The sequence below is a fragment of the Leuresthes tenuis genome, unplaced genomic scaffold (genome assembly GCF_036924035.1).
Source record: "Leuresthes tenuis unplaced genomic scaffold, fLeuTen1.0.hap1 SCAF_14, whole genome shotgun sequence".
Lineage (NCBI taxonomy): Eukaryota > Metazoa > Chordata > Actinopteri > Atheriniformes > Atherinopsidae > Leuresthes > Leuresthes tenuis.
In genome coordinates, this window is record NW_027325368.1 from 826,562 (window position 1) to 896,751 (window position 70,190).

At 41.4% G+C, this 70,190-nt stretch overlaps 6 protein-coding genes across 9 annotated transcripts; all 6 read right to left on the bottom strand.

The window, feature by feature from the left end:
- Positions 1-2,390: 2,390 nt before the first annotated feature.
- Positions 2,391-6,234, bottom strand: LOC140268488 (uncharacterized). Its single transcript, XM_072363397.1, has 3 exons — positions 5,935-6,234; positions 4,745-5,071; positions 2,391-4,068 (listed from the first exon to the last, which is right to left on the bottom strand). Exons 1-3 carry the CDS (start codon positions 6,104-6,106, stop codon positions 2,708-2,710), a joined length of 1,860 nt encoding a protein of 619 aa, XP_072219498.1. The 5' UTR covers positions 6,107-6,234; the 3' UTR covers positions 2,391-2,707.
- Positions 6,235-8,634: 2,400 nt separating this feature from the next.
- Positions 8,635-12,590, bottom strand: LOC140268479 (uncharacterized). The gene is made up of 3 exons (XM_072363384.1): positions 12,355-12,590; positions 11,165-11,491; positions 8,635-10,819 (listed from the first exon to the last, which is right to left on the bottom strand). Exons 1-3 carry the CDS (start codon positions 12,524-12,526, stop codon positions 9,039-9,041), a joined length of 2,280 nt encoding a protein of 759 aa, XP_072219485.1. The 5' UTR covers positions 12,527-12,590; the 3' UTR covers positions 8,635-9,038.
- Positions 12,591-20,034: 7,444 nt separating this feature from the next.
- Positions 20,035-30,274, bottom strand: LOC140268484 (uncharacterized). Of its 3 annotated transcripts, XM_072363390.1 has the most exons (3): positions 23,993-24,217; positions 22,803-23,129; positions 20,035-22,126 (listed from the first exon to the last, which is right to left on the bottom strand). In XM_072363390.1, exons 1-3 carry the CDS (start codon positions 24,162-24,164, stop codon positions 20,433-20,435), a joined length of 2,193 nt encoding a protein of 730 aa, XP_072219491.1. In that variant the 5' UTR covers positions 24,165-24,217; the 3' UTR covers positions 20,035-20,432. The 3 variants fall into 3 exon arrangements, with proteins under 3 accessions (XP_072219491.1, XP_072219493.1, XP_072219492.1); XM_072363392.1 differs by lacking the exons at positions 22,803-23,129; positions 23,993-24,217 and adding an exon at positions 30,080-30,274; XM_072363391.1 differs by lacking the exon at positions 22,803-23,129.
- On the bottom strand, positions 25,378-38,317 carry LOC140268477 (uncharacterized). Of its 2 annotated transcripts, XM_072363382.1 has the most exons (4): positions 38,041-38,317; positions 35,630-36,643; positions 29,078-29,341; positions 25,378-26,724 (listed from the first exon to the last, which is right to left on the bottom strand). In XM_072363382.1, exons 1-4 carry the CDS (start codon positions 38,054-38,056, stop codon positions 25,739-25,741), a joined length of 2,280 nt encoding a protein of 759 aa, XP_072219483.1. In that variant the 5' UTR covers positions 38,057-38,317; the 3' UTR covers positions 25,378-25,738. The 2 variants fall into 2 exon arrangements, with proteins under 2 accessions (XP_072219483.1, XP_072219484.1); XM_072363383.1 differs by lacking the exons at positions 25,378-26,724; positions 29,078-29,341 and adding an exon at positions 31,719-35,078.
- A 4,761-nt stretch (positions 38,318-43,078) lies between these two features.
- LOC140268504 (uncharacterized) lies at positions 43,079-46,969 on the bottom strand. The gene is made up of 2 exons (XM_072363412.1): positions 46,670-46,969; positions 43,079-44,688 (listed from the first exon to the last, which is right to left on the bottom strand). The coding sequence occupies exons 1-2, from the start codon at positions 46,839-46,841 to the stop codon at positions 43,382-43,384; spliced, it is 1,479 nt and encodes a 492-aa protein (XP_072219513.1). The 5' UTR covers positions 46,842-46,969; the 3' UTR covers positions 43,079-43,381.
- A 4,245-nt stretch (positions 46,970-51,214) lies between these two features.
- Positions 51,215-58,937, bottom strand: LOC140268491 (uncharacterized). Its single transcript, XM_072363398.1, has 3 exons — positions 58,682-58,937; positions 57,522-57,842; positions 51,215-53,439 (listed from the first exon to the last, which is right to left on the bottom strand). Exons 1-3 carry the CDS (start codon positions 58,851-58,853, stop codon positions 52,115-52,117), a joined length of 1,818 nt encoding a protein of 605 aa, XP_072219499.1. The 5' UTR covers positions 58,854-58,937; the 3' UTR covers positions 51,215-52,114.
- Positions 58,938-70,190: the final 11,253 nt, after the last annotated feature.

The following is a 70,190-nucleotide window of genomic DNA, read 5'->3' on the forward strand; positions in this document are numbered from 1 at the left end:
TGGGCACAGGCCCGACCACCAGGCGCCCGCTGCCGGGCCCCACCCCCGGGCCTGGCTCCGAGGGGAGGCCCCGGTGTCCCATATCCGGGCAAGGGATCACGAGGTCCAAATTTTTTGTTCATCATAAGGAGTCTTTTGAGCTGTTCTTTGTCTGGTCCCTCATCTAGGATCTGTTTGCCTTGGGTGACCCTACCAGGGGCTTAAAGCCCCGGGCAACATAGCTCCCAGACTCATTGGGGCACGCAAACTCCCCCACCACGATAAGGTGACAGCTCAAGGGGGAGCTAATCTGACCCTTTTCATGTTATCAGCTGTTGTGCCTCCATCTTTCTGTTTGATTTAGAGTTTAAGTAAAGTTGCTTACAATTGATGATGCTGCTGATACTGATGATGATGATGATGATGATGATGATGATGATGATGATGATGATGAATATGATAATGATGATGAGTGCAGCATCAGAGTCTTTTCTAAAGCTTCCATCAGCCTGAATGGAAACAGAACACAGCAGGAGGAGGAGCTACACAGCTGAATATGAAAGGCTTCATGTTGTAACTGAGGAGCTGCTGTGTTCTCTCTGCTGTTCACTCAGTACAAGTGAAAATAATGTTTCTGCTCTTCATTTGGATGATGATCGTCTCCTTTCAGACAGGTAAGTCAACAGAAGATGGAGCCAGATTTTAAAATGGAGGATAGACCTGAAAAACATTTGGTTGATGTTTGGATTCACTTTTTATAAAACTAAACTGAGATTAAAGAGAAAGAATTTAAGTCAAAACATCATTCTGAAATCTGTCTTTGTTGTTTTCAGGATCCTCTGAGGATTTACTGACACCATTTAAAGATGTACTGATGGGTTTGGAAGGAGACGATGTGACTCTCTCCTGCAACTATTCAGGCTCTGTACGATATCTCTTTTGGTACCGACAGAATTCTGGTTCATCTCCACAGCTTGTCATCTCAGGATTATCAGATGAAAAAGAAGAAAACTTTTCTTTAAAACATAAGAAAGACAAAAAGGAGTTTGATCTGGTGATCTCCTCTGCTGCAGTGACAGACTCTGCTGTGTACTACTGTGCTCTGCAGCCCACAGTGACAGGAAACACCAAAACTCTGTACAAAAACCTTTGGAGCAAAGACAACACAATACTCCACAACATCCACTAGAGGGACTCACACACTGTTAAAGCACTGATTGACCTCATCTGTCACACCTCACACTCAGTCAATTTTTATGCTTTGAATGGTGTTATGGAGTTTTTTCTCGACTCGATATCATGGTTCCGAATATCTAAAGATCCTCGATGTCCTCAACGGAAAGAATCGCCAGGCACACGACCCTCCACTGCTCCCAGGAGTCCCTCATGTAACCAGCGGCGAATGTTCCATCAGGACAGGCGGGTTCCCCTGGACCCAAACTTTCGTAGAAAAGATTCTTTCAATTGCGTTGAGAGACCAGTTGACCAGTTCCATTTTAGTTTGGAGAGCAATGCAGAGAGAGGCACCAAAGTTTGAGACAGGACAGGACAAGACAAAGAAGAGAAGCAGGGAGATAAGGGAGAGGGAAAGATACAGGAGAGCAGAGAAATGCGACCGCCTTCATTGAGAGCCGGAGGCAGACGATACACAATTTTATGTGTATCTGTCACCAGACGACTGCAGCCCAGCAGATGTACTGTGTCAGTGTCTGGAGGAAATAAACACCTGGATGAGAGAGAATTTCGAGTTGGCTTTCTGACTCTTATTCGGGCTGAGCCCGACCGAGGCCCTGGAGCCAAGGCTTAGTTTGCTCTAAGGGGGTGTCCCGGTGTCCCTTTTCCAGGCAAGCAAACTGTTGTTTTCTGCTGCCACTCAATTGAGATCTTTGAATAACTCTTATTTTGATCCCTCCCCTAAAGCTAATTTGCCATGGGAAACCCTACCAGGGGCTAATGCCCCAGACAACACAGCTCTCAGGATCATGGGGATACTCAAACCCCTCCACCACATTACGGTGGTGATACTATGGAGGGGACGTTTTCACTTTACAAAGCTTTAGTGTCAGAATTGACACTAGATCAGAAAAACAGCAGGTACTGATTATAGTATGCAGAACTACCTCTTAGCCCGATTATGCCAATAGTAACAAAAATGGATAATCCATCAGTTTGAATAACCAGCACTAAATGAAATATTGTTATCAACATCTGACAAAACAAAGGACAAGGCAAAAAGTCAGGACACAGGATCACAATTCCCAAATCCCGTGCAGCACAAGATTTATTGAAAATCGAGTTTAATAAAAACAGACAAACATCTTGTGACCAGATACATTTAATTCAATGTCAATACATGTAATGTCACATGTGAAAGACAAGAACAAACTATAAACTGTATGATTAACCCCAAATGTAACCTGACAAAATACATTTAATTTACATTAAAACAATTCAAGAAAAATGTACTTGTAATTGAAAGGACATAGAATATTGGGATCCACATGTCATAATTATGAGAGACATCTTTCATTTCATTGGACACATTTTGGTCAATGTGACACAAACTTAAACATCAGTAAAAACTCTAAACAGTTCTGTTAATCTGAAACTGTACTTTTAACCAGCAATTTTTCACATTTTGCAAGAACACAACTTCTCATCTGTGCAAGTTCTCACGTGATGCGACAAATGGGTATTTAGGCCAGATCTTTCCCCATGTTTGACAAGATTATGGCTTCTCACTTGTGTGTATTCTAAGATGGTTAACCAAACTTTTACTATGACTGAAATTTTTTTCACATACTTCGCAAGAATATGGCTTCTCACCTGTGTGAGTTCTCATGTGGCACAACAGATAGCTGCGTCGACTGAAACGTTTCTCACATATTTTGCAAGAATATGGCTTTTCACCTGTGTGAGTTGTCATGTGTCGCAACAGACTGCTACTTTGACTGAATCTTTTCCCACATATTTTGCAAGAATATGGCTTTTCACCTGTGTGAGTTGTCATGTGGCTCAACAGACTTCTAATTTGACTGAATCTTTTCCCACATATTTTGCAAGAATATGGCTTTTCCCCTGTGTGAGTTGTAATGTGGCTCAAAAGATGGCTCCGTTGACTGAAACGCTTCTCACATATTTTGCAAGGATAAGGCTTTTCCCCTGTGTGAGTTATCATGTGGCGCAACAGACGGCTACTTAGACTGAATCTTTTCCCACATAATTCGCAAGAATATGGCTTTTCCCCTGTGTGAGTTGTCATGTGGGACAAAAGACTGCTGCTTCGACTGAAACGCTTCTCACATATTTTGCAAGGATAAGGCTTTTCCCCTGTGTGAGTTGTCATGTGGCGCAACAGACTGCTACTTAGACTGAATCTTTTCTCACATATTTTGCAAGAATATGGCTTTTCCCCTGTGTGAGTTATCATGTGGCGCAAAAGACGGCTACGTTGACTGAATCTTTTCCCACATAATTCGCAAGGATAAGGCTTTTCCCCTGTGTGAGTTGTCATGTGGCTCAAAAGATGGCTCCGTTGACTGAATCGCTTCTCACATATTTTGCAAGGATAAGGCTTTTCCCCTGTGTGAGTTCTCATGTGGCGCAGCAGACTGTTACTTAGACTGAATCTTTTCCCACATATTTTGCATGAATATGACTTCTCACCTTTGTGACTACTTTTGTCATATTTGATCAATAATGAGTGAGAGACTCTTTTCCCCAGACCATCGCAAGTGTAAGGTTTAATCTCATCTGTGTATTCAGTTATTTGACCTTTTAACACTGACAAAGCAGAATTGTGAGAGTGGAGCTGATTACTGTTTGGTTCTGAATTCTTGTGGTTGCTTTCCTCATAAGCAGGATTCACCAAAAGGAAATCAGTCTTCTGTCTTATTAAAAGCTGCTCTCCCCCATGACAGAGTTCTTCTTGTTCTTCTTTAATCTGCAGAGGTTCTGCTTCCTCCTGTTCCTCTTTAATCTGTGGAAATCTTGGTTCCTTCTGGTTCAGACTCGAGTTCCCCTCCTGGTTACAGAGCTGCTGGTCAGAAAGAATGTTCTCCAGTGCAATGACATGTTGCTGTGAGAGGTCTGGAGATACAAAGGGACACAAGATAAAACATTACTGCAGAGAGGAAATACAGTCATTTGAAAAACAAAAGATATCAGTCAATTTTCAGGTTTTACATATCAGGATATATGCAATTTGGTCCTTATCAGGTCTGAAAAATTAGACGAAAATGCAGAAACAACGTGTATAAAAGTCCATCCAATGATCAAACAGCTTGAAGAACCACCTTTAGCAGCAATAGCTTGAATCATTTTCTGTATGACATTATGTTCCTCTAATTATTTCTAACTTACTCTTGAGGTTCCACAAAAGGTTCTTTCTGATTAATGCTTCTTCCCCTATTTAAAGTCAGCGTTCAGAGACAACAAAGAAATGAAACAGCATAAAATCAAACCTGAACAACAAGCAGTACATTTTAACAGGAAACAAAGAAGTCAGCTCACATCTTGTATTTCAGTTTAACAACCATGTTTCCAGCTCAGTCGGTTTCTCCTGTGTCTTCTACAGACTGTGAGTTTGACTCTAAATGTTTCTGCTTTTAAACACATTCATGTTATTTCTGTCTGAAAAATAGCTGCAGCTGCACCTTAACTTTCTCTGTGAGCCTGAAATAAATGTAACGTAGAGCTCTGATCAGGATCCTCCATCAGTCAGATTCATGTGTGAGTTCATGCAGCCCATCACGGTGTTCCGTACCTATTCTGTGTAAGATTATTCGGGGTTTCCAGGTGATATCCAGCAGTCTGCGCTGATGATCGATCTCTTCCTCGTACTGGTCAACATCATTTCCAGTCTCTTCTAACTTTTCCTCACCTTCGGGTTTGGATTGAAGTGGCATAAAGGTATCAGTCTCTTGACTCAGAACAAACTGTTCTCCTTGACTGGGGCAGAGCTCATCCTGTTCCTCTTTAATCTGTGGAGGTTCTGGTTCCTCCTGATCCACACTGGAGTTCCTCTCCTGGTTACAGAGCTGCCGGTCTGCGAGAACGTTCTCCTCCTTACAAACGTCTTGTTGCGAGAGTTCTGGAGGGATGAAATGAAAACCGAACAGGATTACCAAAGTGATAATAGAGAAATGCCCATCTGACCACATCAAAACTGTGTTCCAAGTGAAAGATATTTTCACTGGGGACAGGAACCTTTGGGGGGGTTCTGTGGTCAGCCTCAGAACTCTCTTGGATTAACCGACTGCAAACCAAAGCCAGAGGAACAAGCCTGAGCTGCCGGACCAATTGTTTGCATTGTGTTGAAATTGACTTTCTACAAGTTGGGATTCTTGTCCTGTGGATTAGTCACAGTTCTTGCTCAGGTTTCCAAAGCTCTGCTCCCCTGTTGTAGGAATAAAGACGTGGCTGTGTGTTAGTGTGGTTCACCCTCTGGAAGCCCTGCCTGACCAAACCTGGAACTGCAGCATTTACCTGTTCTCAGTGAGAGGGGACAAGCTGCGTCTGGTGGACCGCCTTCAGGTTCATTCTCAACCCCCAGAGCTGACTCACAGAAGCTCTGGTTCAGACCAACAACGTGAGAAATGTGCGTGTAGGAGGAGCACAGCAGCTCAAAAGTTAGGAGGCTCAGGAGCAAACTCACACTCAGGAGATTTACAAGTTTAAATCCTACATAAAAACAGAGATCCTACAGAAAATAATTAACAACCTGACAAAAACAGTCCTCAAAAGCAGGTGGTAGGAACCTGAGCTGTAATAGCGACAGGTCTAACTTTAATGTTTCATTTTGGTCGATCATTTAAAGACTGTTTTAGTCACGTGTCTGCTTCACCGTAACTTTCTCTGTGAGCCTGAAATAAATGTAACGTAGAGCTCTGATCAGGATCCTCCATCAGTCAGATTCATGTGTGAGTTCATGCAGCCCATCACGGTGTTCCGTACCTGCTGTGTGGGAGTTTATTCGGGGTTTCCAGGTGATTTCCAGCAGTCTGCGCTGGCGGTCGATCTCTTCCTCGTACTGGACGATGGTTTTCTCAAACTCTGTGAATATTTCTTCAGCAGCAGCAGTTAGTCGCTGGCTGATAAACTCTCTCAGATGCTGAGCTGAAGACATTGTTGCTGCTCACACTCAGATATTCAGCTCAGACAACACCACCGTCCTCCTGCTGAGTCCCACACGAGGACAGAAAACACTGCTGGGACAGTTTCTATGTTTACTTCCGGCGGGTGTCACACTTTGAAGTTCCGGTGGAAGAGCACATATTGTTCCGTCCAGTTGCTCTTTCCACGTCTTTGAAACCTTTTCGTACCTCTTGTGTAATTTCTCATTGATCATTAATCCTCGGGACAAAATGAGATACTGAACAGTTAACAGTTCATCAATGAAATAGTAACAAATGAGGAATAACAGAACATAAGCACAAAAAATAGATCAGATTCTTTACAAGCGCAGCAGTTTGAAAAACTTATTGATGAATGTTTAGTATGTCGCCAATGACAGAGAAAAAAACAGAGACTGATGTTATATTTCAGTACTTTCTAAAAAAGATGCTCAAATAAGCGTGTTTTGGTAAAAAGAAAAAAAAAATCTTTCAAAAGAATAATGTAAATTCTTCAAAATAAGGTTTTAATTTGGTGAAAAAAAAAAAAGTCTTAGTTATTTTGGTCTTAATTCAATCTTCCACACGATCAAATGGGAAAAAAACACATGAAGGGAATTTTAATCTGTAGTTGTTTTAAAACAGAAACTTGAAATTTCAAATGGGGGCAACATACAAGACAAGTTGTACCATGAAAGCAGAGCAGCACAAAGATGTGTTGAGTGTAAAGTTGTCAGTCGGAGGAGCTGACTCACAGAGCTGTGAATGAGTCCTGTCACTGTGATCAGGCTCCTCCTTCTAATCCACCAACTCAGTGTTGATGAAGACTGAACAGAGACGACAGCCTTCTTCATACTTGCTGTAGCTCACAGTTACTCAGCACTGCAGACATGAGGCCTCTGTTCATCTCAGGGCTGCTGGCTGCTATGTGTCTTGGTGTGAACGCAGCTCTGTTTCTTTGATCAATCCAACACTGACATGATTCTTTAACGTGACACTGATACTGTTTGTCTGTGTTTTACAGAATGCAGAGCACAAAAAGACAACGTGCTGCAACCACAAAGAGATGTGACTGCTGCTGAAGGAGAGACAGTAACTCTTGGCTGTCTGTATAACACCAGTTCAACAAATTATTATCTCTTCTGGTACAAACAGGATGGAAACAACAGCCCTGAATTCATTCTGAGTCGCTTTAAGATTGGAGAGGGGAAAACAGTGGAAGAAGAAAGATTTTCATCCAGTCTGAATTCCACCTTCAGATCAGTTCCTCTGAAGATCCAGGAGCTTCATCCGTCTGACTCTGCTGTGTACTACTGTGCTCTGCGGCCCACAGTGACAGGAAACACCAAAACTCTGTACAAAAACCTTTGGAGCAAAGACAACACAATACTCCACAACATCCACTAGAGGGACTCACACACTGTTAAAGCACTGGTTGACCTCATCTGTCACACCTCACACTCAGTCAATTTTTATCCTTTGAATGGTGTTATGGAGTTTTTTCTCGACTCGATATCATGGTTCCGAATATCTAAAGATCCTCAATGTCCTCAACGGAAAGAATCGCCAGGCACACGACCCTCCACTGCTCCCAGGAGTCCCTCATGTAACCAGCGGCGAATGTTCCATCAGGACAGGCGGGTTCCCCTGGACCCAAACTTTCGTAGAAAAGATTCTTTCAATTGCGTTGAGAGACCAGTTGACCAGTTCCATTTTAGTTTGGAGAGCAATGCAGAGAGAGGCACCAAAGTTTGAGACAGGACAGGACAAGACAAAGAAGAGAAGCAGGGAGATAAGGGAGAGGGAAAGATACAGGAGAGCAGAGAAATGCGACCGCCTTCATTGAGAGCCGGAGGCAGACGATACACAATTTTATGTGTATCTGTCACCAGACGACTGCAGCCCAGCAGATGTACTGTGTCAGTGTCTGGAGGAAATAAACACCTGGATGAGAGAGAATTTCGAGTTGGCTTTCTGACTCTTATTCGGGCTGAGCCCGACCGAGGCCCTGGAGCCAAGGCTTAGTTTGCTCTAAGGGGGTGTCCCGGTGTCCCTTTTCCAGGCAAGCAAACTGTTGTTTTCTGCTGCCACTCAATCGAGATCTTTGAATAACTCTTATTCTGATCCCTCCCCTAAAGCTAATTTGCCATGGGAAACCCTACCAGGGGCTAATGCCCCAGACAACACAGCTCTCAGGATCATGGGGATACTCAAACCCCTCCACCACATTACGGTGGTGATACTATGGAGGGGACGTTTTCACTTTACAAAGCTTTAGTGTCAGAATTGACACTAGATCAGAAAAACAGCAGGTACTGATTATAGTATGCAGAACTACCTCTTAGCCCGATTATGCCAATAGTAACAAAAATGGATAATCCATCAGTTTGAATAACCAGCACTAAATGAAATATTGTTATCAACATCTGACAAAACAAAGGACAAGGCAAAAAGTCAGGACACAGGATCACAATTCCCAAATCCTGTGCAGCACAAGATTTATTGAAAATCGAGTTTAATAAAAACAGACAAACATCTTGTGACCAGATACATTTAATTCAATGTCAATACATGTAATGTCACATGTGAAAGACAAGAACAAACTATAAACTGTATGATTAAACCCAAATGTAACCTGACAAAATACATTTAATTTACATTAAAACAATTCAAGAAAAATGTACTTGTAATTGAAAGGACATGGAGTATTGGGATCCACATGTCATAATTATGAGAGACATCTTTCATTTCATTGGACACATTTTGGTCAATGTGACACAAACTTAAACATCAGTAAAAACTCTAAACAGTTGTGTTAATCTGAAACTGTACTTTTAACCAGCAATTTTTCACGTGTTGCAAGAACACAACTTCTCATCTGTGCAAGTTCTCACGTGATGCGACAAATGGGTATTTAGGCCAGATCGTTCCCCATGTTTGACAAGATTATGGCTTCTCACTTGTGTGTATTCTAAGATGGTTAACCAAACTTTTACTATGACTGAAATTTTTTTCACATACTTCGCAAGAATATGGCTTCTCACCTGTGTGAGTTCTCATGTGGCACAACAGATGGCTACGTCGACTAAAACGTTTCTCACATATTTTGCAAGAATATGGCTTTTCACCTGTGTGAGTTCTCATGTGGCTCAACAGATGGCTGCGTTGACTGAAACGTTTCTCACATATTTTGCAAGAATATGGCTTTTCACCTGTGTGAGTTGTCATGTGGCGCAACAGACTGCTACTTTGACTGAATCTTTTCCCACATATTTTGCAAGAATATGGCTTTTCACCTGTGTGAGTTGTCATGTGGCTCAACAGACTTCTAATTTGACTGAATCTTTTCCCACATATTTTGCAAGAATATGGCTTCTCACCTGTGTGAGTTGTCATGTGGGACAAAAGACCGCCATGTCGACTGAAACGCTTCTCACATATTTTGCAAGGATAAGGCTTTTCACCTGTGTGAGTTGTCATGTGGCTCAACAGTTGGCTGCGTCGACTGAAACGTTTCTCACATATTTTGCAAGAATATGGCTTTTCCCCTGTGTGAGTTGTAATGTGGGACAAAAGACTGCTGCTTCGACTGAAACGCTTCTCACATATTTTGCAAGGATAAGGCTTTTCCCCTGTGTGAGTTGTCATGTGGCGCAACAGACTGCAACTTAGACTGAATCTTTTCTCACATATTTTGCAAAAATATGGCTTTTCCCCTGTGTGAGTTGTCATGTGGCTCAAAAGATGGCTCCGTTGACTGAAACGCTTCTCACATATTTTGCAAGGAAAAGGCTTTTCCCCTGTGTGAGTTGTCATGTGGCGTAACAGACTGCCACTTAGACTGAATCTTTTCTCACATATTTTGCAAAAATATGGCTTTTCCCCTGTGTGAGTTGTCATGTGGCTCAAAAGATGGCTCCGTTGACTGAAACGCTTCTCACATATTTTGCAAGGATAAGGCTTTTCCCCTGTGTGAGTTGTCATGTGGCGCAACAGACTGCTACTTAGACTGAATCTTTTCTCACATATTTTGCAAGGATAAGGCTTTTCCCCTGTGTGAGTTATCATGTGGCGCAAAAGACGGCTACTTAGACTGAATCTTTTCCCACATACTTTGCAAGGATAAGGCTTTTCACCTGCGTGAGTTGTCATGTGGGACAACAGACTGCTGCGTTGACTGAAACGCTTCTCACATATTTTGCAAGAATAAGGCTTTTCCCCTGTGTGAGTTCTCATGTGGCGCAGCAGACTGCTACTGAGACTGAATCTTTTCCCACATATTTTGCATGAATATGACTTCTCACCTTTGTGACTACTTTTGTCATATTTCATCAATAATGAGTGAGAGATTCTTTTCCCCAGACCATCGCAAGTGTAAGGTTTAATCTCATCTGTGTATTCAGTTATTTGACCTTTTAACACTGACAAAGCAGAATTGTGAGAGTGGAGCTGATTACTGTTTGGTTCTGAATTCTTGTGGTCGCTTTCCTCATAAGCAGGATTCACCAAAAGGAAATCAGTCTTCTGTCTTATTAAAAGCTGCTCTCCCCCATGACAGAGTTCTTCTTGTTCTTCTTTAATCTGTAGAGGTTCTGCTTCCCCCTGTTCCTCTTTCATCTGTGGAAATCTTGGTTCCTTCTGGTTCAGACTCGAGTTCCCCTCCTGGTTACAGAGCTGCTGGTCAGAAAGAATGTTCTCCAGTGCAATGACATGTTGCTGTGAGAGGTCTGGAGATACAAAGGGACACAAGATAAAACATTACTGCAGAGGAAATACAGTCATGTGAAAAACAAAAGATATCAGTCAATTTTCAGGTTTTACATATCAGGATATATGCAATTTGGTCCTTATCAGGTCTGAAAAATTAGACGAAAATGCAGAAACAAGTGAGTTTGACTCTAAATGTTTCTGCTTTTAAACACATTCATGTTATTTCTGTCTGAAAAATAGCTGCAGCTGCACCGTAACTTTCTCTGTGAGCCTGAAATAAATGTAACGTAGAGCTCTGATCAGGATCCTCCATCAGTCAGATTCATGTGTGAGTTCATGCAGCCCATCACGGTGTTCCGTACCTATTCTGTGTAAGATTATTCGGGGTTTCCAGGTGATATCCAGCAGTCTGCGCTGATGATCGATCTCTTCCTCGTACTGGTCAACATCATTTCCAGTCTCTTCTAACTTTTCCTCACCTTCGGGTTTGGATTGAAGTGGCATAAAGGTATCAGTCTCTTGACTCAGAACAAACTGTTCTCCTTGACTGGGGCAGAGCTCATCCTGTTCCTCTTTAATCTGTGGAGGTTCTGGTTCCTCCTGATCCACACTGGAGTTCCTCTCCTGGTTACAGAGCTGCCGGTCTGCGAGAACGTTCTCCTCCTTACAAACGTCTTGTTGCGAGAGTTCTGGAGGGATGAAATGAAAACCGAACAGGATTACCAAAGTGATAATAGAGAAATGCCCATCTGACCACATCAAAACTGTGTTCCAAGTGAAAGATATTTTCACTGGGGACAGGAACCTTTGGGGGGGTTCTGTGGTCAGCCTCAGAACTCTCTTGGATTAACCGACTGCAAACCAAAGCCAGAGGAACAAGCCTGAGCTGCCGGACCAATTGTTTGCATTGTGTTGAAATTGACTTTCTACAAGTTGGGATTCTTGTCCTGTGGATTAGTCACAGTTCTTGCTCAGGTTTCCAAAGCTCTGCTCCCCTGTTGTAGGAATAAAGACGTGGCTGTGTGTTAGTGTGGTTCACCCTCTGGAAGCCCTGCCTGACCAAACCTGGAACTGCAGCATTTACCTGTTCTCAGTGAGAGGGGACAAGCTGCGTCTGGTGGACCGCCTTCAGGTTCATTCTCAACCCCCAGAGCTGACTCACAGAAGCTCTGGTTCAGACCAACAACGTGAGAAATGTGCGTGTAGGAGGAGCACAGCAGCTCAAAAGTTAGGAGGCTCAGGAGCAAACTCACACTCAGGAGATTTACAAGTTTAAATCCTACATAAAAACAGAGATCCTACAGAAAATTATTAACAACCTGACAAAAACAGTCCTCAAAAGCAGGTGGTAGAAACCTGAGCTGTAATAGCGACAGGTCTAACTTTAATGTTTCATTTTGGTCGATCATTTAAAGACTGTTTTAGTCACGTGTCTGCTTCACCGTAACTTTCTCTGTGAGCCTGAAATAAATGTAACGTAGAGCTCTGATCAGGATCCTCCATCAGTCAGATTCATGTGTGAGTTCATGCAGCCCATCACGGTGTTCCGTACCTGCTGTGTGGGAGTTTATTCGGGGTTTCCAGGTGATTTCCAGCAGTCTGCGCTGGCGGTCGATCTCTTCCTCGTACTGGACGATGGTTTTCTCAAACTCTGTGAATATTTCTTCAGCAGCAGCAGTTAGTCGCTGGCTGATAAACTCTCTCAGATGCTGAGCTGAAGACATTGTTGCTGCTCACACTCAGATATTCAGCTCAGACAACACCACCGTCCTCCTGCTGAGTCCCACACGAGGACAGAAATTACTGCTGGGACAGTTTCTATGTTTACTTCCGGCGGGTGTCACACTTTGAAGTTCCGGTGGAAGAGCACATATTGTTCCGTCCAGTTGCTCTTTCCACGTCTTTGAAACCTTTTCGTACCTCTTGTGTAATTTCTCATTGATCATTAATCCTCGGGACAAAATGAGATACTGAACAGTTAACAGTTCATCAATGAAATAGTAACAAATGAGGAATAACAGAACATAAGCACAAAAAATAGATCCGATTCTTTACAAGCGCAGCAGTTTGAAAAACTTATTGATGAATGTTTAGTATGTCGCCAATGACAGAGAAAAAAACAGAGACTGATGTTATATTTCAGTACTTTCTAAAAAAGATGCTCAAATAAGCGTGTTTTGGTAAAAAGAAAAAAAATCTTTCAAAAGAATAATGTAAATTCTTCAAAATAAAGTTTTAATTTGGTAAAAAAAAAAAAAAGTCTTAGTTATTTTGGTCTTAATTCAATCTTCCACACGATCAAATGGGGAAAAAAAACACATGAAGGGAATTTTAATCTGTAGTTGTTTTAAAAGAGAAACTTGAAATTTCAAATGGGGGCAACATACAAGACAAGTTGTACCATGAAAGCAGAGCAGCACAAAGATGTGTTGAGTGTAAAGTTGTCAGTCGGAGGAGCTGACTCACAGAGCTGTGAATGAGTCCTGTCACTGTGATCAGGCTCCTCCTTCTAATCCACCAACTCAGTGTTGATGAAGACTGAACAGAGACGACAGCCTTCTTCATACTTGCTGTAGCTCACAGTTACTCAGCACTGCAGACATGAGGCCTCTGTTCATCTCAGGGCTGCTGGCTGCTATGTGTCTTGGTGTGAACGCAGCTCTGTTTCTTTGATCAATCCAACACTGACATGATTCTTTAACGTGACACTGATACTGTTTGTCTGTGTTTTACAGAATGCAGAGCACAAAAAGACAACGTGCTGCAACCACAAAGAGATGTGACTGCTGCTGAAGGAGAGACAGTAACTCTTGGCTGTCTGTATAACACCAGTTCAACAAATCATTATCTCTTCTGGTACAAACAGGATGGAAACAACAGCCCTGAATTCATTCTGAGTCGCTTTAAGATTGGAGAGGGGAAAACAGTGGAAGAAGAAAGATTTTCATCCAGTCTGAATTCCACCTTCAGATCAGTTCCTCTGAAGATCCAGGAGCTTCATCCGTCTGACTCTGCTGTGTACTACTGTGCTCTGCGGCCCACAGTGACAGGAAACACCAAAACTCTGTACAAAAACCTTTGGAGCAAAGACAACACAATACTCCACAACATCCACTAGAGGGACTCACACACTGTTAAAGCACTGGTTGTTGAGTCATTGGACTGATGACAAAGACAACAGAGAAATGAAGCAGTAAAGATCAGAGACAGTGCATGCAGAAGCTAAGCTAACTGTTAGCATTTTGTGTAGCAGCACGGTGTCACTTCCGCTGGGTGTCGCACTTCCGGCAGACTAAGGGGTTTCCTACAGTTTCCTACCTACCCTGCCGGAAGTAGGATTGTTTCCGTCTTTAAAAATAATGTGGCACAAATAAAGTGAAATAATATCAACGTTTTTTTAATTCAATTCAGTTTAATATTTAGAGAATTTAAATGGTTTATACTGCGTGAATGCTTAGTGTGCGATTTGCAGTAGTTAGAGGGGGTCGTCCAATAATCGGAAGGTTGGCGGTTCGATTCCCACTCAAAAGGATTGGTGACACTGACAGCTGGAGAGGTGTCAGTCCACCTCCTTGCCACGGCCGAGGTGCCCTTGGGCAAGGCACTATACCCCCATGCTCCCTGGGCGCTGTGAATGGCTGCTCACCGCTCCAGTGCATGGTATCTGTATCTATGGGCGTGTGACCTTGTGCGTGTCAACGGGTAACTACCTGGATGGGTTAAAAGCGGAGGACAAATTTCGTGTGTATGCATGACAATAAATCTGATCTTAATCTGAATCTTAACCGCTTCATCGTGGATGCATGTTTGTATTTACACCAGCAGCTCTGCAGCACAGCACCTGCCTCCACATTTACCGTTAAACACAGGGATAATAAATACAGTGTTGTGAAATCGATGGTTTATATGACCCAGAAGGCAAAAACCCAAAAGTTGCTGAGCTGTAACCCGAGAATAACATGCATCATTATAACAGGTAAGATGCTTTTGTCGTTGACTTGTCTACACACTTGGGGAGAGGTGTACCGTTGCTCAAGGTTTGCATAAAAAATTGATTTCTTCAGCATTTTTTTTTTTACAGACACAGCATCCCATCTTTTTTGGATTTGGGGATGTATCACCATTGTTGAATTAGCCCACATCAATCAACACAAATGTACCAAAAAAAGTAAACTTAAAAGACAAGTTTTCAAGGTAACTGAAATAATAATTCTGCATTCGTCTTTGATAAAACACGTGTCTGAAGAAGAGCAACAACAACAGCTACAGTGCCAATAAAAGATATCTATCCATCTTCTAACACTCATCTGCGGGATGTGGGCCCCAGTCAAGTAGTAAAAAAAACAACCTCCTGTTGGGTTCTCCTGAAAAAAACATGATACAATAAAAGTTAGATGGTTGGAAAAATTCTGAAGACTTCAGAAAAGGCAACCGGCCACTGATGACAAAATGAGAATTGGACCACGCTGACACTATGTGGACAGCTCATTCATACCAGCCACTCCTGCTTCTAAATGTTATAGGTTTGTCTTTATATGTTGTGAAAATGAACCCTCTCTGTAGCTGAGGGACATACCACCTTCTCTTGGATCATTGTCTCAGGGTCATGTCTTTGACCACTGTCCTCCACCGTAACAGCTCAGTTCATGAAGACCAAGTTAAACTTGACTGAAGTGTCCAAAAATGTCTCTGGGCCTGGGCCCCCACGGCCCTGCTAATCTGACCCATCCATCCATCCATCATCTGCCGCTTATCCGGGGGCATCCTAACCAGATGCCCGAGCCACCTCATCTGACTCCTCTCAAGGAAGGATCTCATTCCCGACCCGGAGAGAGCATTCCACCCTTTTCCGGCTGAGAATCATAGTCTCGGATTTGGAGGTGCTGATTCTCATCCCAGCCGCTTCACACTCGGCTGCGAATCGCTCCAGTGAGAGCTGAAGGTCACGGCCTGACGACGCTAACAGAACCACATCATCTGCAAAAAGCAGAGACCCGATTCTGAGGTCGCCAAATCGGACACCCTCAACGCCCTGGCTCCGCCTAGAAATTCTGTCCATAAAAGTTAGGAACAGAATCGGTGACAAAGGGCAGCCTGACGGAGTCCAACTCTCACCGGAAACGTATCCGACTTACTGCCAGCAATGCGGACCAAACTCTGGCACCGGTCATACAGAGACCGAACGGCCCCTATCAAGGGGTCCGGCACTCCATATTCCCGGAGCACCCCCCCACAGGACTCCACGAGGGACACGGTCGAACGCTTTCTCCAAGTCCACAAAACACATGTAAACTGGTTGGGCGAACTCCCATGCACCCTCCAGGATCCTGCCGAGGGTATAGAGCTGGTCCACTGTTCCACGGCAACCTCAGCCCCAGAAATGGGAGGCCCCGTCTCCGAGCTCTCCGACTCTGCCTCTTCCGAGCACGTGTTGGTAGGATTGAGGAGTTCCTCGAAGTACTCCCCCCACCGACTCACAACATCCCTAGTTGAGGTCAGCAAAGCCCCGTCCCCACTGTAAACAGTGTTGACTGTGAGCCGCTCCCCCCCCCCTGAGACGCCGGATGGTGGACCAGAATCTCTTCGAGGCCGTCCGGAAATCGTTCTCCATGGTCTCACCGAACTCCTCCCAGGCCCGAGTTTTTGCCTCAGCAACCGCCGAAGCCGCGGCCCGTCTGGCCTGTCGGTACCTATCAGCTGCTTCCAGGGTCCCACTGGCCAAAAAGGCCCGATAGGACTCCTTCTTCAGCTTGACGGCTTCCCTCACCACTGGTGTCCACCAGCAGGTTCGAGGGTTGCCGCCACGACAGGCACCGACCACCTTACGGCCACAACTCCGATCAGCTGCCTCGGCAATGGAGTCACGGAACATGGCCCATTCGGACTCAATGTCCCTCACCTCCCCCGGGATATGGTTGAAGCTCTGCCGGAGGTGGGAGTTAAAGCTCCTTCTGATGGGGGATTCTGACAAACGCTCCCAGCAGACCCTCACAATACGTTTGGGCCTGCCAGGTCTGATCGGCATCCTCCCCCACCAGCGGAGCCAACTCACCACCAGGTGGTGATCAGTTGACAGCTCCGCCCCTCTCTTCACCCGAGTGTCCAGGACATATGGCCGCAAGTCCGATGATACAACCACAAAGTCGATCATCGAACTGCGGCCAAGGGTGTCCTGGTGCCAAGTGCACATATGGACACCCTTATGTCTGAACATGGTGTTCGTTATGGACAGTCCATGACCGGCACAGAAGTCCAACAACATAACACCACTCTGGTTCAGATCGGGGGGGGGGCGTTCCTCCCAATCACACCCCTCCAGGTCTCACTGTCATTGCCCACGTGAGCATTGAAGTCCCCCAGCAGAACGACGGAGTCTCCGGTTGGAGCATTCTCCAGTGCCTCCCCCAGAGACTCCAAAAAGGGTGGGTACTCTGAACTGCTGTTTGGCGCATAGGCACAAACAACAGTCAGGACTCGTCCCCCCACCCGAAGGCGGAGGGAGGCTACCCTCTCGTTCACTGGGGTAAACCCCAATGTACTGGCACACAGCCGGGGGGCAATAAGTATGCCCACACCTGCTCTGCGCCTCTCACCACGGGCAACTCCAGAGTTGAAGAGAGTCCAACCCCTCTCAAGAGGACTGGTTCCAGAGCCCAAGCCGTGCGTCAAGGTGAGTCCGACTATATCTAGCCGGAACCGCTCAGCCTCGCGCAGCAGCTCCGGCTCCTTCCCCAACAGAGAGGTGACATTCCACGTCCCAAGAGCTAGCTTCAGTAGCCGAGGATCAGACCGCCAAGGCCTCTGCCTTCGGCTGCTACCCAGTTCACATCGCACCTGACCCCCTTGGCCCCTCCCACGGGTGGTGAGCCCGTCGGAAGGGGGACCCACGTCATCATTTCGGGCTATGCCCGACCGAGCCCCATGGGCACAGGCCCGACCACCAGGCGCCCGCTGCCGGGCCCCACCCCCGGGCCTGGCTCCGAGGGGAGGCCCCGGTGTCCCATATCCGGGCAAGGGATCACGAGGTCCAAATTTTTTGTTCATCATAAGGAGTCTTTTGAGCTGTTCTTTGTCTGGTCCCTCATCTAGGATCTGTTTGCCTTGGGTGACCCTACCAGGGGCTTAAAGCCCCGGGCAACATAGCTCCCAGACTCATTGGGGCACGCAAACTCCCCCACCACGATAAGGTGACAGCTCAAGGGGGAGCTAATCTGACCCTTTTCATGTTATCAGCTGTTGTGCCTCCATCTTTCTGTTTGATTTAGAGTTTAAGTAAAGTTGCTTACAATTGATGATGCTGCTGATACTGATGATGATGATGATGATGATGATGATGATGATGATGATGATGATGAATATGATAATGATGATGAGTGCAGCATCAGAGTCTTTTCTAAAGCTTCCATCAGCCTGAATGGAAACAGAACACAGCAGGAGGAGGAGCTACACAGCTGAATATGAAAGGCTTCATGTTGTAACTGAGGAGCTGCTGTGTTCTCTCTGCTGTTCACTCAGTACAAGTGAAAATAATGTTTCTGCTCTTCATTTGGATGATGATCGTCTCCTTTCAGACAGGTAAGTCAACAGAAGATGGAGCCAGATTTTAAAATGGAGGATAGACCTGAAAAACATTTGGTTGATGTTTGGATTCACTTTTTATAAAACTAAACTGAGATTAAAGAGAAAGAATTTAAGTCAAAACATCATTCTGAAATCTGTCTTTGTTGTTTTCAGGATCCTCTGAGGATTTACTGACACCATTTAAAGATGTACTGATGGGTTTGGAAGGAGACGATGTGACTCTCTCCTGCAACTATTCAGGCTCTGTACGATATCTCTTTTGGTACCGACAGAATTCTGGTTCATCTCCACAGCTTGTCATCTCAGGATTATCAGATGAAAAAGAAGAAAACTTTTCTTTAAAACATAAGAAAGACAAAAAGGAGTTTGATCTGGTGATCTCCTCTGCTGCAGTGACAGACTCTGCTGTGTACTACTGTGCTCTGCAGCCCACAGTGACAGGAAACACCAAAACTCTGTACAAAAACCTTTGGAGCAAAGACAACACAATACTCCACAACATCCACTAGAGGGACTCACACACTGTTAAAGCACTGATTGACCTCATCTGTCACACCTCACACTCAGTCAATTTTTATCCTTTGAATGGTGTTATGGAGTTTTTTCTCGACTCGATATCATGGTTCCGAATATCTAAAGATCCTCGATGTCCTCAACGGAAAGAATCGCCAGGCACACGACCCTCCACTGCTCCCAGGAGTCCCTCATGTAACCAGCGGCGAATGTTCCATCAGGACAGGCGGGTTCCCCTGGACCCAAACTTTCGTAGAAAAGATTCTTTCAATTGCGTTGAGAGACCAGTTGACCAGTTCCATTTTAGTTTTGAGAGCAATGCAGAGAGAGGCACCAAAGTTTGAGACAGGACAGGACAAGACAAAGAAGAGAAGCAGGGAGATAAGGGAGAGGGAAAGATACAGGAGAGCAGAGAAATGCGACCGCCTTCATTGAGAGCCGGAGGCAGACGATACACAATTTTATGTGTATCTGTCACCAGACGACTGCAGCCCAGCAGATGTACTGTGTCAGTGTCTGGAGGAAATAAACACCTGGATGAGAGAGAATTTCGAGTTGGCTTTCTGACTCTTATTCGGGCTGAGCCCGACCGAGGCCCTGGAGCCAAGGCTTAGTTTGCTCTAAAGGGGGTGTCCCGGTGTCCCTTTTCCAGGCAAGCAAACTGTTGTTTTCTGCTGCCACTCAATCGAGATCTTTGAATAACTCTTATTCTGATCCCTCCCCTAAAGCTAATTTGCCATGGGAAACCCTACCAGGGGCTAATGCCCCAGACAACACAGCTCTCAGGATCATGGGGATACTCAAACCCCTCCACCACATTACGGTGGTGATACTATGGAGGGGACGTTTTCACTTTACAAAGCTTTAGTGTCAGAATTGACACTAGATCAGAAAAACAGCAGGTACTGATTATAGTATGCAGAACTACCTCTTAGCCCGATTATGCCAATAGTAACAAAAATGGATAATCCATCAGTTTGAATAACCAGCACTAAATGAAATATTGTTATCAACATCTGACAAAACAAAGGACAAGGCAAAAAGTCAGGACACAGGATCACAATTCCCAAATCCTGTGCAGCACAAGATTTATTGAAAATCGAGTTTAATAAAAACAGACAAACATCTTGTGACCAGATACATTTAATTCAATGTCAATACATGTAATGTCACATGTGAAAGACAAGAACAAACTATAAACTGTATGATTAAACCCAAATGTAACCTGACAAAATACATTTAATTTACATTAAAACAATTCAAGAAAAATGTACTTGTAATTGAAAGGACATAGAATATTGGGATCCACATGCCATAATTATGAGAGACATCTTTCATTTCATTGGACACATTTTGGTCAATGTGACACAAACTTAAACATCAGTAAAAAGTCTAAACAGTTTTGTTAATCTGAAACTGTACTTTTAACCAGCAATTTTTCACATTTTGAAAGAACACAACTTCTCATCTGTGCAAGTTCTCACGTGATGCGACAAATGGGTATTTAGGCCAGATCTTTCCCCATGTTTGACAAGATTATGGCTTCTCACTTGTGTGTATTCTAAGATGGTTAACCAAACTTTTACTATAACTGAAATTTTTTTCACATACTTTGCAAGAATATGGCTTCTCACCCGTGTGAGTTCTCACGTGGCACAACAGATTGTTTCGTCGATTAAAACGCTTCCCACATATTTTGCATGGATAAGGCTTTTCACCTGTGTGAGTTGTCATGTGGCTCAACAGGTGGCTGCGTCGACTGAAACGTTTCTCACATATTTTGCAAGGATAAGGCTTTTCACCTGTGTGAGTTGTCATGTGGCGCAACAGACTGCTACGTAGACTCAATCTTCTCCCACATATTTTGCAAGAATATGGCTTTTCACCTGTGTGAGTTGTCATGTGGCTCAACAGATGGCTGCGTCGATTGAAACGCTTCTCACATATTTTGCAAGGATAAGGCTTTTCCCCTGAGTGAGTTGTCATGTGGCTCAACAGATAGCTGCTTCGACTGAAATGCTTCTCACATATTTTGCAAGAATATGGCTTTTCACCTGTGTGAGTTGTCATGTGGCTCAACAGATGGCTGCGTCGACTGAAACGTTTCTCACATATTTTGCAAGGATAAGGCTTTTCCCCTGTGTGAGTTGTCATGTGGCTCAACAGATGGCTGCGTCGACTGAAACGCTTCTCACATATTTTGCAAGAATATGGCTTTTCCCCTGTGTGAGTTGTCATGTGGCACAACAGATTGCTACTTTGACTGAATCTTTTCCCACATATTTTGCAAGGATAAGGCTTTTCCCCTGTGTGAGTTGTCATGTGGGACAAAAGACTGCTGCTTCGACTGAAACGCTTCTCACATATTTTGCAAGGATAAGGCTTTTCCCCTGTGTGAGTTGTCATGTGGCGCAACAGACTGCTACTTAGACTGAATCTTTTCTCACATATTTTGCAAAAATATGGCTTTTCCCCTGTGTGAGTTGTCATGTGGCTCAAAAGATGGCTCCGTTGACTGAAACGCTTCTCACATATTTTGCAAGGATAAGGCTTTTCCCCTGTGTGAGTTGTCATGTGGCGCAACAGACTGCTACTTAGACTGAATCTTTTCTCACATATTTTGCAAGAATAAGGCTTTTCCCCTGTGTGAGTTGTCATGTGGGACAAAAGACTGCTGCGTCGACTGAAACGCTTCTCACATATTTTGCAAGGATAAGGCTTTTCCCCTGTGTGAGTTGTCATGTGGCGCAACAGATTGCTACTTAGACTGAATCTTTTCCCACATATTTTGCATGAATATGACTTCTCACCTTTGTGACTACTTTTGTCATATTTCATCAATAATGAGTGAGAGACTCTTTCCCCCAGACCATTGCAAGTGTAAGGTTTAATCTCATCTGTGTATTCAGTTATTTGCCGTTTTAACACTGACAAAGCAGAATTGTGAGAGTGGAGCTGATTACTGTTTGGTTCTGAATTCTTGTGGTCGCTTTCCTCATAAGCAGGATTCACCAAAAGGAAATCAGTCTTCTGTCTTATTAAAAGCTGCTCTCCCTCATGACAGAGTTCTTGTTCTTCTTTAATCTGTAGAGGTTCTGCTTCCTCCTGTTCCTCTTTCATCTGTGGAAATCTTGGTTCCTTCTGGTTCAGACTCGAGTTCCCCTCCTGGTTACAGAGCTGCTGGTCAGAAAGAATGTTCTCCAGTGCAATGACATGTTGCTGTGAGAGGTCTGGAGATACAAAGGGACACAAGATAAAACATTACTGCAGAGAGGAAATACGGTCATTTGAAAAACAAAAGATATCAGTCAATTTTCAGGTTTTACATATCAGGATATATGCAATTTGGTCCTTATCAGGTCTGAAAAATTAGACGAAAATGCAGAAACAACGTGTATAAAAGTCCATCCAATGATCAAACAGCTTGAAGAACCACCTTTAGCAGCAATAGCTTGAATCATTTTCTGTATGACATTATGTTCCTCTAATTATTTCTAACTTACTCTTGAGGTTCCACAAAAGGTTCTTTCTGATTAATGCTTCTTCCCCTATTTAAAGTCAGCGTTCAGAGACAACAAAGAAATGAAACAGCATAAAATCAAACCTGAACAACAAGCAGTACATTTTAACAGGAAACAAAGAAGTCAGCTCACATCTTGTATTTCAGTTTAACAACCATGTTTCCAGCTCAGTCGGTTTCTCCTGTGTCTTCTACAGACTGTGAGTTTGACTCTAAATGTTTCTGCTTTTAAACACATTCATGTTATTTCTGTCTGAAAAATAGCTGCAGCTGCACCGTAACTTTCTCTGTGAGCCTGAAATAAATGTAACGTAGAGCTCTGATCAGGATCCTCCATCAGTCAGATTCATGTGTGAGTTCATGCAGCCCATCACGGTGTTCCGTACCTATTCTGTGTAAGATTATTCGGGGTTTCCAGGTGATATCCAGCAGTCTGCGCTGATGATCGATCTCTTCCTCGTATTGGTCAACATCATTTCCAGTCTCTTCTAACTTTTCCTCACCTTCGGGTTTGGATTGAAGTGGCATAAAGGTATCAGTCTCTTGACTCAGAACAAACTGTTCTCCTTGACTGGGGCAGAGCTCATCCTGTTCCTCTTTAATCTGTGGAGGTTCTGGTTCCTCCTGATCCACACTGGAGTTCCTCTCCTGGTTACAGAGCTGCCGGTCTGCGAGAACGTTCTCCTCCTTACAAACGTCTTGTTGCGAGAGTTCTGGAGGGATGAAATGAAAACCGAACAGGATTACCAAAGTGATAATAGAGAAATGCCCATCTGACCACATCAAAACTGTGTTCCAAGTGAAAGATATTTTCACTGGGGACAGGAACCTTTGGGGGGGTTCTGTGGTCAGCCTCAGAACTCTCTTGGATTAACCGACTGCAAACCAAAGCCAGAGGAACAAGCCTGAGCTGCCGGACCAATTGTTTGCATTGTGTTGAAATTGACTTTCTACAAGTTGGGATTCTTGTCCTGTGGATTAGTCACAGTTCTTGCTCAGGTTTCCAAAGCTCTGCTCCCCTGTTGTAGGAATAAAGACGTGGCTGTGTGTTAGTGTGGTTCACCCTCTGGAAGCCCTGCCTGACCAAACCTGGAACTGCAGCATTTACCTGTTCTCAGTGAGAGGGGACAAGCTGCGTCTGGTGGACCGCCTTCAGGTTCATTCTCAACCCCCAGAGCTGACTCACAGAAGCTCTGGTTCAGACCAACAACGTGAGAAATGTGCGTGTAGGAGGAGCACAGCAGCTCAAAAGTTAGGAGGCTCAGGAGCAAACTCACACTCAGGAGATTTACAAGTTAAAATCCTACATAAAAACAGAGATCCTACAGAAAATAATTAACAACCTGACAAAAACAGTCCTCAAAAGCAGGTGGTAGAAACCTGAGCTGTAATAGCGACAGGTCTAACTTTAATGTTTCATTTTGGTCGATCATTTAAAGACTGTTTTAGTCACGTGTCTGCTTCACCGTAACTTTCTCTGTGAGCCTGAAATAAATGTAACGTAGAGCTCTGATCAGGATCCTCCATCAGTCAGATTCATGTGTGAGTTCATGCAGCCCATCACGGTGTTCCGTACCTGCTGTGTGGGAGTTTATTCGGGGGTTCCAGGTGATATCCAGCAGTCTGCGCTGACGGTCGATCTCTTCCTCGTACTGGACGATGGTTTTCTCAAACTCTGTGAATATTTCTTCAGCAGCAGCAGTTAGTCGCTGGCTGATAAACTCTCTCAGATGCTGAGCTGAAGACATTGTTGCTGCTCACACTCAGATATTCAGCTCAGACAACACCACCGTCCTCCTGCTGAGTCCCACACGAGGACAGAAATTACTGCTGCACATCTTGTTTACTTCCGGCGGAAGTTACGCTGTGAGGTGTTTCTTCTCTTAATCAATTAAGAAAAGAAAAGATGTGCGTTTTGTGTCCTATGGAAACAGCCAATGTAGATCGTAATATATTACTAGCTATATTGTAACTTTGGTGTTAATTACACAACATTTAACATGATGAAGCTCCTCATTAAAAACTGTTGTGACAAGAAAAATCAGCTGAGCCTTAAATATTGAGTAAAGCATAAAACTCCACCTTTCAGATCACACAACCATGAAATTGTGCAAAATACAATACAAGCACATAAAGCACTGCTGGAAACCGGTTCAGAAATTAAATTTGAATTAAATCCTAAATATTTCCATAATATTTTATTTTTCATCTTTGTGTTTTTAGTAATAATTTTCACCTGTTTACTCTTCAGAAAGGAAAGGAGCAAAAGATGAGAGTGGTGCTGAATATATTCCAGATAAACGATATGGCTTCCAAACAACAGATATATCCACTGAACTGACCATCACAAAGCTAACCCTGGCAGACACAGCTCTCTACTACTGTGCTGTAGAAACACAGTGATACAAAGTGTAGAAGAGGCTGTACAAAAACCTGAACACAGATATCTGACTACTCTTCAAAGAGGAGGGAAGTGGTATTCAAACCACAGCTTCATATCAGATGGATTCTGCTAATTCCTGTTTTATCAGAGTCACTGTGGTTCCAGCTGCTAATGAAACACTGTGGGAGGATTCACATGAGCAGCAGATCCACATCAACAAGGAAACAGCTGCATGATGCTGCAAACACTCTGGATTTGATCAGAATTCATGTTTTCAGACAACTGATGTTCATCCAGTAGAACCAGTTCATGACTACAGACTTCAGTGTGAATCTGGTATTCTGACATTATCACTTTACAAAGATTTAGACAGGAAAATAAGAGACACTGATCAAGGTTTTACTACCACTTAATAGCAGTAGTTAATTTTTTTTTAAATAAAAAAATAAAATCATTATCAAACTTCTTTGAAAAATGAAACAATATTTTTTTACCACAAAACTGCAATTTAGAGAATATGATGTGTTCAAAGAATTTTTTTAATGGAGTCAGGTTAACAGCTGGTGACTCAACATATGTATGAAATTAACATAAGAAAATTATTATTCACAGATATTAACTGAAAAAACGTATGTTTTAAATTAAAATTTGCCTTCGCAAAATACATTTAATTTGCTACTGAAACAGAGCATCTGAAGACAAATGTCAAAGATTAAATCGTAATTATAAGGAAAGATAACGATGGGATTTCATAATTCTGAGGAAAACATTCAGTATTTAAAGACATTATGTTCAATGTACTGAAGGTGGAAGAGCTGGAACACATCTGAATATGTCTTAGAATACTCAGGTTTCCTTGGACCCTATCAATAGTAAAACGTACACATATTTTGTCAAAAATTATCAAAAGGCTCATTAACGCTGACTCGTAAAAATTCCTCATCTGTGTGAGTTTTTCTTGTGGCATGTCAGGTTAGATTTTTGAATGAAACTTTTCCCACATATTTTGCAAGAATATGGCTTCTCACCTGTGTGAGTTCGTATGTGGTGCAACAGGCTCGTACTTGCACCGAATCTTTTCCCACATATTTTGCAAGAATATGGCTTCTCACCTGTGTGAGTTCTCATGTGAACAGTCAAAGCACCCCTTTGAGTGAAACTTTTTCCACATTCTTTGCAAGAATATGGCTTCTCGCCTGTGTGTATTCGCACATGATCAGCCAAACTATTACTCTGACTGAATCTTTTCTGACATACTTTGCAAGAATATGGCTTCTCACCTGTGTGAGTTCTCATGTGACGCAACAAATGACTATTTAGGCCAAATCTTTCCCCACATGTCTGACAAGAAAACGGCCTCTCACCTGTGTGAGTTATCATATGGCGCATCAAGCTGTCACCACGACTAAATCTTTTCTCACATATTTTGCAAGAATATGGGTTCTCACCTGAGTGAGTTTTCATATGATACAACAAAGTACAATTTCTGTCAAATGTCTTTCCACATTCTTTGCAAGAATATGGCTTCTCACCTGTGTGGATTCTATTGTGATATTTCATTAATGATAAGTAAGAGAATCTTTTCCCACAAGTACTGCAAGCAAATGGTTTCTTCTCATCTGTGTATATAGTTATATGTCTATTTAATACTGATGAAGCAGCATTGTGAGAGAGGAGCTGGTTACTGTTTGGTTCTGAATAACTGTGGTCACTTTCCTCATAAACAGGAGTTACCATAAAAGTATCAGTCTCCTTCTTCAGAACAAGCACTTCTCCGTCCTGACTTGTGCAGAGTCGATCCTCTTCCTCTTTATTTTGTAAAGGTTCTGGTTCCTCTTGGTCCATAGTGGATTTCCTATCCTGGTTAGAGAGCTGCTGGTCAGTGAGAACTTCCTCCTCCCCACTGACAAATTGTTGTGTGAGGTCTGGAGTTAAAAAGAGACATAAGAAAAAGCATAGTGCTGTGAGCAAATGTAGTCTGGTCTTCCCAAATTAAAGATTATTAGTTACCGACAATATAGTAATGGAATGGCGCAAAAGACAGAAATGTGATATTCTTAAAGAAATGAAAATAGTAAACAATGACCAATATAAACAAACAAAAAAATACTGTTAAAAAAATACATTTTCTAAAGTAAATTTAGCTCGCTGTGGGTCACCTTTTGGCAGCGAACTTCAACTTTGCTTTAAAACCTAATCTTTAGAACAGCATGGCTGATAAATTCCACACATTCCACATTCCAGTGAAAACTGAATGGACCAATTCACAAAGTCTGCAGTGTGCTCCAAAATGGTTCTGGTTCTGGCACCGTGTTGCGATACGGACCGTGTTATGCTGCCCTGCTCCTTGTCTGATGCAGAAGTGATGCAATGTAAAGATCCAACACGCAGCAGTCGTTTGAACTGCTATGACATTTTAGACGAATTTGCCATCAATAGCCCAAGATGAAGAATAGAATTGAAGGTTATTTCTTAACTAACATTCGGCGTTTGGATCTTCCCTCCTTATACACACGTCTGTCACTGTGCGCCTTACCCACCAAACTCACCATCATAAAACAAGAACACTTTAGCTCACAGTTATCATTTTAGGCTGATACGTGAGCTTTTAAAACTGTGGCACACTCTACGAGATCAACAGATGCTAGCCATCAATAGCTCAAGATGAAGAGAAGAATTGATAGTTATTTCATTAAACTGTCTGTTACACATATCTCTGACACTGAAAGTTCCAGCCGGGACCTGAACACTGAAGGTTAGCATCAGAGGCAGATCAGAGCCAACTGAAAACAGAAAGGCCAAAATGTATGCATTTCATTAAGACTGGTCAGCCCAGGCTCTATGCCTTACATACTAATAAATGACCAAAATAATATGGTGCATCTACAGCAAATAATTCAGTAACAGTACCTTTGTTATGGAAGTGTAGACAGAGAATTAAAACATTGGGGAAAAAAGAAAGAAACCCATCAACTGTGACGACAACTATGTGAGCAATAAAGTGAGCTCCCTGCCTGCTGCATCCATCCATCACATAAGTAGAAAGAGGAGACCGACTCCTCTTGCGTACGGCACACAACCCCACTTCACAGAAACCAAAATATCCTTTTAAAAGCTGAGCTCAAATAAAGTGAAGAAACTGATTTTTATGGAGACTCAACACAGTAAGAGTATATCACAAAGTTAAAAGCAGATTCCTAAAAGAAAACCTGACATGGCTGAGCTATCATCGTAAATAATGAGCACTAACTGTGGTTAAACCTTGACGGGTAACATGCAGGTAGAGAAACACACCACCACACATTTCTGGTGGGTCATTATGATTAAGCCTATAAATCCTGACCCCAGAAATAATGGATGGAAAATTCCTTGTTGTTCTTCAATTTTAAGTCTTTATTTGTTCCTTTAACAAAATGTAAAAAAAAAAGATAAATAAAAATAATTTGCATGTTTTTTTGTTTGTATCATATTCGACACATTGGGTATTACAAGCAATTCAATAACAACAAAAATCCTTCTTTATATCATCTGTAATATCTTTATTTTTCACTTTTTTTTTGCAAAGTGATCATTTGTTTAAGCAGAAGTGGACACTGAACATTATTACTATCGTAACCTTTACTTAACCAGGTAAGTCGGTTGAAAACCAGTTCTCATTTGCAACGACGACCTGCAGTGTGGGGAGTTTCTTTGCTTGCACCTCTGTCGTTGTGCCCAGGTTGGGAAATGGTCGAGCCCCGTCTGTCCTCACATCAGGAGGCGCGCTGCACGATGGCCTCTTCCGTGGCGGTGTTGGTGACACCAAGAGCCAACTGAGGCCTGAAACTCTCTCAGGGGTGTCATGTTGCCATATGGTGATGCAACAGGTCTCAGATTTATGTATGGATACCCACAGCATCAAAGGCTTAAAGGGGATTACTTTAACATGAGCCCGTATGTTTTTCTTTATGAATATTCGTCTTTTTGAAACAGACCAGAAGACCTGCAGCACGGAAACAACACGTAACGTGGAGCAAACTGACCTCGTCTCAGGTCCTATTAGACCTGGGAAGAGTTCAAGTCTGCAGCCAATTAGATTAAATAATAGAACTCAATGTAGTAGTCAGACAAAACTAAAAGGCTGAAATCACTATTCTGATGTCTAAGAATTTGGGTCTGCTGGATGTGTGTGTTATACACACATCGCAGGTTTTAACATTTGATTTTTTTAGTTAAAATATGCAGTTTTGTGGAGCTACTAATGTGTGAGTTAATTCAGACCATCACAGTGTTCCATACCTGCTGTGTGGAAGCTGTTTTTTGGTATCCAGGTGATATCCAGCGGTCCGCACCAATGATCAATCCCATCTTTATACCGGATCATACGCTTATCCTGATTCAATCCATGCTGCTCTCCTTCTGTACTGGTGCAGCCTTCCTTCCGTTTCTTCTGAATCTGTGGTTCTGGTTCCTGCTGGTCCAAACTGGAGTCCCTGTCCTGGTTACAGAGCCGCTGCTCAGCACCAACTTCCTCCTCCTTATACACATGCTGCTGTGAAAGCTCTTGAAGGACAAAACAAACACAAGAAAAACATTTATAAATATGTTTTCATCTGAACCATCGGCGTGGTTCTACAGTTTATTACTCGAACATACGCAAATGAAACGCATGTCTTTCAGCTACGGTGTGCACGTTATCCACCAAAAGGATAGAGAGATCCACTGGTACTTTTCAGAGCAGGTACTTCAGACATTCCTCAAGAAAATATGGTTTTGGTTGTGAGGGCAAGTTGACCCTTTTCAGCTTCCCCAAAGACCCAGAAATCTCGGTGGATCAGTGGATCTGGTTTATTTTTCCTGCCAGCAACAACAGCTGGGAAAAGGTTTATGAACGAGAACCAGTACGACGCTGGCTGTGCAGGGAGACTGAAGCTGGAAGTCGATTGTTGTATAACTGAATCACTTCAACAACTTGGGGAGATGATTGAAGGTCCTGCAACGGGGAGCAGTGTCTGAGTTAATGAAGAGCAGCGTTAGATGGACACAGATCGATTTCCTTTTTGGTTCTTTGAAATGTTCCAGCTCAGTCGGTTTCTCCTGTGTCTTCTACAGACTGTGAGTTTGACTCTAAATGTTTCTGCTTTTAAACACATTCATGTTATTTCTGTCTGAAAAATAGCTGCAGCTGCACCGTAACTTTCTCTGTGAGCCTGAAATAAATGTAACGTAGAGCTCTGATCAGGATCCTCCATCAGTCAGATTCATGTGTGAGTTCATGCAGCCCATCACGGTGTTCCGTACCTGCTGTGTGGGAGTTTATTCGGGGTTTCCAGGTGATTTCCAGCAGTCTGCGCTGGCGGTCGATCTCTTCCTCGTACTGGACGATGGTTTTCTCAAACTCTGTGAATATTTCTTCAGCAGCAGCAGTTAGTCGCTGGCTGATAAACTCTCTCAGATGCTGAGCTGAAGACATTGTTGCTGCTCACACTCAGATATTCAGCTCAGACAACACCACCGTCCTCCTGCTGAGTCCCACACGAGGACAGAAAACACTGCTGCACATCTTGTTACTTCCGGCGGAAGTTCCGGCAGAGGAGGACAGTTAATTTTTACTTCTGCATTGTACGTTTTTCTTTTAAAAACGTTATTTAAACCATGTCATAACACTACATTCAGGAATATTAATTCTACATTCCTCAAAACCAAAACATATTCTGAAAAACAGCAAAAGCAGAAAACTGACCATCACATCATTCGCGATAGGCTGAAACTCTGAGTCGGTTTATCAGGATCTACCTTGAATGGGTTTCCCCATATCTGTCTGGATGATATTTTTATGTGGCTGCTGCTAAATTCAGGTCCTCCTCCTCATTCCTTACCTATGATGAGGGTCTGTTTAATTTATTTTTGTTTACATTTTGAATGATGCTTTTTATTTAACGTCTCTGTAAAGCACCTTGAATCACCTTGTTGTTGAACTGTGCTATACAAATAAACTTGCCTTGCCATTATTGTTTCTTTTATATCTGCTCCCTCCTCAGCATATCTGTAATTTTTTAAAGAACACATCTTATCACTGCTATGCATGTGATATTCAGTTATGTATTTCTTTTAAATCCAATCATGTTTTAAAGATACAGATCTTGCTCAAATGCTTAGATTCTGTCAGAAGTTGGATGGCTGACAGTTTTCTTCAACTTAATGATGAGAAAACTGAATTCCTTTTCTGTGCCCCTGATGGGTTTTTAATCATGTCTAGATTATTGTAATTTTATATTCTCTTGTCTGACTAACAAATCACTGGAACATCTTCAGGTTGTACAGGACACTGCTGCCAGGCTTCTAACTAAATCTTCCAAGTATTCTCATGTCACCCATTTGCTAATTCAGCTGCACTGGCTCCTCATCCACTACAGAGTACATTTCAAAATGTTGGTTTTAACATTTAGAGCTATTAGACATTAACTATTAGACGTTACCCTCAACTGTTAATGTTCTAGTAGTAGAGTTTTAACAATTTTTTAAGTAGGTTTTAACAAATCAGAAATAGGTTGAGGAGACTGACCATGCAAAGCCCTACAGATTATTACCAATAAAATAAAATTCTAAAATTAACTGGTCTCCGGGGAAGGAGGATACAATCGGACTGCTACAAAAAACACTCACACTTTATTGACCATGCTCTTCATTTTGGTGTTAATGTGTTTGTGTCACCAGAGTTCCAAATGTTCTACCACTGTTTTTATTTGATCATAAAAGGCTTATAGAAGGTTGTGACAGAGCCAAAACATTGCTCCAGCATAGCTGCCTTTTCCATGTTGCCCAATACCTTTCATTCTTATGGCATTTCTGATCTGTGCCACAGATGTTAGCTATAGATGTTCTATAATAAAATTTGATTACAAAGCAAAGAAAGAAATCCAGTAGAACCACAGACTTCAATGTGAATCTGGTATTCTGACATTATCACTCTACAAAGATTTATTGTTGGAATCAATACATGAGATCAGAAAACAGCAAGCAATGATCATTGCATGTAGCGCTAACTTAAGCTGATGATGCTCATAGTTGTAAAAATAATTGAATCAATCCGTTAGAAAAACCAGCACCCAAAACAAACTTTATTCATACAGGAAATTTTACAACACAAACATAACCTCAGGACGTACGGTGAGGATCTCACGTGTGCATGAAGTGATTCCACAATCTGTCCAACATCAGCTAAATTCTACTCAGATAACAAACCAATGAACACATTACAAGTTTATGAAGACAAATCACATTTCATCCATCCATCCATTTTCTATACCTGCTTAATCCAATTTACGGTCAGGGGAGAGTGGAGCCTATCGCAGCTGTCAGGTGGGGGACACCTGGACAGGTCACCAGTCCATCACAGGGCCACACAGAGACAAACAACCATGCACGCTCACACTCACTCCCAGTGACAATTCAGAGTCACCAGTTAACCTAACAGCATGCTTTTGGATGGTGGGAGGAAACTGGAGAACCTGGAGAGAACCCACGCATACATGGGGAGAACATGCAGACTCCACACAGAAAGAACCAGCTGGGATTAGAACCTGGAACCTTCTGCTGTGAGGCAACGGTACTAACCAGCACACCACCAAGCCCCACATTTCTTTCACTATGAATATGAGGGACTGTCTCTTAATCTTTTACATAGGGTCAGAATAAAGAATGAATGAAGGAGTTGAGCTGAAAATGTCAGTTTATTAGTGATGATAAACAGGAAGATATGAGTTTTAACTTTCACACATAAATAAAAAAAAAGAGTATAAAAATAAAAAGCTTGTCCAAATGCAAGTAAAATTTATTAACTAGTACCATTCATAGTACTTTGAAATAAAAATTTCCCCCAAAGCAGGTGCTGGTTCTACAGGAAGTTCTATCTTGGTTCTAGCTAAGAACTTGTAAGAGTTTCCACAGCCACAACAGAGCAACATCCTTGTGTTGTTTGAAATGTCTCCTCTAAAACATATTTGAAACCTCCCTCAAATGTAGTCTAAAATTCTTTAGATGTACACAAAGCAGGTGTACAGTTTTTCTTCACAAGAACAACAGATCACAGGGTCCCGTGTTCCCAGCAAACCAATGTCCTACAGTCACCACTCTCGCTTTAAACAGTGAGTGATTGTGAATGCAGTGTCAACCTATTTCCAAATATTAACTGCTATTTAATAGTTGGTGAAACAAATAAGATTTGTTAGTGTTGATTCAGTGGAATCTACAAATGCCAATTAATGATATTAAAACACTTGACAGTTTTAAATGCAACTCTGTTAAGGTGATGTATGTGCAGCTCACATTTTGCAGGACAATGAGAGGAATAACCAGCTAATATTTGTCTGCTGCTTCGACTTTACATTTATATTGCAGCTCTGTTTTTATTGTTATCTTTTGAAATAAGTAAACTAAACGTGACACTGGCTGTGGATTTTTAAACATGGCAGTCACTATGTTTTGGTTGGTCGAGTGGTTCTCTTGAACCCGATCCCAGGCCACAGGAAAAATGGTCCTTAGCTCCAGTCCAAGAAAGAGTTGGTGCTAGCAGTGCTCCAAAAAAAAAAAAGGATAAATTTGATCCTGAGAAAGCTGAGGAAAAGTTTTTTTCTTACTCAGGCTGGTGTCATTAGTCAGACCCATCACTTCTGTGCTTGGCCCAGCGTAGAGCCCCTACCAAGACTTCACTTCAAGATGCAGTTTGAGTTTATCAAATTGCTTTTTGATCCATGTAAAGCTGATGTTGAATGAACTGGGAATCACCACTTTTAATTATTTCCCAAAGTTAAGATATCTTATTATAATAGCACAGTTAAGCTTCTAACTTACGCCTTTGGACTTGTTCAAAAAGTAAGAAAAAACTCATTAGAGCCTTCAGCACTTGTGGTTACCCACATCCAACCTTTGGTGCTCTGCTGCTGTTTCATCTACCACAGCAACAGTAACGAGAGAGTCTTCCTCCAAGTGTAGGGCATGGTAGGTGGAATAATTTCAAACCTCAATCTTTTACCTTTAAATGCCATGTTCAACATGTTTTCACTGCAGATATTTCAATCGTTTGACTTTTTACCTGTGTGAGTTCTCATGTGGCTCAATAAATGACCATTTAGTCTGAAGTTTTTCCCACAGAATTTGCAAGAATAAGGCTTTTCGCCTGAGTGAATTCTCATGTGACACACTAAATGATATCTTACACAGAAATCTTTTCCACATATTTTGCAAGAATACGGCTTGTCACCTGTGTGCTTTCGCATGTGGCACCACAAGCTACCATTTACACTGAAACTTTTTCCACATATATTGCAAGAATAAGGCTTCTCACCTGTATGAGTTCTTGTGTGGTTCAACAAAGTACTATTTCTACTGAAACTCCTACCACATATTTTGCAAGAATATGGCTTCTCCCCTGTATGAGTTCTCATGTGGCACACCAAATGATCATTTATAGTGAAACATTTTCCACATGTTTTGCAAGAATAAGGCTTCTCACCTGTGTGTGTTCTCATGTGGTTTAACAAGGTACTATTTTGACTGAAACTCTTTCCACATGCTTTGCAAGAATATGGCTTCTCACCCGTGTGAGTTCTCATGTGGCAGACTAAACGATCACTTAAACTGAAACATTTCCCGCATATTTTACAACAATGTGGCTTCTCACCTGTGTGAGTTCTCATGTGGCGCACTAAATGACAACTCGAACGAAAACTTTTTCCACACGTTTTGCAAGAATATGGCTTCTCACCTGTGTGAGTTCTCATGTGGTATACTAATTCACATTTTACCCTGAAACTTTTCCCACATATTTTGCAAGAATATGGCTTCTCGCCTGTGTGCTTGCTCATGTGGCACAATAAGCTACTACTTGTTCTAAAGTATTTCCCACATATTTTACAAGAAAAAGGCCTCTCTTCTTTGTGAGTTTTCATGTGATACAACAAGTCACTATTTTGACTGAAATATTTACCACATTCTTTACAATATGGCTTCTCATCTCTGGGAGTTCTTATGTGATTCGTCAAACTTCTACTTTGCAGCCAGTTTGATTCTGGTTCACAAAGATCACTTTCCTCACAGGAAGGAGTCACCATAAAGCTATCAGTCTCTTGCTTCAATAGAAGCTGCTCTCCATCCTGACTAATGCACAGATCCTCCGGATTCGCTGTAGTATGAAGTTGTTCTGGTTCTTCTTGATCCAGACTGGTTTTCCTGTCCTGGTTACAAAGCTGTTGTTCAGTGAGAAACTCATCGCCATTATAGACATGCTGCTGCGTGTGGTCTAAAGAGACAAAAAGCCAGCAGAAAAGGTTAGTATTGATATACAGAAAGAAACCTGAGTAAATTATATTGTAGTTTTAAACGTCAGAGCACAAATGTATAAAAATGTCACTCACATATGTAAAAAAAACAAAAGTAAATTCTTATTTGAGTATATGTAACAAAATTGTGGATTGTTACTGGTAAATCAGTTGAACAAGTCAACTGGTTTGTTATTATTTAATCCATTAGCAGCTGACTCATTTGTGCTGTTATTTGCTCAATACTGCAAACATGGATCACGGCATGCTTGGAACGCTACAACATCAGCAGGAAGGGAGCAGAATAGAGTTAAGCTGCTGAGAACTGAACAAACTCTGTTTCTGCCTCAGATTCTGGATTTATGTTCATGTTTGAACATGTTTCAGTGAATCTCTGCAGCTGTTTCCTGTTTTACAGGACATATATGAAGAAGAGTGACTATGTATACCCATAACTGTGGAGCTCTGATCAGGATCCTCCATCAGTCAGGTTCATGTGTGAGTTCATGCAGCCCATCACGGTGTTCCGTACCTGCTGTGTGGGAGTTTATTCGGGGTTTCCAGGTGATATCCAGCAGTCTGCGCTGACGGTCGATCTCTTCCTCATTCTGGACAACAAAAGCTTCAGAAACTCCAAATGTTTCTTCAGATTTGATTTTGCATTGAAGCAACATAAAAGTATCATTCTCCTGCTTCAGTACAAGCTGCTCTCCTTCCTGACTGATGCAGAGGTTCTCCTGTTCCTGTTTAACCTGTGGGGGATCTGGTTCCTCCTGTTCCTGTTTAACCTGTGGGGGATCTGGTTCCTCCTGTTCCATCTGTGGGGGATCTGGTTCCTCTTGTTCCTGTTTCATCTGTGGGGGATCTGGTTCCTCTTGTTCCTGTTCCATCTGTGGGGGATCTGGTTCCTCCTGTTCCTGTTTAACTTGTGGGGGATCTGGTTCCTCCTGTTCCATCTGTGGGGGATCTGGTTCCTCTTGTTCCTGTTTCATCTGTGGGGGATCTGGTTCCTCTTGTTCCTGTTTCATCTGTGGGGGATCTGGTTCCTCCTGTTCCATCTGTGGGGGATCTGGTTCCTCCTGTTTCATCTGTGGGGGATCTGGTTCCTCTTGTTCCTGTTTCATCTGTGGGGGATCTGGTTCCTCCTGTTCCTGTTTCATCTGTGGGGGATCTGGTTCCTCCTGTTTCATCTGTGGGGGATCTGGTTCCTCCTGTTCCTGGTTCATCTGTGGGGGATCTGGTTCCTCCTGTTCCTGGTTCATCTGTGGGGGATCTGGTTCCTCTTGTTCCTGTTTCATCTGTGGGGGATCTGGTTCCTCCTGTTCCATCTGTGGGGGATCTGGTTCCTCCTGTTCCTGTTTCATCTGTGGGGGATCTGGTTCCTCCTGTTCCTGTTCCATCTGTGGGGGATCTGGTTCCTCTTGTTCCTGTTTCATCTGTGGGGGATCTGGTTCTTCCTGGTTCAGCGTGGAATTCCTCTCTTCGTTACAGAGCTGCTGCTCAAAGAGAATCTCCTCCTCTTTACAGTCATGTTGTTGTGGGAGTTCTGGAGGGACAAATGAACACAAGCAAAATTTTACTGCGGCATCCTTCACTGCTTTGCAGTCATCTAGCACAGCTGAATGTGTTGGTGCTTTTCAACACCAACTGTACAAAACCAATCTGACTGAGTCAGACCTCATAAACTATTGTCAAATCACACTAGGAAAGTGGTGGGCAGCCAATCACAGCGCCTGGGGAGCATGGGGGTACGGTGCCTTGCCCAAGGGCACCTCGGCCGTGACAAGGAGGTGGACCTCCAGCTGTCAGTGTCACCAATCCCTTTGAGTGGCGAATGGGAATCGAACCACCACCCTTCCCATTATTGGACGACCCCGCCCATAGCTATGTTATGCTCCCACTTACATACATTCATTTCATTATGAGTCAGTGGCACTGTGGATCTTCTCACTGTAAAACTCTTTTGTTGATGCAGTTGCGCTGCATGAGAAGGAGCAACAGTCGCGACCCGAGGTTCAATAGATCAGAAGGAGTTTTGGTATTGTGCCGAATGAAGAAGTGGTCAGAGACGTGCAACAGAGTGACCGTTAGTGTGTCCGAGGTACAGTTTCGATTGAGGATTAGGTCAAGGTCTTTGGCTGCAGACCAGTTGTAGTTTGAAGGAATGCAACAGAGGTAAAAAGTTAGGATTATCTAAATTGATGTTCATGTCACCAAGGCATGGGGCAGTCATGCTCAGGGATGGTGGATAGCACAGAGTTTAGTTTATCTAGAAAATCACTCAGATGTCTGAATATCTGATATAGCCACAGTATTTAGTTATATTCTGAGTCAAATGCATGATCCGAACATGTTTTAAGGCCAGGTTCCTTTAATTCCTGCGGTTGCTGATTCATCTTCTGCGCTGTCCATCTATTCAGAATCACTGAATTTCGTGTCTCCACAGCAAAGCGTGATCACTGCCAGCTGTCATTGGTTGAAGCATCAACAGCTTCTGTGTGAACTGGGATGGAAATATTTCATGAAATGGATATTACGGCAACTGATTTCCAAAAAGAGAAAGCCTGATAGTTTAATGTATCAGGACTAAATTAATGGGATAGGAGCCTTTTGTGTTGTTTGCCTTATGAAGGAGGACGTTTATCTATTCAAGTTATCATCATGTTATTTTCCTAGTTTGACAACTGAGCCTGAAAAGTGACGCCTGCAAAACATCTGTCTCTGAACCGCTGGTCTGACCACATGAACTGTAACACCGGACCTGATACATCTGATTCGTGTCTCTACACGGCTGTTTTATTCTGTTGGACTTCAGGCTCCCCGGAAGTGAGCTTTTCCCATTAAAATGTACCATAGCGCCTCTAAATCAAGTGAATCTAGTCCAACCGTAGCTCAGTTGGTCGGACATCTGTCCACCCAGCTGCAGCCCAACAACACACGCACCTGTAGCAGAAGACATTTCACTTTCTGCACATCCGACTCCAGCACGAACAGAAATAAAATGGTTGCTAAAGTCTCTGCAGAGCTTCAGCAGCCACTCGAGACAAGGTGGATGCCACGGTAAAAATGGAGGCCACAGAAACTGAAAACGTCTCCAAAAGTCCGGTCAGAATCAGAGAGAAACAGCAACGAGCTCCAATGAACGAGCAACAACACGCAGTAAAGATTGAAGCTTCAACAGTGCGACACCGAGAAGGAGCGGACTGCGCAGCGGCAGCGTTTCCACACAATGAACAGTGTGTGGTGAGGGTATCTGCAGCTACGGAAGCTCACAGGGCACAAGAAGAGCGACCTGCGTTAGAAACATAAAACTTGTTGTTTTTGTCCACTCAAACTGAACTCTTTCCAGGAGGGTGGTTTGGATTGGAGTTTTCTTCTTTGGTTCACCCTGAATTCCACCCTCACTGACTCTCTGATGCGACACAGCCCACCGAACTGTGGGTTTAGCATTCCCTCATTTACTGATCTGATGCATAACCCTAACCCAGTGTTTCTCAATGTCGGTCCTCATGACCCACCGCCCTGCTTGTTTTCAATGTTTCCCTCCTCCACCACACCTGATTCAAATGAATGGCTCCTTATCAGGCCACTGCAGAGCTGGATGACGAGCTGATCATTTGAATCAGGTGTGGCAGAGGAGGGAAACATCAAAAACATGCAGGGCGGTGGGTCATGAGGACCAGAATTGAGAAACACTGCCCTAACCCATTTGCCAAGCAGCAGAGAACAGCAATAAAAATGCTCTTCTTTCTGTTTATCTGTCTAAAACTGTCCCCAGAACCTCTATAGAGTCCCTTGCCTCCAATTTAAAATGACTAAAATGAGAATCATAGGAACAACAGAATACATGACATTAAATATCACATATTTCTTTTTTAAAAGTTTGATAAGAAGGTTTCAGATCAAGCACATTGATAATAATCCAGAAGGTGATGATGATGATGAAAGCAAACCAACAGAAAGCCACCAGAATACCAGAAGAACCGCTACCTGTCAGTTTGGGACCCAAGGACAAGCATGGGTTGTTCTTCTTTAATCTGCAGAGGTTCTGCTTCCTCCTGTTCCTCTTTCATCTGTGGAAATCTTGGTTCCTTCTGATCCTTATCAGGCCACTGCAGAGCTTGATGACGCTCATTCATCTGTAATTTCCATAGGATCATTTTGATCCTCAGTAGGACCTTCTACTCTTTACAGTGATGAATGCAAACATGAAACTCACATTTTTATGGAATCAAAAGTTGGGAAATTAAAAGTTGTTTATGTGCCAAACTATAATCCTGCCTTGCTTTTTATTTTTGCAGATTTGTTAGAAAAATATCATGAGGTGAAAAGAACAGAAGTACTATCTTTACAATCTTTTAGTTGTTTTGTGTTTGGCTTCTGTCTGAACTCAATGCCTCTTAACCCTGTGTGGCTCGTAATAAACATAAATAGCGATTGTATATTTTTTTCAACTCAGACAACTCTGGGCTTCCTGATATGTTGTCTCCTTGCTGAAAGAATAAATGTTTTGTGTTTTCTCAGCCTAGGGTTAGGGTTAATTTTGAGAGAACTTTCTTGACAATTGTTTAGCTTTTTTTGTGCAGAAACCACGTTAAAAAACTAACTCCAGGAATGCGTTTTTATACCGTGGAACTCAAGTTGAAACTCTTTCCGTCTCTACTTCTCAGCCAATCACTTCACAAACAGCATCATGTGCTCCTCGGTATTTTCAGCTGGTTTAGATATTACAATGAAGAAAAAATGTTGAGTCCTCGAGTTTCAAACAGTGAAAAAATGATCCATCCTTTAACCCCTGTAATAAAACAGTATCAAATATCAGCTCCTCATCTCACAATGATTGAAGATGAAGCTGTGAGACGGTTAACCAGGAGGAAGAGGAACTGAGAGAAGAGAAACTACAGATCAAAGAGGAGAGATTCAGGGAGGAGCTGAGCTGTTACTGAACTATAGAAGAGACACAAACTTCCACATTCAACACAGTTCAACACACAAACCACAGACATTACCTTTATTCAACATGCTGTCTTTGCAGACATTTGTATTCACGCTGCTGTTTCTACTCATTGTAACAGGTTTGTTTGATTCTTTCAAAGATTCATTTCAGCATTTTATGTTTGTTGTTCAGTTATTTGACTTCTCTCTTCCTTTAGGTGTCAGCTGTGAACAACTCACTGCAGTCAAGGATGAAGAGTCCAGTTTAGAAGGCAGCTCTGTTACTCTGTCCTACACTTACTATCAAACAGCAACTGGCAGTGATTATTTCTTCTGGTATCGACAATATCCAGGAAAACCACCAGAGTTCCTGATCTCTCATTTAGGAACAGGAATAAAATTAAAGAATGAAGCACCTGGACTGTCTTTTAAAGTGAGTGATGATAAAAAACAAATGGATCTGGTGATCTCCTCTGCTGCAGTGACAGACTCTGCTGTGTACTACTGTGCTCTGCAGCCCACAGTGACAGGAAACACCAAAACTCTGTACAAAAACCTTTGGAGCAAAGACAACACAATACTCCACAACATCCACTAGAGGGACTCCCACACTGTTAAAGCACTGGTTGTTGAGTCATTGGACTGATGACAAAGACAACAGAGAAATGAAGCAGTAAAGATCAGAGACAGAGCTGCTGTGGAAGCAGAAAAGAACCTGATTGGTTGAGCTGAAGTCAAACAATCATGTCAACAGGTAATGGGCCCCGCCCACTGAACTTCAGCTCATCCAATGACATTATTTCTTCCTCATTCTACTGCAGTGGAAGAACATTGTTCATCTGCTGTCTGTCTGGCTTTAAGAACTCCAAAGACATGTTGCTTCACCTCTTTTTGCTTCTATCTCACATTATAGGTGAGTTTAAGAACAGGGATTAAAGTTTTGTTGAAGCTGCTGCATTAACCAGATATACAGACTGCATTTCACTACTTTTCTTCTTTCTTTGCTCTGATAGAATGAAAATCATGTTTGGATCATCTTGTAAATTGAACTGACAGAGTTCTACAGTTGATTTAGTTGTGAATGTCCACAGAGTAACACTGTACAGGTGACATTTTCCACTGTCTTCTCCTCTCAGCCTCATGGACAATGTTAGTCTAATGGCTTCATTTTCTCTACTTTTTCCAGGACTAATAGCTGGAGACACAATCTCTCCTCAACAAGATGAAGTCAGTGGAAGAGAAGGACGATCTGTCACTCTCACATGTACATATCAGACAGATGACAGCTATGTTCGGCTTCACTGGTACAAACATCATTCTGACCTTCAGGCTCCTCAGTTTATACTCTTGAAAGGAGCAAAATCCCTGAGTAGTTATGAATATATTCCAGATAAACGATATGGCTCCCAAACAACAGATACATCCACTGAACTGACCATCACAAAGCTAACCCTGGCAGACACAGCTCTCTACTACTGTGCTGTAGAAACACAGTGATACAAAGTGTAGAAGAGGCTGTACAAAAACCTGAACACAGATATCTGACTACTCTTCAAAGAGGAGGGAAGTGGTATTCAAACCACAGCTTCATATCAGATGGATTCTGCTAATTCCTGTTTTATCAGAGTCACTGTGGTTCCAGCTGCTAATGAAACACTGTGGGAGGATTCACATGAGCAGCAGATCCACATCAACAAGGAAACAGCTGCATGATGCTGCAAACACTCTGGATTTGATCAGAATTCATGTTTTCAGACAACTGATGTTCATCCAGTAGAACCAGTTCATGGCTACAGACTTCAGTGGTATTCTGACATTATCACTTTACAAAGATTTATTGTTGGAATCAATACATGAGATCAGGAAAACAGCAGGAACCACTTAGCCTGATGATGATCATAGTTAGAAAAATCATTTAATTCATTCATTCTAATAACCAGTTCTGACAGATAAACTATATTGTATACAATATATACTAATATACACTATATTGCCAAAAGTATTCACTCACCCATCAAAATAATTAAATTCAGGTGTTCCAATCACTTCCATGACCACAGGTGTATAAATTCAGGCACCTCAGCATACAGACTGCTTCTACAAACATCTAAGAAAGAACGGGTCGCTCTCAGGAACTCAGTGAATTCCAGCGTGGTTCCGTGACAGGATGCCACCTGTGCAACAAGTCCAGTCCTGAAATTTCCTCGCTACTAAATATTCAACAGTCAGCTGTCAGTGGTATTAAAACAGAGTGGAAGCGATTGGGAACAACAGCAACTCAGCCACGAAGTGGTCGGCCACGTAAAATGACAAAGCGGGGTCAGCGGATGTAGAGGTCGCCAACTTTCTGCATCCAAGCCATATATCAAAAAGTGCAATGAAACGCGTCGGATGCAGTGGTGTAACGGGCGCCGCCGCTGGACTCTAGAGCAGTGGAGGCACATTCTTTGGACTGACCAATCACGCTTCTCCATCTGGCGATCTGATGGAGGAGTCTGGGTTTGGTGGTTGCTAGGGGAACGGTACTTGTCTGACTGCATTGTGCCAAGTGTAAAGTTTGGTGGAGGGGGGGTTATGGTGTGGGGTCAGTGTCTGACCTCACAAATAAGCTTCTGGAAGAATGGTCAAAAATTCCCATAAACGCACTCCTAAACCTTGTGGAAAGCTTGCCCAGAAGAGTTGAAGTTATAGCTGCAAAGAGTGGGCCGACGTCATAGTAAACCCTATGAATTAAGAATGGGATGTTACTGAAGTTCATATGCGTGTAAAGGCAGATGAGCGAATACTTCTGGCAGTATAGTATTTGTTGAGTACACACTGATAGCATTCTTTCTGTAAAAAACCAGATTATGTGTGGGAAAAGATGTATGCATTGTTTCTAGACATGCAGATCCATAAAACATTTGTTGCCTGGTTTTCTAAAAGTTGGGAAGACATTAGCAAATAATTTTCTATTTCTAATAACAAATATTAATAAATTACAAACTTTAATCATTAAAAGCACGTTTATTTTAACACAGTAAACTTCAGTTGCAGAGGTTGTAAACATTAACTTGTAAAAATTTAAGTAAAAAAAATGAATAATTGTGAATATCGATCAAGGTTCAACAATACTGATTGGGCAGGAGAAATGTTTAGGAACTTGTCTGGTTCTTAATTTTTCAGGCTTATGTTGGAGTCCACAATGAAGCTTAATAATGAGTCCAAATTCTCTCCAATATTCCCAAGGATTCCATGAATGTGAAAATGATTGATACATGTCCAATACTCTTAAAAAAATAAAAATAAAAACTGGATCAGATATCTGAAAGATTTTGTATTATTCCATTATTCTCTCTATGTGGGTTTTTCAAAGTTGTTTGTGAGTTTTTGTGTGTTTTTTAAGTCCTGAAGGAGTTTTAAATCGTTTTTCACAAGCGTTGCATGGGTATGGTGTCTCACCAGTGTGCGTTCTTATATGGACTGTCAAATTTGAACGTTGATTGAAACTTTTCCCACATGTTTCACAAGAATATGGCTTTTCGCCTGTGTGAATAGTTTTATGCTTTTTTAATGCAGATGAGTCTGAGAACCTTTTCCCACAAGTGTTACATAGATAAGGTTTCTCCCCTGTGTGGGTTCTCATGTGGACATTTAAGTGATAGATTTTACTGAAACTTTTTCCACATATTTTGCAAGAAGGTGTCTCCAGTATGTGGGTAAGTGTATGGTTTTTTAAAGCTGGTAGGTTAGTATATCTTTTTTCACATATCTTACAAGGGTAAGACCTCTCACCTGTGTGGACTCTCATGTGGACCTTTAGTTTATAACCATGAATGAAACTTCTTCCACATATTTCACATGAATGTGGCTTCTTCCCAGAATGGATTGCAATATGCTTTTTAAATGCTGATGAGTCAGAAAATCTTTTCCCACATGTGTTACAAAGGTATGGCTTTTCCCCTGTGTGGATTCTCATGTGAATTTTTAAGTGATAGATATTACTTATACTTTTCCCACATATTTTACAAGAACATCGCTTTTGAGTTCTCATATGGCACAGTAAATCACTACCTCGGCTTAAACTTGAGTGAGTTGCCATATGCCTTGTAAGTAGTGATGGGTCAGTAAATAGTTTCCCACAGGTTTTACACAAAGATGGTTTCTCTGGTGTATGGACAATATGATGATTCTTAATTTGTGGTTCATGCGTAAGGGCTTTTCCCCACACATGGTAATTTGCAGACTTTGTACCTGGATCCGCATTAAAAAGACTCTCTGACATGGAGGAGCTCTCTGCACTGTCACGGCAGCTTCTTCTATGACGTGACCTCTTTGTCATCTCTGCATTTATAGAAAATTCTTCATTCTCGTTTCCTTCCTGATCTTGGCCCTGAGCTACAGGGGGGTTGTGAGAGAGAAATTCATCACTTTTTGGTTCTAGTTTATTGTGGTTGCTTTTCTCATAAGCTTGAGTCACCATAGAGGCATCAGTCTCCTGCTTCAGCACAAACTGTGCCTCCTCTTGACTGATGCAGAGTTCTTCCTGTTCCTCTTTAATTTGTGGTGGTTCTGGTTCCTCCTGATATAGACTGGAGTTCCTCGCAGGGTTACAAATCTGCCTGTCAGTGGCAGTAGCATCTTGCTCCTCTTTAAAAGTACTTTGCTGTAGGATCTCTGGAAGGACAAAGAGGAGCAACAAAGGTATTAGTTTTAACCCTCTGCAAAGATCAAATGTGCAAGTGTATCAAAAAATATAGGGTAGAAAAACAAGAAAAAATGTGAGTTAAGTTCAAGTAACATTAAGAAACATTAGCAAGATGGTCGGACCAACAGTGGCACAGACAGAGGACACTGCGATTTGTGGATTGGGAGAGTCAGGGATCAAATTATCAAACTCATTTGCCACATTGAAAGCACATTCAAACTAAACAACTAAGGATTCAACAATCTAAATTCACAGTCATTAATGACAATCATATATCAGGTAGCTCAATATTTCATTGGTGTTTACAGACATATACATGTTAAATGTAAAACTTTTAAAGACTTAATAAAATCTAAATCCAATCTTGGGACATCAAGTGAATATACTCTTTTAAAGAAAAGACATGGATGTTTCTTAAACTGCACATTGAGGTAAAATGACAAAGTTGCCAAAAAAGCTTTCATGTCAACAACAAACCAAATATCCAGCCTATCCCAGCTGTCAAAGGGCGAGACACTAGGGGTGCAACGGTATGACCTATAACCTATATGTTAACCTATATGGTAACCCATAGTACGGTCAGTACCTCGGTTTTTGGGCCACGGTTTCGGTTCAGTTTCCGTAGTGTTTTGTCCTTTTGTTTTTTCTCCCAGAAATTCTCTCTTTACTTTGCTTGTCAGCAAAAACTGTAACATATCACTGGTGTACTGAATGATAACACTTTTCTTTCAAATTAACAGTTACTAAACACAACTTTCAAATGGTAAAATTAAAATGAAATGAAATTAAATTAAAATTCTGTCTCAACTCTGCTAGTGCCACGCCTCTTTGTTTTCTTTTTTTTGCTTCCGTGTGCGAGCTGCACTTTGAACCCGCCTCCAGTTACAACAGTGTGACTGAGGGGGGTGCGTGGGTCACAACAGTCTTTTAACCTGCTTGGACAGGCACACGTGTAAAGCATCAGCGCAAAATTAATTGCAAAACCGAAAACCCGCGGACACACCATAAGGGGTCGTCCCGTACAGGGCGGACCGAACAGTTCAATTTTTTACTGAGTACCGTTGCATCTCTAGTGTGTTATAACCCATAACAGGTTACCAGTCCATCACAGGGCCACACAGAGACAAAAACACTCACTCCTTGGGTCAATTTAGCCAATTAACCTAACATGTCTTTAGGTGGCAGAAGGAAGCCGGAGTGCCGGAGAGAACCCACGTATACACGGGGAGAACATGAAGACTCCATACAGAAAAAAACAGCAGGAACCCTCTGCTGTGAGGCAACGGTGCTGACCCCCATACAACAAACAAAACTCAACAAAATTAAATTTGTACGATTAATTTTACTGTATTCAATTGCGAAGACTATGAATAGAAGAAATTGCATGTTTAATCTTGTCCACGTCAGTCCTTTTGCTGAGAGAGAGGAGCTGAAATCCCAGCAGGTTGTAGTTTTGTAGTGAAGTGGTTAAAGGGCAGCAGTTTATCCTGGTGGCTGATGATGGAATGCACAAAATGTGAGCAATAGGGCTTATTTTCCCTGTCAGTGTTTCCCTACAAAGATGCTGTTTGTTGCTGTTGAATGACATGTAGTCTAACTCATTTATTTCCTAAAGGATAAAAAGATGCTCCAGTTTTTTTTTTTTACCGAGAATCTGCGGGAACCTTCCTGATCAGAACAACTTCAACACAACAACTATAAAGAACAGTTTTGGGTTTGACACAGGAAATAGCTTTTACGGTTTTTTAAACGCTTGGTTCGGGTGTCAGCAGCCGAACATCAATTTGGACCAATTCCACCCTGAAATTGTCCTTTAATTTTGTATTTTTATATATTTTTATATTTTTTTATAATTCTATGATTTGATATTTCAGCAGCAGGTGAAACCTCAGATCACCAGGTGCTTATATTCATGTGTGAGTTCATGCAGCCCATCACGGTGTTCCGTACCTGCTGTGTGGGAGTTTATTCGGGGTTTCCAGGTGATTTCCAGCAGTCTGCGCTGACGGTCGATCTCTTCCTCGTACTGGACGATGGTTTTCTCAAACTCTGTGAATATTTCTTCAGCAGCAGCAGTTAGTCGCTGGCTGATAAACTCTCTCAGATGCTGAGCTGAAGACATTGTTGCTGCTCACACTCAGATATTCAGCTCAGACAACACCACCGTCCTCCTGCTGAGTCCCACACGAGGACAGAAAACACTGCTGGGACAGTTTCTATGTTTACTTCCGGCGGGTGTCACACTTTGAAGTTCCGGTGGAAGAGCACATATTGTTCCGTCCAGTTGCTCTTTCCACGTCTTTGAAACCTTTTCGTACCTCTTGTGTAATTTCTCATTGATCATTAATCCTCGGGACAAAATGAGATACTGAACAGTTAACAGTTCATCAATGAAATAGTAACAAATGAGGAATAACAGAACATAAGCACAAAAAATAGATCCGATTCTTTACAAGCGCAGCAGTTTGAAAAACTTATTGATGAATGTTTAGTATGTCGCCAATGACAGAGAAAAAAACAGAGACTGATGTTATATTTCAGTACTTTCTAAAAAAGATGCTCAAATAAGCGTGTTTTGGTAAAAAGAAAAAAAATCTTTCAAAAGAATAATGTAAATTCTTCAAAATAAGGTTTTAATTTGGTAAAAAAAAAAAAAGTCTTAGTTATTTTGGTCTTAATTCAATCTTCCACACGATCAAATGGGGAAAAAAACACATGAAGGGAATTTTAATCTGTAGTTGATTTAAAACAGAAACTTGAAATTTCAAATGGGGGCAACATACAAGACAAGTTGTACCATGAAAGCAGAGCAGCACAAAGATGTGTTGAGTGTAAAGTTGTCAGTCGGAGGAGCTGACTCACAGAGCTGTGAATGAGTCCTGTCACTGTGATCAGGCTCCTCCTTCTAATCCACCAACTCAGTGTTGATGAAGACTGAACAGAGACGACAGCCTTCTTCATACTTGCTGTAGCTCACAGTTACTCAGCACTGCAGACATGAGGCCTCTGTTCATCTCAGGGCTGCTGGCTGCTATGTGTCTTGGTGTGAACGCAGCTCTGTTTCTTTGATCAATCCAACACTGACATGATTCTTTAACGTGACACTGATACTGTTTGTCTGTGTTTTACAGAATGCAGAGCACAAAAAGACAACGTGCTGCAACCACAAAGAGATGTGACTGCTGCTGAAGGAGAGACAGTAACTCTTGGCTGTCTGTATAACACCAGTTCAACAAATCATTATCTCTTCTGTTACAAACAGGATGGAAACAACAGCCCTGAATTCATTCTGAGTCGCTTTAAGATTGGAGAGGGGAAAACAGTGCAAGAAGAAAGATTTTCATCCAGTCTGAATTCCACCTTCAGATCAGTTCCTCTGAAGATCCAGGAGCTTCATCCGTCTGACTCTGCTGTGTACTACTGTGCTCTGCAGCCCACAGTGACAGGAAACACCAAAACTCTGTAAAAAAACCTTTGGAGCAAAGACAACACAATACTCCACAACATCCACTAGAGGGACTCACGCACTGTTCATCTTGTTTGTGACAACACAGTCGAAATTCTTTGTAAAAGTGAAAATAAACCATTATACATTTGCTGCATCACTAAACTCTTTGTGATGATGAAGCCTAGATTCTCAGTAAACTACAAAAAAGTGGTTGTAATTTTTTAATCAAGTAGAAAAAACAGGTATGAGAAAAAAAGACAGATTAAAGTTTTGTAACATATGGAAACAACCAATGTAGATGGTAATAATATATCTATCTATACTGTTACTCCGGCAATAATTACAGAACATTTAAGACGATGAAGCTCCTCATTATAAACTTTTATAAACAAAATCATCTGAACATTAAATATTGAGTAAAGCATAAACTCCACCTTTCAGATCACACAGCCATCAAATTGTGCAACATACAATAAACATACACAATAGTTGAATCCGTTACCAGCAGTGCTTTAAGTTTTCATTCAGTTTTGAATGTTTCCATCATTTTTACTTTTTGTGATGAATTTCATTTGTACACTTCAAAAAATGAATATTCTCAGCTGTATGAATTTCTGTGAGGTCCCAACAACGATCACTTTGAGTAAAACTTTTCCCGCATATTTTACAAGACCGCTGCTTGTCACCTGTTGTTTGCTTTTTAAATACTAATAATTTTGTAAGTAAAGCATTTAATTGTTTTTCAAAGTTCTGCATGTGAAAACCATGCTGGGATTATCTGTTATTTCTCCTCCTCTGTTTGGATAACCTTGTTCCACACTCCAGTCCAGTTAATAAGGAATTTTTAAAGTATTAACTTTCAGAAGATCGAAGAGTGTTACTGGTCTCCCTCCAGACCTCATGGCAATGATTTAAGAGGTTCTGCATTGAAGGGAACTCTAAATCATGTGGTGTTTGGTATCCTAATGCCCACTCAAAAGGTCACCGTCCTGTAATTGTACTGATTAGTGAATCATGTGTATATTCCATCCATGGGAGATGCTTGCTCTACAAGGATATGAGTCAAAAACATATCGGACAACTTTCTCAGGCTCCCAGTAAGTCTGCTCAGACTGCCTGTCCATGCTTTGTCACTTTAAACGAACAAAGAATCTTTTATTTCCTCCTTCAATTACATAAATCAGGTGAAATTATATCTGGTTTAATCCTTTGTTCATGTTGACGTGACTTCAGATATAATCTGAAGAATATCTGATGCTGATTTTTGTCTTCTTTCTTTTAGCAAATGATAAAACACTGCAGTGATGAAAATGTGCTCCATCCTATAAACTCCTGTTATAAAACAATGACAAATATCAACTCCTCAGGTCACAAAGATATAGCGTATGGGTTCCTCACAGTGATGCAGCAGGAGGAAGAGGATCTGAGAGAAGAGAAACTACAGATCAAAGAGGAGAGATTCAGGGAGGAGCTGAGCTGTTACTGAACTATAGAAGAGACACAAACTTCCACATTCAACACAGTTCAACACACAAACCACAGACATTACCTTTATTCAACATGCTGTCTTTGCAGACATTTGTATTCACTCTGCTGTTTCTACTCATTGTAACAGGTTTGTTTGATTCTTTCAAAGATTCATTTCAGCATTTTATGTTTGTTGTTCAGTTATTTGACTTCTCTCTTCCTTTAGGTGTCAGCTGTGAACAACTCACTGCAGTCAAGGATGAAGAGTCCAGTTTAGAAGGCAGCTCTGTTACTCTGTCCTACACTTACCATCAAACAGCAACTGGCAGTGATCAGTTTTACTGGTATCGACAATATCCAGGAAAACCACCAGAGTTCCTGATCTCTCATTTAGGAACAGGAATGAAATTAAAGAACGATGCACCTGGACTGTCTTTTAAAGTGAGTGATGATAAAAAACAAATGGATCTGGTGATCTCCTCTGCTGCAGTAACAGACTCTGCTGTGTACTACTGTGCTGTGAGGCCCACAGTGACAGGAAACACCAAAACTCTGTACAAAAACCTTTGGAGCAAAGACAACACAATACTCCACAACATCCACTAGAGGGACTCACGCACTGTTAAAGCACTGATTGTTGAGTCATTGGACTGATGACAAAGACAACAGAGAAATGAAGCAGTAAAGATCAGAGACAGAGACAGAGCTGCTGTGGAAGCAGAAAAGAATCTGATTGGTGTAGCTGAAGTCAAACAATCAAATTGAATTTACATCATCCAATTTAAAATAGATGCTGTTGAGATAAAGGTCCAGGTGTCACTTTACCAATAGTTATTTTGCTGAAAGAACCCGCATATAACACAGAACAGGTGACGAAACTTGTGTTGGAATCAGCTGGTGTCTATGCATCACCGGTCAAAAGAAAGAAATGGGACAAAAATCCTGAACAGCAAGACAAGAATAAACAAGAAACAGAAGCACAGGACTGTCCGTCTGGAGAAATATACCATCACACATTCAAGTGTGCGATGAGAAAGAAGTGAAAAGAATGACTTTGAACCGTCCTTTTCTCTGTAACTTACTGTTCTGTCTGCCTTTAAGCACACATTAAATGAAAACATCATGCAACCTGGATCCAACCGAGTGTAGTAAAGTTTCTCAAGTCCTGGAAGACCTGTGATGCAATCAGATTCAATTATGGATTCAAATTAGGTGGAGTTCTAAAATATCATCAAAGAGTTTCAGTCAGTGTTCCTCTCATTTTAACACTGTAAGTAATCAAATCTATTGTTCATAAAGTCAAGGGATTAATGACATTTTTGCAGTGATCCATTTGTTCTGCCATTCAGACCACTTTGGTGTTATGTATGCTGACAGAGCAACACTCACTTCTCCTCCATCAACTATTTCTGCTGTGCAGAGCTGCTGCTGTTTGTGAACTAACATTTGAAATTTGAAATGATCAACACACAATAATATCTAATAGTTTATTCTTCTAAAAAGGAGCAACAGTTGATCTGATTAGTTAGATAGAATAAATGAAAGTATATCTATTAACAAAATGGTGAAAAGCTACAGCTCTACAATATGTGAATAAACTTTCAGGTAGAACTGTGAGAAATCTGACATAAAGACACCACCGAGGACTTTAAAAGGTTTAATAACAAGCTTTTGCGAGAGTGTCATGTAACACAATGGCAGCCTGTAAGGTCTGACAAAGACAAGAACAAGTATCATGCATAATTTCACAGACTCCTGCACACATTTACAGACATATAATCATTAATACATTTCATTGTATGTCCACCAGGACAAAATACAGGAAGTGTGATCGGAATTGCTGCAAAACAGACCTTCTTCTCTCCTGGAGAGAACTCTTCCTCCGCCTCTACGCAGCTGTGAGCAGAACTTAGTTGAACTTTCTGTTATAAAAAACAGTAAGTAACCAAACAGATTTGATTCTTGGCTGTTTTATTCTTCTACTTTTGGTCAGACACAGACCTAAATACTGGACTGTAGAAACATACCAGCCTACCTGGACGCTTCTTTGTTTCTTTAAGTGTGAAACAGCATTGTGTGGCTCTGTGTGAGTGGAGAGGCTGGCCTGCTTTTCTGTGCCGGTTTGCTTTGAATACTTTAATGGAGACTGTTGATCTGTCATCATCTACGAATGTCTGTGGAGAACACAGTCTGTTTTTAATTGGCATTATACAACTTTGAAAGTTAACAATAATGTGATGGTTTTACATTAAATTGGATTTCAGTTGGCTTGAATTTAACTGCATTTTTGAGGTGCTTCAGGATGACATTTGTGATTGGGTGCTATGGTAATGAAATTGAATTGAGTTGAATTAGTGAAAATGGACAAAATATCAACTGGGTTAGCGGGTTGCAAAAGTCTTTTAGAAATGCAATTAACATTCATGTTTTTATCTTTTCCAAAGCCAGAATGTTCAGCTATTAAATACATTTGTTTTGTGTCATATCTGTGTTTGTTGTCCGACTCCAGGAGAGGATTTTGATTCCTCACTTGTGTGAGTTTTCATGTGGTGCTTTAAACTACTACTTTGACTGAAACATTTTCCGCATATTTTGCAAGAATATGGCTTCTCACCTGTATGAGTTCTCATGTGGTACAACAAGGTACTACTTTGCCTAAAACCTTTTCCACATATTTCACATGAATACGGCTTCTCTCCTGTGTGAGTTTTCATGTGGTGCATTAAGCTACTACTTTGACTGAAACCTTTTCCGCATATTTTGCAAGAATATGGCTTCTCACCTGTATGAGTTCTCATGTGGTACAACAAGGTACTACTTTGCCTAAAACCTTTTCCACATGTTTCACATGAATACGGCTTCTCTCCTGTATGAGTTCTCATGTGGCTTAACAAGCTACTACTTTTGCTGAAACCTTTTCCACATGTTTCGCATGAATATGGCTTCTCTCCTGTGTGAGTTCTCATGTGGCTCAACAAGTTACTACTTTTGCTGAAACCTTTTCCACATGTTTCGCATGAATACGGCTTCTCACCAGTGTGAGTTCTCATGTGGTGGTTTAAGATGTAACTCTGACTGAAACCTTTTCCACATATTTTGCAAGAATATGGCTTCGCTTCTGTATGAGTTGTCATGTGGTACAACAAGCTACTGCTTCCACAATAACCTTTTCCACATATTTTACAAGAATATGGCTTCTCACCTGTATGAGTTCTCATGTGACCCAACAAGCTACTCTTTTTACTTAAACATTTACCACATATTTTGCAAGAATATGGCTTCTTACCTGTGTGAGTTGTGGCGTGATATTTTAGTGATGATAAGTAATTAAATGTTTTCCCACAAGTGTTGCAAAGGTAGGATTTCCTCCTACCTGTGTGGGCAGTCAAATGTATTTTAAATGCTGACAAGTCAGAACATTTTTTCCCACAGGTCTCACAAATGTAAGATTTCTCACAAAGACTCAGGGAAGAGTTTTCTAAATCTTCACTGTTAATTTTGTTTTTGTCATGCTTGTTTCCTTCCTGTTCTTGGAACTCCACAACAGAAGAGCTGTGAGAGAGGAGTTGGTCCTTAATTGGTTCTGGATCGCTGTGGTTGCTTTCCTCATCAACAGAAGTCACAATAAATGCACCTGCCTCCAGCTCCTCTGTCTTCTGATTGATGTGGTGCTCATTCAGTTCTTCTTTAAACTGTAGAGGTTCTGGTTCCTCCTGTTGTGGACTGGAGTTTCTCTGTTGCTCACAGAGCCTGTGATTGGTGGGAACCTCCTCCTCCTCCTTGCAGACACAATGCAGAGGAAATTCTTGGAAGGACATAAGAAAATGGTTACTAATATGATCAGAGGATATAACCCTATTGAGCAAATATGTTCTAGTTTTAACCATCAGCCAGGGTCTATAATGTTAACATTTGTCTTACATATTAAAATCAAATTTTAACATTTACATTATTCAGTTGCACCAGTATGAGGGACTCTTGCATTCCAACACCATTATTAGCAAAGCTCAGTGTACAAAACATTCAAACAAAAGGGAGAGAAAATGGAGGCAAGGCTTGTAATGCTTCTTGGTGATGATATACTTACATAATGCTGTATGGGGGTATCAGGAATTTTACAGGACAGAATGAATATATACATATGACACTTCAGCAAGTTCTTGGTCTGCCCCGGGCCTCCTCCCAAGTGGATGTGCCCAAAAAAACCTCCAAAGGGAGGCGATCAGGAGGCATTCTAACCAGATGAACCACCTCAGCTGACTCCTTTCTATGTGGAGGAGCAGCGGCTCTACTCTGAGCTCCCTCCAGATGATGGAGCTCCTCCCTCCGGATGGTGGAGCTCCTCCCTCCGGATGGTGGAGCTCCTCCCCCTATCTCTCAGGCTGAGCCCAGCCCCCCTCTGAAGGAAACTCATTTCAGCCGCTTGTATCCACGACCTCATTCTTTGGGTCAGAACCCAGATCTGTGAGCTCAGGTGAGGGTTGGAAGAAAGATGGAGCAGGAACCTGAAAGCTTCTCCTTCCGGCTCAGCTTCACCAAACGGACCGGAGCAGCGCCCTCATTACTGCTGACGAAGCCCCGATCCGTCTGTCCATCTCTGATCCAACTCACCATCACTGCTGCTTCATACTCAGCTGTGAACCGCTCAAGAGCAGCTGAAGGTCATGGCTTGACGAAGCCAACAGAACCACATCATCTGCAAAAAGCAGAGATGTAACCCTGAGGTTCCCAAACCAGACGCCCTCCTCTCCCTTACTACACCTCCAGATCCTTTCCTTGAAAACCACAACCAGGATCGGTGATGAGGGGCAGCCCTGGTGGAGTCACAAACTTACAGGTTGACACTTTCTCAAGATCACTTTGTTTGTATATATTGTTTTTATTGAGGCTGCTAATTTGCACATATTGTATTCAGTTACTTATGTTATTTTATGTTAGCTTTATTTGATTTAGTACTTTCCCTCTTCAACCATAGCTGTTGCACAGCAATTTCCCTCGGGATAAATAAAGCTTAAAGGATAAATAAAGCTTCTTGACTCTTGAAACATGCACAATGAAAGATTTGGACTTTGGACCAAGAATGAGGACACACTACTTTGGTTATACAAGGACTGAATGCATGGTCAAATTACACTAATATTAGCACTTGTTGCTAATATTGCTTAGCATAGACAGGGATGGCTGGTATCAATTGCTGACAGGTGGGTCAGATGAGCAGATTCATCCTCAGTACACTAAAGAAATATGATATATATAATATATAGTTGTATCCTTCAAAGGCATGTCAGGTACACGTATGAGTTTTTAAGCAGATTTATAATTGCGAGGTGGACCAATTGTGTGAGGTTTAACCAGATCTTATCCAGGGGCTTCATAGCAAAGGGGGTGAACAAGAAAAGGGTTAGGGGTTGAGAACATGCACCGCTTCATTTTCTTAAAATAGTTTTTTTCCTAATTTTAAAAAAAGTGCATAGTGGGGTAAATATGTTTGTAAGCAACTTTACTTTTACTTAGCACGAGATCATTCTATACTTTTCCTTTGAGATAAACAAAATATTTTTCAATTCAATTGAATCTCATCATATGGAAGTCATGCAGTTTCCTTACTTTTCACTCTTTCATTTTCACATGACAGCTGCTACGTGTCTCACTGGAACCAGCCGCACGTACACCATATTCTTGTCATTATAGTAATACTTCCATCTTTTTGCTTTTTGGATGGAGGAGAAAGTCTTCCAAAGAAAGTGTTGCAGGTAGAAACAGATTCTGTTTTATTTGTTTATCAGATCACAATCTGCTCTGCTCCCCCACAGGTGCATCAGTATAACCTGCCCTGCGAGTGTCTATTTTCAAGCATGAAAAAAAGTTTTGAATTCAACCTAAATTAGCATATTACTGACAGATCAAACTTACTGCCCAGCAGCATCAGAATGACTCTTGAACATATCCTGGTCCAGTTCCACCTTCTCCAGCACCTGCTCACAGTTTTAACCATCAAGTTTGAGTTTGGGAGGTATGCTCCAGATGTGTGGAAATCTGTCAGGCAACTGGGATTCAACAGATGTTCCGGAGGCTCCTTAAAGCCTTGAAAGGCTGGTGTACCTGGCGTTGGATTCAGGCTTCGGACAGTCTCGCTGATTTTAAACTGGCCCTCCACCCCCACAGCACAACCTTTTGAAGCTTGGTTGCAGATACTCCAACAACACTTCAACCATGATAAAAAAAAAAAAAGGATTTTCAGTAACTATTTAGAAACACATCCAGCCTACCAATCGAACAGCAGACACCTTTGCCTCATTCTTTACTGACAAAGTGGCAGCTATAAGCAAACAGAAGTCCTACTGCATCATTTTCCTCATTCACCCCTCTGACTCAGAGCAGTGTGTCTAAACTCCTCACATGTAGCCGTCCTACTACATGCCCGCTGGACCCCACCCCTACTAATCTTCTCCAATCCATTGCTCCTACTGTAACTGCAGCAGCATGTGATTAATGCTTCACTGACATCGGGCACATTTCCTACCACATTCAAGCAAGCTCAGGTTACACCGCTGCTCAAGAAACCTTCCCTCCCTCCAACTCATGTGGAGAATTATCGGCCGGTCTCTCTCCTCCCGTTTCTGTTAAAATCATTGAAAAGGTCTTTAAGCAGGTCACCGATTACCTCTCACAGAACAACCTCCTTAACCCAAACCAATCTGGGTCCCTCAAGGTTCAGTACTGGGACCTCTTCTCTTTGCCATATACACCAACTCACTGGGATAGATCATCCGATCACATGGCTTCTCATACTCAAACTGAATCTCTTGCTCCATCAAAGGTTGCTAGAAACCTGGGTGTCATGATTGATGACCAACTAACCTTCAAAGATCTCGTTACCTCGGTTGCTCGTTCGTGCCGCTTTGCATTACTAAACATAAGAAAGATCAGACCAAACCTGACCCAACATGCCCCCCAGCTCCTGGTGCAGGCCATGGTCATCTCCCACCTTGACTACTGCAATGCTCTCCTAACTGGTTTCCTAACTGGTTTCCTAACTGGTCTCCAGCCTGTGAAACCTCTGCAGATGGTCCAGAACGCGGCGGTGCATCTGGTCTTGGATCAGCCTAAAAGAACACGTCCCCCCTCTGTTCATTGAGCTCCTCTGGCTGCCCTTAGCATCAGATCCAAGTCCCTGATGTTAGCTACAAAGAGCTTAATGGAGCGGCTCCATCTACTTGAATGCTCTTGCAAAGGCTTCTGTCCCAACTGGGTCCCTCCGTTGGTCCCAGGATTGTCGTCTAGCAGCTCCTACACCACGCCTAAGACAATCCAAACTCTGTTCATGTGTCGTCCCACGATGGTGGAATGACCTACCGAGCGCTACCAGAACAGGGGCGTCCCTGTCTATCTTCAAGAAGCTCCTGAAAACCCAGCTCTTCAGAGAGCATCTCCTATCCCAGCACTTACCTTGTACTTCCCTACCCCCTCTATCTCTGCACTTTATCTTTCTGCACTTCCTTCTATGCCTGCACCCTATCTCTGCTCTGTCCCCTCTGACAGAGTCGGACTCCTGGGTTCCTTCTATGTAGCTTATTGTTAGCTTTTTATAGAGCTGTTATATCTTCATTTGTAAGTCGCTTTGGATAAAAGCGTCTGATAAATACAGAAACAGAAACATCCTTCAGACTGTAAAGGTGCCAAAAATGGATCCAGATTGGATATAATTATAAAATAATTAATATAAGGTCAAAGAGTTTGTGTCACTTTTCCTTTCATTTTGTACACTAAATTACTCTAAATTCAATAATAGATTTAAGCATTTATAAAAGGAGAGATTCATTAATAATAATAATTTTTGCAGTCATCCATTTGTTCTGCCATTCAAACCACTTTGGTGTTACGTACCTATTATGTGTACCGTTATTATGGGTTCCCTGGTGACATCCAGCAGTCTGTGCTGAGGGTCAGCCTCCTCCTCGTACTGAACATTTCCAGTAACGACTGCTTGTTCACATTTAGATTTGTTCTGCGGCATCATGCAGGTATCAGCCTCCTCCTTCAGGACAAGCTGTTCCTCATCCTGACTGGTGCAGAGATCCATCTGTTCCTCTTTAATCTGAAGAGGTTCTGGTTGCTGTTGGTCCAGACTGGAGTTCTTCTCCTGGTTCCAGAGCAGCTGATCACTGAGGACCTTCTGGTCCATATAAACATGTTGTTGTGATTGTTCTGGAGGAACAAAAGGACACAGATAAGAAATTACTAAAAATATTTGAGTATAAAACATTAGCGGGGCTCTACATGCTGATATGCCACTCAAATACAAACCGGGTTCAACATAACCAATGGTCCAATGACCCGGGCCGGTAAAAGTCAAAGTCAAATTTATTTGTAGCACATTTCATGTACAAAACAATTCAAAGTGCTTTATATAAAATAAAAGCATTGGAGCAGAAGAAACATTAAAAATATGTAAAATAGTATAAATAGAAAGAAATAAAATAATTAAAATGATTAAAAACAAGTGTCGATAAGTTAAAAGATTTCATGCATAGACACATGAGAAAAGAAATGGTCCAATGACCCGGTCCGGTAATTTCTCTCTTTCCGCCATCCAGACATCAAGTATTAAAGCAGTGTTTATTAAGGTAGTGGACAAGATAAGAGCCAACTTGGCTGAACACGACCGTACTTTGAGCACAGCGGTCTGAAATATATGAGCTGTGCTTTCTATGGAACCTCATGAAATGTGTTCGGAGAACTCTTCTTTAGAATCATCTGAAGGTTCAATCAGTTTGATCAGCCTGGTATTGTTGGACTTCTCTCTAAAACCACAGAGTTACTGATGGCAACGCAAACCTTTTGGACCTGGGGTTGTACTGGGAGGCAGGAAGGCTCTGAGCTACTGGTCTGAGGCGAAGTAGGAGAAATGTTGGATGCTGATGAAAATTAAATCAAAGGTGAGTAAATACAGTTTATTCAGTGAGACTCAAAAACATTCATAGAGCAGCTTCATCTTTTAGTTGGTTCCGAAACAGAAACGCACGGTTTAATCCGGTGTTCCGTACCTGCTGTGTGGGAGTTTATTCGGGGTTTCCAGGTGATATCCAGCAGTCTGCGCTGACGGTCGATCTCTTCCTCGTACTGGACGATGGTTTTCTCAAACTCTGTGAATATTTCTTCAGCAGCAGCAGTTAGTCGCTGGCTGATAAACTCTCTCAGATGCTGAGCTGAAGACATTGTTGCTGCTCACACTCAGATATTCAGCTCAGACAACACCACCGTCCTCCTGCTGGGTCCGACACAAAGAAACCACACGCTGCTGGGACCGTTGGATTGTTTACTTCCGGCGGGTGTCACACCGTGAAGCTCCGGCAGGAAAAGACAAGAGATAACTTTGGTTCTACCTTGTACATGTTTTCACTTTTCTTTTTGTAAAACGTTTTTAAGAACTTTAAAAAACAGAATTGGCAGAAGGAATTTTATATCTATATTGCTAAATAGATATAAAATACTCACTACTGACAACAACAATGCTACAGTGGCAATAGATGATTAATTAAACAAACTATGTGATGTAAAAAATTAATAAACGTTAAATAACTGAAAAAAACAATCCAGCTGAACGTAAATGTTCAAAAAGTAAAAGTTATTATGAAAACTATGGGTCAGATTACATAACTGTGTATATTCAGGCCATCGGCCATCCCTTCCTGCTTCCTTACAAGTGTTCTTGTGGATGTTAAAAATGCACATTTTTTTTTAGCTCTTTCCTTATTCCGCCTCCTGTGCCACAGAAATTCTTCCTCAGTATTCCTCATAGTTGTGTTAGCCTAGGTTTAGCGTCTTGGCTTGTCCCCTTGAACTGCCTCCTTAAGATTCTTAGTAATTTTCTCAACTGTGTGATCTTTTTACATCCTATGGTTCTTGGGAAAACTTGATAATAAAAAAAAAAATTGAAAATAGTGCCTAACAGTATTTTATGCATATAACCATAACCCATACAAACAAATTTCCTTGCTGGGCATAAACAGACACCCTTCTCCTGACCAGGTTTCAACATCAACTGGATTCTCTGAGGTAGAAATAATCTCACTGACTGAATTCAGATTTGAGAGGAAAGAAAACAGTGAAAAGTGTTTTTTCTGGCTCCACCCATCACTGTTTAACTCAGCCAATGAGATGGTTTGTGTGTGCAGAATTCAGAGTGGCTTGATATTGAGGAGAAGACTGTGAAGCAGAGAGGCTGTTCAGTTTTCATTCTGCTGGAAGAACTTTGTTCATCTTCTTTCTGACTTCAGCAACTGAAAACATGTTACTTTACCTGCTTCTACTTTTCTGTCACTACATAGGTGAGTGTTAGAACACAGAAACATCTCACTGTGACATGTTTTTGTAAAAGAATCTCATTGTGATCACACGAGAAACACAAAGAGAAGAACCTCTGCTGAGTCTGTTGATGTTTGAATCTCCTGCAGAATAACTGACATGAATGAGTCATTTTGCAGCCATGGGCTCCATGAACAGCATCAAACAGGAACGTAGTGAAGAAGTTGTTGCAGAGGGAAGAAGCATCAATGTGAGCTGTGAATATGAGGGTTCAATCTACAACATCCAGTGGTACCGACAACAGCAGGGATCCAGACCAGAGTTCCTGCTTTACATCACAGAGGAAGGATCAATTCATCCAACTCGGTCTGATTTCTCAGCTCACATAAAGAAAACCCAGAGACGTGTAGATCTGGTGATCTCCTCTGCTGCAGTGACAGACTCTGCTGTGTACTACTGTGCTGTGAGGCCCACAGTGACAGGAAACACCAAAACTCTATACAAAAACCTTTGGAGCAAAGACAACACAATACTCCACAACATCCACTAGAGGGACTCACACACTGTTACACTTCTCTGGTTTATTATGCTTCTGTCAACATTCTTTGTACAGATGAGAATAGAACATATCTCAATATTTTTGCTGCTTCATTGTTTTTTGTGAAGAGGTTTCCATCCATCACACGATACCATATATGAATGCTGTTTGTTGTTCTGCACTGGATGTGAGTTTTATAATAATCAATGAAGGCCAAAAGCCAAAATAAGATCATAAAACAATTAAATGTTCCATGAATAAATGTTAAATGTGTTGCTGTCATCTTAATAAAATCTTTTCCCACATATTTTGCAAAATTAACAAATGAGAACTTTGTAGGTGAAACTTTTCCCAAATGTTTCACAATAACTGATTGTTTGTTTCTTTCTATGAAAATATTGATATATACTGTCCATATAATCTGAGACATATCACATGTTGACATTTCATAACCAGCTGGTTTAAAAGAACACTTGTGAAGGCAGAATCAGTCATTGAGGTTACAACTGTTAAAATAGCAAATTCATGCCTTAAACTCCTGTTATAAAACATTCAGGATGTAATCTCATGACCTCAACATTATTAAATATGAAGCTAACAAACCAGGAGGAAGTGGACCTGAGAGAAGAGAAACAACAGATCAAAGAGGAGAGATTCAGGGAGGAGCTGAGCTGTTACTGAACTATAGAAGAGACACAAACTTCCACATTCAACACAGTTCAACACACAAACCACAGACAGTACCTTTATTCAACATGCTGTCTTTGCAGACATTTGTATTCACGCTGCTGTTTCTACTCATTGTAACAGGTTTGTTTGATTCTTTCAAAGATTCATTTCAGCATTTTATGTTTGTTGTTCAGATATTTGACTTCTCCCTTCCTTTAGGTGTCAGCTGTGAACAACTCACTGCAGTCAAGGATGAAGAGTCCAGTTTAGAAGGCAGCTCTGTTACTCTGTCCTACACTTACCATCAAACAGCAACTGGCAATGATAATTTCTTCTGGTATCGACAATATCCAGGAAAACCACCAGAGTTCCTGATCTCTCATTTAGGAACAGGAATGAAATTAAAGAATGAAGCACCTGGACTGTCTTTTAAAGTGAGTGATGATAAAAAACAAATGGATCTGGTGATCTCCTCTGCTGCAGTGACAGACTCTGCTGTGTACTACTGTGCTGTGAGGCCCACAGTGACAGGAAACACCAAAACTCTGTACAAAAACCTTTGGAGCAAAGACAACACAATACTCCACAACATCCACTAGAGGGACTCACGCACTGTTACACTTCTCTGGTTTGTTATGCTTCTGTCAACATTCTTTGTACAGATGAGAATAAAACATATCTCAGTGTTTTTGCTGCTTCATTGTTTTTTTGATGGTCACATTTTTATTCTTAATAGAATAATAGAAATATAAAGTATGACAAAACAAATAATGTTTAATATGATAGTTAAATTTAAAAGCCAAACATGTGACAGATCATACAGGTGAAATATAAATCTGTTTTCCAGGTGTATTTGAGTATTTTCTTTACATCAGGGAATCAAAACCCCATTTACTGCTATCTTAATTCATCTGGCCTCCTTTATTCTAAAAAAACCCCACTTATTTATATGTTTGTTGGTCACCTGGAAGAACAAACACTGTCGAAACCACTAAACAATCACTTGTTTCACTTATTTCTGTAAGTTTTATCTTAATGATGTGGTTTTATTCTGAAAATAACAAATCTCTATTATTTCAAAGTTCCATGATTTTTAAATGGAAAATTAAAAGCATTAAGATAAACTCTTTACAAAAAACTTCCTGCTTTTACATGTTGATAACAATAGACAATAACTTTCTGTCCTCTTCCTTTAATACAGATCCTACAAACTGAATACAATACTGCCTGCTGGAAGATTTCACACCTCAAAAAAATTACATGCTCGTCATTTTGTGGTAGAAAGGCAGAAACATGGGGGGTCAGAGTTGTTAGAGCTTATTTGTGTTAGTAAACTCACAATTAACTTGATCAAAATTAATGCCAAAAATTTTAATCAACAGTTGAAGCATCATCAACATACTTGATGCAGTGTCCACTTGGCTAAATAGAAATATAAGTGAAGCATCAAATTCTCTTAAAAAACAAATCACTGAACAGAGGAGCTCCAGGGGTACAACACGAAGAGGTTTCCATCCATCACAAGATGCCATATATGAATGCTGTTTGTTGTTCTGTACTGGATGTGAGTTTTATAATGACCCTGATGAAGGCCAAAAGCCAAAATAAGATCATAAAACAATGAAATGTTCCATGGATAAATGTTAAATGTGTTGCTGAAGTTCTGTCATCTTAATAAAATCTTTTCCCACATATTTTGCAAAATGACCAAATTAAAACTTTTTGGGTGAAACTTTTGCCAAATGTTTTGCAAGAACTGATTGTTTGTTTCTTTCTATGAAAAGATTTATATTTACTGTCCATATAATCTGAGATATATCACATGTTGACATTTCATTTCATTTCAAAGAACAGTTATGAAGGCAGAATCAGTCCTTGAAGTTACAATTGTTAAAATAGTAAATTCCTGCCTTAAACTCCTGTTATAAAACATTCAGAATATAATCTCATGACCTCAACATTATTAAATATGGAGCTAACAAACCAGGAGGAAGAGGACCTGAGAGAAGAGAAACTACAGATCAAAGAGGAGAGATTCAGGGAGCTGAGCTGTTACTGAACTATAGAAGAGACACAAACTTCCACATTCAACACAGTTCAACACACAAACCACAGACATTACCTTTATTCAACATGCTGTCTTTGCAGACATTTGTATTCACTCTGCTGTTTCTACTCATTGTAACAGGTTTGTTTGATTCTTTCAAAGATTCATTTCAGCATTTTATGTTTGTTGTTCAGTTATTTGACTTCTCTCTTCCTTCAGGTGTCAGCTGTGAACAACTCACTGCAGTCAAGGATGAAGAGTCCAGTTTAGAAGGCAGCTCTGTTACTCTGTCCTACAGTTATCCCAAACTGTCAACTAGTAACTATTTCTTCTGGTATCGACAATATCCAGAAAAACCACCAGAGCTCCTGATCTCTCACTCTGCTTCAGGAGCTGTTGGTAATAAAAAAATAACAGAACTGGAGATTGAAGTGGATAAAAAGGAAATAAATCTGGTGATCTCCTCTGCTGCAGTAACAGACTCTGCTGTGTACTACTGTGCTGTGAAGCCCACAGTGACAGGAAACACCAAAACTCTGTACAAAAACCTTTGGAGCAAAGACAACACAATACTCCACAACATCCACTAGAGGGACTCACACACTGTTAAAGCACTGATTGTTGAGTCATTGGACTGATGACAAAGACAACAGAGAAATGAAGCAGTAAAGATCAGAGACAGAGCTGCTGTGGAAGCAGAAAAGAATCTGATTGGTTGAGCTGAAGTCAAACAATCATGTCAACAGGTAATGGGCCCCGCCCACTGAACTTCAGCTCATCCAATGACATTATTTCTTCCTCATTCTACTGCAGTGGAAGAACATTGTTCATCTGCTGTCTGTCTGGCTTTAAGAACTCCAAAGACATGTTGCTTCACCTCTTTTTGCTTCTATCTCACATTATAGGTGAGTTTAAGAACAGGGATTAAAGTTTTGTTGAAGCTGCTGCATTAACCAGATATACAGACTGCATTTCACTACTTTTCTTCTTTCTTTGCTCTGATAGAATGAAAATCATGTTTGGATCATCTTGTAAATTGAACTGACAGAGTTCTACAGTTGATTTAGTTGTGAATGTCCACAGAGTAACACTGTACAGGTGACATTTCCCACTGTCTTCTCCTCTCAGCCTCATGGACAATGTTAGTCTAATGGCTTCATTTTCTCTACTTTTTCCAGGACTAATAGCTGGAGACACAATCTCTCCTCAACAAGATGAAGTCAGTGGAAGAGAAGGACGATCTGTCACTCTCACATGTACATATCAGACAAGTGCAGATAGAGTTTGGCTTTACTGGTACAAACATCATTCTGACCTTCAGGCTCCTCAGTTTATACTCTGGAAAGGAGCCAAAGATGAGAGTGGTGCTGAATATATTCCAGATAAACGATATGGCTCCCAAACAACAGATACATCCACTGAACTGACCATCACAAAGCTAACCCTGGCAGACACAGCTCTCTACTACTGTGCTGTAGAAACACAGTGATACAAAGTGTAGAAGAGGCTGTACAAAAACCTGAACACAGATATCTGACTACTCTTCAAAGAGGAGGGAAGTGGTATTCAAACCACAGCTTCATATCAGATGGATTCTGCTAATTCCTGTTTTATCAGAGTCACTGTGGTTCCAGCTGCTAATGAAACACTGTGGGAGGATTCACATGAGCAGCAGATCCACATCAACAAGGAAACAGCTGCATGATGCTGCAAACACAATATAACATGGAAACAAACACAATTATATGGTAATAACTTTGAAGTCTCCATGAATTAAACTATGCGTTTCTGAATAATTTTTTTTTCTGAAGGAAAACGTCCAGCTAAATCCAGCAGTATCAGAGTTCATCATCAGGTTTGACAGAAACTCCATCATCACTGCTGTCCACTGCATACTGTGGAGGAAATGTTCCAGATTTACCTTTAAAGCAAAGTCCACTAATCTTCCACCCAAAGTAAAAACTAATGAAAAGTTCAGTCTCAACATTCAGACGTGTCAGTTCATGAGTTCCTGTATAGTGAAGAACAGCATTGGTAGTTTAATTAGACGAAGGGTTCAGATTAACCTCCACACTAGTTACTTTCAGCCCAAAAACATGTTGTGTTTGTACATTAATTTCATGCTGGGTACCTGCAGAAAACCGTGTTAACAAAGTTGATCTGAAGAACTCACAAAAACAAGTTCTGATGGGACTCATGCTGCATTCACTGTCCATCAGAAGTGGGAACACTGAGTCTCTTCACTTTCAATCTCTGTGTGATATCTATGATCATCTGATTTTATTGATTTGTCACAAAATTGTTTTTCTCCAGATGGATTTTCTAAAGATTCCTCCTTTAAGCTGACATAGATGATGATGATACTGATGATGATGATGATGATGAAGATGCTGATGAAGATGAGTGCAGCATCAGAGTCTTTTCTAAAGCTTCCATCAGCCTGAATGGAAACAGAACACAGCAGGAGGAGGAGCTACACAGCTGAATATGAAAGGCTTCATGTTGTAACTGAGGAGCTGCTGTGTTCTCTCTGCTGTTCACTCAGTACAAGTGAAAATAATGTTTCTGCTCTTCCTTTGGATGATGATCGTCTCCTTTCAGACAGGTAAGTCAACAGAAGATGGAGCCAGATTTTAAAATGGAGGATAGACCTGAAAAACATTTAGTTGATGTTTGGATTCACTTTTTATAAAACTAAACAGAGATTAAAGAGAAAGAATTTAAGTCAAAACATCATTCTGAAATCTGTCTTTGTTGTTTTCAGGATCCTCTGAGGATTTACTGACACCATTTAAAGATGTACTGATGGGTTTGGAAGGAGCCGATGTGACTCTCTCCTGCAACTATTCAGGCTCCGTATATTATCTCTTTTGGTACCGACAGAATTCTGGTTCATCTCCACAGCTTGTCATCAGAGGATTTTCAGATGAAAAAGGAGAAAAGTTTTCTTTAAAACATAAGAAAGACAAAAAGGAGTTTGATCTGGTGATCTCCTCTGCTGCAGTGACAGACTCTGCTGTGTACTACTGTGCTGTGCAGCCCACAGTGACAGGAAACACCAAAACTCTGTACAAAAACCTTTGGAGCAAAGACAACACAATACTCCACAACATCCACTAGAGGGACTCACACACTGTTCCTCTTGTTTCCTACAACACAGTTGAAATGTTTTGTTAAAGTGATTTAAGGCAAGCACAAGAAACTTTTGCAAAAGTAAAAAAATGGACCAGACTCAGGGAATAATTCCCTATATTAAAAAAAACTACCATAGCTATGCAGATGACACACATATATATTATAATGTCACCAGGAGACCGAGGGCCTGTACAGGCCCTTGGTAAATGCATTGAGGAGATTAATGACTGGATGTGCCACATTTTTCTCCAGCTAAACAAAAACAAAACTTAGGCAATTGTCTTTGGAGCCAAAGAGAAACGATTACAGGTCACCACAGAGCTTCAATCTATACACCTAAAAACTACCAACCAGGCCAGAAATCTAGGTGTAGTGATGGACTCAAACCTAAATTAAAAAAAACACATTAAGGCAACTATAAAGTCAGGCGACTATCACCTTAAGAATATATGCACGTTAAAAGATCTGATGTCTCAGCAGGACCTGGAAAAACTAGTCCGTGCATTCATCTTTAGTAGGTTTGATTATCGTAACAGTATCTTTACAAGACTACCTAAAAAGTCAGTCAGTCGACTGCAGCTCATTCAGAACCCAGCTGCTCCAGTCCTCACTAAGACCAAAAAAGTGGACCACATCAGTCCAGCTCTGAGGTCTTTACACTGGCTGCCTGTCCATCAGAGGATAGACCTTAAAGTTCTGATGCTGGTCTATAAAGCTTTGAATGGTCCAGGACCAAAATACATCAGTGACCTCCTGACCTAGTATGAACCTTCCAGACTCCTCAGGTCATCTGGATCTGTTTTTTATCAGTTCCCAGTCAGAACCAGACATGGAGAAGCTGCATTCAGCTTCTATGTTCCACATAGAAACAAGGCCGGATGACTAGTTTTTTCAGTTTTCGATTTTATGCTCAAATGAATAATGGAATAAGTGTTTCCAGTTTCATCCAATTTCGAGCTGACCCTTCGCTAAGCCCCTCCCACTAACGGCTTCTGTCCATTCCGATGTCAGCAACTGTAACTATGCATAATTATGGTTGCTAATGTAAATGTACAATAAACTCACACAAGAGTAGCCAGTTTCCAGCAGTTATTAAGTTTTCATTAAATATTTGATGTTTTCTTAATTTTTTATTTTTCGTTTTTTGTTTTTTTATTTTTTTATCATTTTCCCCTGTGTACACGCAGAAACTTCAGAAATTAATATTGTCATCTGTATGAATTTCTGTGTGGTCCCAACAACGATTACTTTGAGCAACACTTTTCCCGCATATTTTACAAGACTGCTAGTTCATCCGTTTTATTTAGGAAAGGTAGAAATACAGCAGTTTATTTTAAGTTGAAGGTTTCAGGAGAAAAGTATTGTTCTATTATATGTTGAACTTTTACGTTTTGAGGTGTTGAATAAAGAGAGAAATCATAGAGACCTATAATCTGATGCATAAATGGTGACAGACAATAAAATCCTTCTCAGTTGGATTTTATTTGTACAAACACCTCTCTGCAGAAACATGGAGCTCTTTATTTGAAGATTTCCTGTAACAGATATAGAAGTTTTTTAACCTGGATCAGTGTTGGTGAAATTAGAAATTATTGTGACTCAATGTTTTATGATTAAAGTTATAAAGTCAGGAGAAAAAAATGTTTATTTGGTCAGACTTAGAGAAAGGATGACATGATTTTCTATTCTTTCATTTGTCTTTAAGGGCTCATAAAACGAGGAGAAAAAACAATTTAGCCAGACTCACAATACCAATGACCACAATATGTTTTATCTCTGGCTGACTCTGAGGCCTTCCAAAAACCTCACTGACAAGCTGCTGGAAGCCTGTTTTTCCAACTTTTAACTCAACTCTTTACCTCCACCAGAGGGCGACATTGTCAAGTAGGCGGTGCTCTGCTTCTGCTCTGTGTTCAAGCTTTCTGTCAATAAGAACTGCTGCTGTGAAGAGAACAATTGTCAGACTGAATGTTGAACATCAGCTAGTTTCTCCTGTTGATTTAAACCTTGTTGTACAGATGGAACATTGGCGGTGGATTATTTTTGCTGCTCTTTTCTTTGGTAAGATAGAAAGCTCAACATGTTTCCTCTTCAAACACTTGAACACATTACTGAGCTGCACATGAAGAGTTTTTAATGTTCATTCTACAGAAAATCAGAGCAGATAATTTCTGCTGCCATTTGTTACCTTGTAAAAACACCTTCTATGGTTCAAAGTGACAATGATCAGTGAAAATTACATCTATTCTACATGTTATAGAACTCTTTAAAGCTGCCGATTGTTTTCCTTTAATCAATCATCTTTATTGATTAATCTCTTCCTCTGCATGTTCTGTTCTTCCCCAGAGTGTAAAGGAGAAGACAAAGTGATCCAGCCAAGAGAAGATGTCATTGCTGATGAAGGAGGCTCAGTTACACTCAACTGTACTTATGAAACCAGTGATACATATCCTTATTTGTTCTGGTACAAACAAGAAGTAAATAGTTACCCAAAGTACATGTTGAACAGATTCTCATCAACCGGGGATAATGCTCCAGAGTTCAGCAAAGACCGATTTGATGCTGAGCTCAAAGACAAATCAGTTAATCTGAAGATCCGGGAGCTTCATCCGTCTGACTCTGCTGTGTACTACTGTGCTCTGCGGCCCACAGTGACAGGAAACACCAAAACTCTGTACAAAAACCTTTGGAGCAAAGACAACACAATACTCCACAACATTCACTAGAGGGACTCACGCATTGTTCCTCTTGTTTGTTATGCTTCTGTCAACAGTCTTTGTAAAAGTGATTCAAGGTAAACAGAAGAAACTTGTGCTGAAGAAGAAATGAACTCATTGAATAATTCACTATAATGCCTGTATAGACCAGTGAGCAGTGCTGACCAACATCAGAATATTTTTTCTCCAACTCACTCTCAGGCCTTCCAACAACCTCACTGACAAGCAACTTGAAGCTTTTTATCCACATTTAAACTCAACTCTTTACCTCCACCAGAGGGCAACGTTATCAAGTAGGCGGTGCTCTGCTTCTGCTCTGTGTTCAAGCTTTCTGTCAATAAGAACTGCTGCTGTGAAGAGAACAATTGTCAGACTGAATGTTGAACATCAGCTCGTTTTTCCTGTTGATTTAAACCTTGTTGTACAGATGGAACATTGGCTGTGGATTATTCTTGCTGCTCTTTTTTTTGGTAAGATAGAAAGCTCAACATGTTTCCTCTTCAAACACTTGGACACGTGACTGAGCTGCACATGAAGAGCTTTTAATGTTCATTCTACAGAAAATTAGAGCAGATCACTTCTGCTGCCATTTGTTACCTTGTAAAAACACCTTCTATGGTTCAAAGTGACAATGATCAGTGAAAATTACATCTATTCTACATGTGATAGAACTCTTTAAAGCTGCCGATTGTTCTCATTTAATCAATCAGCTTTATTGATTCATCACTTCCTCTGCGTTTTCTGTTCTTCCCCAGAGTGTAAAGGAGAAGACAAAGTGACCCAGCCAAGAGAAGATGTCACTGCTGCTGAAGGAGGCTCAGTTACACTCAACTGTACTTATGAGACCAGTTATACTCCCACATTGTTCTGGTACAAACAAGAAGTAAATAGTCACCCAAAGTACATGTTGAAACGATACTCATCAACAATAAGCGATAATGCTCCAGAGTTCAACAAAGACAGATTTGATGCTGAGCTCAAAGACAAATCAGTTAATCTGAAGATCCAGAAGCTTCATCCGTCTGACTCTGCTGTGTACTACTGTGCTCTGCAGCCCACAGTGACAGGAAACACCAAAACTCTGTACAAAAACCTTTGGAGCAAAGACAACACAATACTCCACAACATCCACAAGAGGGACT

What these genes read in the sequence shown, in the direction of transcription:
- LOC140268488 (XM_072363397.1), bottom strand. Translation starts at nt 6,106, where the DNA reads ATGTCTTCAGCTCAGCATCTGAGAGAGTTTATCAGCCAGCGACTAACT. An exon ending in AATAAACTCCCACACAGCAG is followed by an intron (nt 5,072 to 5,934) that starts GTACGGAACACC and finishes TCATCCCTCCAG; the next exon opens with AACTCTCGCAACAAGACGTT. An exon ending in AATAATCTTACACAGAATAG is followed by an intron (nt 4,069 to 4,744) that starts GTACGGAACACC and finishes TTGTATCTCCAG; the next exon opens with ACCTCTCACAGCAACATGTC.
- LOC140268479 (XM_072363384.1), bottom strand. Translation starts at nt 12,526, where the DNA reads ATGTCTTCAGCTCAGCATCTGAGAGAGTTTATCAGCCAGCGACTAACT. An exon ending in AATAAACTCCCACACAGCAG is followed by an intron (nt 11,492 to 12,354) that starts GTACGGAACACC and finishes TCATCCCTCCAG; the next exon opens with AACTCTCGCAACAAGACGTT. An exon ending in AATAATCTTACACAGAATAG is followed by an intron (nt 10,820 to 11,164) that starts GTACGGAACACC and finishes TTGTATCTCCAG; the next exon opens with ACCTCTCACAGCAACATGTC.
- LOC140268484 (XM_072363390.1), bottom strand. Translation starts at nt 24,164, where the DNA reads ATGTCTTCAGCTCAGCATCTGAGAGAGTTTATCAGCCAGCGACTAACT. An exon ending in AATAAACTCCCACACAGCAG is followed by an intron (nt 23,130 to 23,992) that starts GTACGGAACACC and finishes TCATCCCTCCAG; the next exon opens with AACTCTCGCAACAAGACGTT. An exon ending in AATAATCTTACACAGAATAG is followed by an intron (nt 22,127 to 22,802) that starts GTACGGAACACC and finishes TTGTATCTCCAG; the next exon opens with ACCTCTCACAGCAACATGTC.
- LOC140268477 (XM_072363382.1), bottom strand. An exon ending in AATAAACTCCCACACAGCAG is followed by an intron (nt 29,342 to 35,629) that starts GTACGGAACACC and finishes TTGTCCTTCAAG; the next exon opens with AGCTTTCACAGCAGCATGTG. An exon ending in AAACAGCTTCCACACAGCAG is followed by an intron (nt 26,725 to 29,077) that starts GTATGGAACACT and finishes TTTTAACTCCAG; the next exon opens with ACCTCACACAACAATTTGTC.
- LOC140268504 (XM_072363412.1), bottom strand. Translation starts at nt 46,841, where the DNA reads ATGTCTTCAGCTCAGCATCTGAGAGAGTTTATCAGCCAGCGACTAACT. An exon ending in AATAAACTCCCACACAGCAG is followed by an intron (nt 44,689 to 46,669) that starts GTACGGAACACC and finishes TTGTCCTTCCAG; the next exon opens with AGATCCTACAGCAAAGTACT.
- LOC140268491 (XM_072363398.1), bottom strand. Translation starts at nt 58,853, where the DNA reads ATGTCTTCAGCTCAGCATCTGAGAGAGTTTATCAGCCAGCGACTAACT. An exon ending in AATAAACTCCCACACAGCAG is followed by an intron (nt 57,843 to 58,681) that starts GTACGGAACACC and finishes TTGTTCCTCCAG; the next exon opens with AACAATCACAACAACATGTT. An exon ending in AATAACGGTACACATAATAG is followed by an intron (nt 53,440 to 57,521) that starts GTACGTAACACC and finishes TGTCCTTCCAAG; the next exon opens with AATTTCCTCTGCATTGTGTC.